The 72,089-nt window shown below is 43.3% G+C and overlaps 1 protein-coding gene and 1 long non-coding RNA gene across 2 annotated transcripts; both read left to right on the forward strand.

Annotated features, from left to right (window-relative positions):
• Nucleotides 1–13,816: 13,816 nt before the first annotated feature.
• LOC123070248 (histone-lysine N-methyltransferase ATX4) lies at nucleotides 13,817–23,024 on the forward strand. The gene is made up of 23 exons (XM_044493346.1): nucleotides 13,817–15,451; nucleotides 15,573–15,628; nucleotides 15,795–15,999; nucleotides 16,476–16,586; nucleotides 16,660–16,728; nucleotides 16,817–16,882; nucleotides 16,955–17,046; nucleotides 17,151–17,243; nucleotides 17,518–17,653; nucleotides 17,825–17,918; nucleotides 18,006–18,105; nucleotides 18,199–18,323; nucleotides 18,567–18,712; nucleotides 18,839–18,943; nucleotides 19,085–19,149; nucleotides 19,252–19,453; nucleotides 21,184–21,270; nucleotides 21,369–21,425; nucleotides 21,503–21,592; nucleotides 21,906–21,992; nucleotides 22,218–22,292; nucleotides 22,373–22,473; nucleotides 22,606–23,024. Exons 1-23 carry the CDS (start codon nucleotides 14,618–14,620, stop codon nucleotides 22,694–22,696), a joined length of 3,087 nt encoding a protein of 1,028 aa, XP_044349281.1. The 5' UTR covers nucleotides 13,817–14,617; the 3' UTR covers nucleotides 22,697–23,024.
• A 650-nt stretch (nucleotides 23,025–23,674) lies between these two features.
• LOC123070249 (uncharacterized) lies at nucleotides 23,675–28,741 on the forward strand. The gene is made up of 3 exons (XR_006433566.1): nucleotides 23,675–23,922; nucleotides 24,008–24,225; nucleotides 27,523–28,741. It is a non-coding gene; the product is annotated as an uncharacterized lncRNA (long non-coding RNA).
• The last annotated feature ends 43,348 nt before the right edge of the window (nucleotides 28,742–72,089 follow it).

Genomic DNA, 72,089 nt, shown 5'->3' on the forward strand with positions numbered 1-72,089 from the left:
TGATCATTTAGATGACTAGAGGGATGTCTATCTAAGTGGGAGTTCTTAAGTAATATGATTAATTGAACTTTAATTTATCATGAACTTAGTCTTGATAGTTATTTTGCATGTCTATATTATTGTAGATCAATGGCCCATGCTACCGTTCCTTTGAATTTTAATGCGTTCCTAGAGAAAGCTAAGTTGAAAGATGAGGGCAGCAACTACATGGACTGGGTTAGTAACTTGAGGATTATCCTCATTGCTGCAAAGAAGAATTACGTCCTAGAAGCACCGCTGGGTGCCAGGCCTGCTGCAGATGCTATTGATGACGTGAAGAACGTCTGATAGAGCAAAGCTGATGACTACTCGATAGTTCAGTGTGCCATGCTTTACGACATAGAATCCGGACTTCAAAGATGTTTTGAGCGTCATGGATCATATGAGATGTTCCAAGAATTGAAGTTAATATTTCAAGCAAATGCCCGAGTTGAGAGATATGGAGTCTCAACAAGTTCTACAGCTGCAAAATGGAGGATAATAGTTCTGTCAGTGAACACATACTCAGAATGTCTGGGTACCATAACCACTTGACTCAGACGGGAGTTAATCTTCCTGATGATAGTGTCATTGATAGAGTTCTTCAATCACTGCCACCAAGCTATAAAGGCTTTGTAGTGAACTATAATATGCAAGGGATGAACAAGACTATTCCCGAGCTCTTCGCGATGCTAAAGGTTGCGGAGGTAGAAATCAAGAAGGAGCATCAAGTGTTGATGGTCAACAAGACCACTAGTTTCAAGAAAAAGGGCAAAGGGAAGAAGGGGAACTTCAAGAAGAACGGCAAAAAGGTTGCTGCTCAAGAGAAGAAACCCAAGTCTGGACCTAAGCCTGAAACTGAGTGCTTCTACTTCAAAGGGACTAGTCACTGGAAGCGGAACTGCCCCAAGTATCTGGCGGATAAGAAGGATGGCAAAGTGAAAGGTATATTTGATATACATGTTATTGATGTGTACCTTACTAATGCTCGTAGTAGTGTCTGGGTATTTGATACTGGTTCTGTTGCTCATATTTGCAACTCAAAACAGGGGCTATGGATTAAACAAAGATTGGCTAAGGACGAGGTGATGATGCGCGTGGGAAATGGTTCCAAGGTCGATGCGATCGTTGTCGGCACGCTACCTCTACATCTACCTTCGGGGTTAGTTTTAGACCTGAATAATTGTTATTTGGTGCCAGCGTTGAGCATGAACATTATATCTGGATCTTGTTTGATGCGAGACGGTTATTCATTTAAATCAGAGAATAATGGTTGTTCTATTTATATGAGTAATATCTTTTATGGTCATGCACCCTTGATGAGTGGTCTATTTTTTTTTTTGAATCTCGATAGTGATGATACACATATTCATAATATTGAAGCCAAAAGATGCAAAGTTAATAATGATAGTGCAACTTATTTGTGGCACTGCCGTTTGGGTCATATCAGTGTAAAGCGCATGAAGAAACTCCATACAGATGGACTTTTGGAATCACTTGATTATGAATCACTTGGTGCTTGCGAACCGTGCCTCATGGGCAAGATGACTAAAACTCCATTCTCCGGAACAATGGAACGAGCTACTGACTTATTGGAAATAATACATACAGATGTATGCGGTCCAATGAGTGTTGAGGCTCGTGGCGGGTATCGTTATTTTCTTACCTTCACAGATGATTTGAGCAGATATGGTTATATCTACTTAATGAAGCATAAGTCTGAAACATTTGAAAAGTTCAAAGAATTTCAGAGTGAAGTGGAAAATCATCGTAACAAGAAAATAAAGTTTTCTACAATCTGATCGTGGAGGTGAATATTTGAGTTACGAGTTTGGTCTTCATTTGAAACAACATGGGATAGTTTCACAACTAACGCCACCTGGAACACCACAGCGAAATGGTGTGTCCGAACATCGTAACCGTACTTTATTGGATATGGTGCGATCTATGATGTCTCTTACTGATTTACCGCTATCATTTTGGGGTTATGCTTTAGAGACGGCTGCATTCACTTTAAATAGGGCACCATCAAAATCCGTTGAGACGACGCCTTATGAAGTGTGGTTTGGCAAGAAACCAAAGTTGTCGTTTCTTAAAGTTTGGGGCTGCGATGCTTATGTGAAAAAGCTTCAACCTGATAAGCTCGAACCCAAGTCGGAGAAGTGCGTCTTCATAGGATACCCAAAGGAAACTGTTGGGTACACCTTCTATCACAGATCCGAAGGCAAAATATTTGTTGCTAAGAATGGATCCTTTCTATAGAAGGAGTTTCTCTCGAAAGAAGTGAGTGGGAGGAAAGTAGAACTTGATGAGGTAATTGTACCTTCTCCCTTATTGGAAAGTAGTTCATCACAGAAATCAGTTCCAGTGATTCCTACACCAATTAGTGAGGAAGTTAATGATGATGATCATGAAACTTCAGATCAAGTTACTACCGAACCTCGTAGGTCTTCCAGAGTGAGATCCACACCAGAGTGGTACGGTAATCCTATTCTGGAAGTCATATTACTAGATCATGGTGAACCTACGAACTATGAGGAAGTGATGATGAGCCCAGATTCCACGAAATGGCTTGAGGCCATGAAATCTGAGATGGGATCCATGTATGAGAACAAAGTGTGGACTTTGGTGGACTTTCCCGATGATCGGCAAGCCATAGAAAATAAATGGATCTTCAAGAAGAAGACCGACGCAGACAGTAATGCTACTGCCTACATGGCTCGACTTGTTGCGGAAGGTTTTCGACAAGTTCAAGGAGTTGACTATGATGAGACTTTCTCACCCGTACCGATGCTTAAGTCTGACCGAATCATGTTAGCAATTGCCGCATTCTATGATTATGAAATTTGGCAGATGAATGTCAAAACTGCATTCCTGAATGGATTTCTGGAAGAAGAGTTGTATATGATGCAACCAGAAGGTTTTGTCGATCCAAAGGGTGCTAACAAAGTGTGCAAGCTCCAGCGATCCATTTATGGACTGGTGCAAGCCTCTCGGAGTTGGAATAAATGTTTTGATAGTGTGATCAAAGCATATGGTTTTATACAGGCTTTTGGAGAAGCATGTATTTACAAGAAAGTGAGTGGGAGCTCTGTAGCATTTCTAATATTATATGTGGATGACATATTGTTGACTGGAAATGATATAGAATTTCTGGATAGCATAAAGGGATACCTGAATAAGAGTTTTTTCATGAAAGACCTCGGTGAAGCTGCTTACATATTGGGCATCAAGATCTATAGAGATAGATCAAGACACTTAATTGGACTTTCACAAAGCACATACCTTGATAAAGTTTTGAAGAAGTTCAAAATGGATCAGTCAAAGAAAGGGTTCTTGCCTGTGTTACAAGGTGTGAAGTTGAGTCAGACTCAATGCCCGACCACTACAGAAGATAGAGAGAAAATGAAAGTCATTCCCTATGCTTCAGCCATAGGTTCTATCATGTATGCAATGTTGTGTACCAGACCTGATGTGTGCCTTGCTATAAGCATAGCAGGGAGGTACCAAAGTAATCCCGAAGTGGAGAACTGGACAACGGTCAAGAACATCCTGAAATACCTGAAAAGGACTAAGGATATGTTTCTCGTTTATGGAGGTGAAAAAGAGCTCGTCCTAAACGGTTACATTGATGCAAACTTTGACACTGATCCGGATGACTCTAAGTCGCAAACCGGATACGTATTTTTATTGAATGGATGAGCTGTCAGTTGGTGCAGTTCCAAGCAGAGCATCGTGGCGGGATCTACGTGTGAAGCGGAGTACATTGCTGCTTCGGAAGCAGCAAATGAAGGAGTCTGGATGAAGGAGTTCATATCCAATCTAGGTGTCATACCTAGTGCATGGGGTCCAATGAAAATCTTTTGTGACAATATTAGTGCAATTGCCTTGGCAAAGAAATCCAGATTTCCTAAGAGAACCAAGCACATCATGAGATGCTTCAATTCCATCTGTCATCAAGTGTCGGAGGGGGACATAGAGATTTGCAAGATACATACGGATCTGAATGTTGCAGGTCCATTGACTAAGCCTCTTCCACGAGCAAAACATGATCAGCACCAAAGCTCCATGGGTGTTAGAATCATTACTGTGTAATCTAGATTATTGACTCTAGTGCAAGTGGGAGACTGAAGGAAATATGCCCTAGAGGCAATAATAAAGTTATTATTTATTTCCTTATTTCATGATAAATGTTTATTATTCATGCTAGAATTGTATTAACCGGAAACTTAGTACATGCGTGAATACATAGACAAAACATGTTGTCCCTAGTATGTGTCTACTTGACTAGCTCGTTAATCAAAGATGGTTATGTTTCCTAACCATAGACATGTGTTGTGATTTGATGAACGGGATCACATCATTAGGAGAATGATGTGATGGACATGACCCATCCGTTAGCTTAGCATTATGATCGTTACAGTTTCATTGCTACTGCTTTCTTCATGACTTATACAAGTTCCTCAGACTATGAGATTATGCAACTCCCGAATACCGGGGGAACACTTTGTGTGCTATCGAACGTCACAACGTAAATGGGTGATTATAAAGATGCTCTAAAGGTGTCTCCAAAGGTGTTTGTTGGGTTGGCATAGATCGAGATTAGGATTTGTCACTCCGTGTTTCGGAGAGGTATCTCTAGGCCCTCTCGGTAATGCTCATCACTATAAGCCTTGCAAGCATTGTGACTAATGAGTTAGTTATGGGATGAAGTATTACGGAACGAGTAAAGAGACTTGCCAGTAACGAGATTGAACTAGGTATGATGATACCGACGATTGAATCTCGGGCAAGTAACATACCGATGACAAAGGGAACAACGTATGTTGTTATGCGGTTTGACCGATAAACATCTTCGTAGAATATGTAGGAGCCAATATGAGCATCCAGGTTCCGCTATTGGTTATTGACCGGAGATGTGTCTCGGTCATGTCTACATAGTTCTCGAACCCGTAGGGTCCGCACACTTAACGTTCGATGACGATTTGTATTATGAGTTATGTGTTTTGATGATCGAAGTTTGTTCGGAGTCCTGGATGAGATCACGGACATGACGAGGAGTCTCGAAATGGTCGATACATAAAGATTGATATATTGGACGACTATATTCGGACACCGGAAGTGTCCCGGAGAAGTTTTGGATAAAATCGGAGTACCAGAGGGTTACCGGAACCCCCCGGGGGAACTAATGGGCCACATGGGCCTTGGTGGAGAGAGAGGGGCGGCCAGGGCAGGCCGCGCGCCCCCTCCCCCTTGGGTCCGAATTGGACTAGGGAAGGGAGGGGCGCCCCCTTTCCTTTTCCCTCTCCCCCTCCTTCCTTCCCCCTCTCTCCCTCTTGGTGGAATCCTACTAGGACTAGTCCTAGTAGGACTCCCCTTGAGGGGCGCGCCCTAGGAGGGCCGGCCGACCTCCCCCTTGCTCCTTTATATACGGGGGCAGGGGCACCCTAGAACACACAAGTTGATCTTTTAGCCGTGTGCGGTGCCCCCCTCCATAGTTACACACCTCGGTCATATCGTCGTAGTGCTTAGACGAAGCCCTGCGCCGATAACTTCATCATCACCGTCGCCATGCCGTCGTGCTGACGAAACTATCCCTCGGCCTAAACTGGATCAAGAGTATGAGGGACGTCATCAATCTGAACGTGTGCTGAACGAGGAGGTGCCGTACGTTCGGTACTTGGATCGGTTGGATCGCGAAGACGTTCGACTACATCAATCGCGTTAACTAACGCTTCCACTTTCGGTCTATGAGGGTACATGGACACACTCTCCCCTCTTGTTGCTTTGCATCTCCTAGATAGATCTTGCGTGATCGTAGGATTTTTTTTGAAATTACTGCGTTCCCCAACAGTAGCTAGATGGCTTCTTCTCTCTTTCTGATTCTCAATACAATAGTCTCTTGGAGATCTATTTGATGTAACTCTTTTTGCAGTGTGTTTAGTGGGATCCGATGAACTTCGAGTTTATGATCAGATCTATTTATCCATGAAAGTTATTTGAGTTTCTTTGATCTCTTATATGCATGATTACTTATAGCCTTGTATTGCTACTTCGAATCTTTGGTTTAGTTAGGCCGACTAGATCGATATTTCTTGCCATGGGAAGATGTGCTTTGTGATGGGTTCGATCGTACAGCGTTCTTTCCCAGTGACAGAAGGGGCAGCAAGACATGTATGTATCATTGCTATTAAGGATAACAAGATGGGGGCTATTCCTACATGAATAGATCTCATCTACATCATGTCATAATTCTTATTGCATTACTCCATTTCTCCATGAACTTAATACACTAGATGCATGCTAGATAGTGGTCGATGTTTGGAGTAATAGTAGTAGATGCAGGCATGAGTCGGTCTACTAAATCTTGGATGTGATGCCTATATAATGATCATTGCCTAGATATCGTCATTATTATTTGAGGTTCTATCAATTGCCCAACAGTAATTTGTTTACTCACGATATGCTATTTTCTCGAGAGAAGCCACTAGTGAAATCTACGGCCCCCGGGTCTATTCTTTATCATATATTTTTCAGATCTATATTGGTATTTGCATTTTTCTTTATTTGCATCTTTTATTTTCAGATCTATATTACCAAAAATCCAAAAATACCTCACTGAATTTTATTTGCCGTTATTTTATTTGCACCTACCAAACTATATCTTTACCAATCTTTTACTCGAGAGGGATTGAAAACCCCTCTTACACATCGGATTGCAAGTATTTGTTCTTTGTGTGTAGGTACCGTTTACATAGTGTTGCTTGGTGCTCCTACTGGTTCGATAACCTTGGTTTCATAACTAAGGAAAATACCTACCGTAGCTGTGCTGCATCATCCCTTCCTCTTCGGGGAAATACTAACGCGGACACGAGCCATCACACGCTTGCAACCAAGTAGGGAGGTCGCGCTTTTGGTCTTCGGTTCGAGGGATTGTTCGTGGGCGGTTCGATGGATCGTTCATCGATGGTTCGAGGGACTCCAAGTTTGATCAATACCAACATGTTATTCTTCCCCTACAACTCACTGACAATAAAGATATTGATATTGGGTGTTCGTAGGTGCGATTTTTTTTGTTTTCTACTACGTTTCCCAACACTGCCATCATATTACATTACATGACCAGATACATGTTTCCATTTGCCTTGCATAATCATAGTATGGTTAGCTTCATATTTTGATGGCTTGTTCGTTTTTTGATGTCTATGCTACTCCTGATCATTGCACATCCTGGTACACCGCTAGAGGCATTCATAATATAGAGTTTCTCTCATGTATTCAGTTTTGAGTTATGATTACATTCAATTGGAGTGGGTCATTGTAAAGTGCTGCTTCTACAACAAGATGAGGGAGAGAAAAGAAAAGATGCACCACAGAGGTGCCACAAAAAAAAGAAAAGGAGAAAAAGGTGAGGAAGAGAGAAGGAGCAACACCATTATCTTTTTTATCAAACACTTATGCTTGAAAGTAGCACAACTCCATGCATTGTAAAGTAGAATGTTTCATGAACTTCATATGTTTCATACTTGTGGGGAACCTACATTACGGAACTTGGCTTGATATTCTGATGACAAGCATCCTCAAAAGCTTGAGGTCTTCATGAGCAAGCAAGTTGGATGCACCCCCTTAGTCCATAGGAGAGCTTTCACATATTCATAGCTCTTTGTGCATCCTAATTGCATGGAGATCACTACTCCTTGCGTTTACATCGATCATAAGGCCTTCTCCATAGCCCAATGGTCAGCTGCATTGATGCAAGACTTTCTATGTTTTTTACTTCTCAAAACCCCAATCATTATTCTATTTTCGCTTTAAGTACGAGGCATAGACTTTCGCTCAGAGCTGCATAGGTAGTTGAGCGGTTGAATAATGCAGACAGACGATCTTGCTATTATATCTACTTGGTATGCCTCGGATGGGTGTTTTTGAAGCGGTCACTAATGCTTGATTTCTTTTGTCTATGATAGTTATTGTTGTGTTCCTAACATATATTGACCTTCTCTCTAAACCTTTGACAATGGGAATTTGGGCTCCACAAAAATATTTTCCTCTTTTTTAACCTCCATGGCAATGGAACTAAGAGGACAACTTGTATTACTCCCTGCTGGTTAACTTTGCATGCTCGCATGATAAACATGGATATCACTTTTGGGGTTTGATTCAATGTAAGCTTTAGAGTTGGTAGCAGTGAGCTTTGCTAGTCAACCTTCTTACTCGAGGACGAGCAAGGTTTAAGCGTGGAGAGGTTGATGGCTCTATATTTTACGCATTTTTAGAGCTCATTTGTTGCATGTTCTCTCTATATATTATGTCCCATTGAACCGAATATGTGCCCATTATGCATGATTACCGATTTTTGTACTTATCATTATGAGCATTGCATATTTGGTATTTTTTTGGTTTTTATTAGTTTTCTTTCTTTTCTTGTGTATACAGGTGTTTTGGAGCAACCTAGGACCAAGCATGATGAAAGAATCAAAGATGGGTTCAATATGGAGATACCGAGGGGGGCACATAGCCATTTCGAAGGTCAGAAAAGTCATTTTTTCAAAGTTGTCCAAATAAAGATCTAAGACCAGAGATGGATCGACATTGTTCATTTGAATCCAACGAGCCCAAAAACGTGAGATTCCAAGTTCGTATGAAGAAATGTCGGCCGTTTTATCGGAGAATGTCAAAACAAAAGATGATGTTTTCATGCGATCGTGGCCGGTCATTTGGCTGGTCATATGATGTGCAGACAACCCTGAAAGTTGCCTCTCCAGACGGTATACTTCATCGTTTTCGTCTCCAATTGTTCGCACGGGATTCTTGGCTCATAATGAATGGATTGGGAGAGGACAAGGCTCATCTTGAGCCCTTGAATGACCATATCAGCGGAGGAGACACCGGGAGGCATTCATATAAGCACCTGAAATCCTAGGTGCCTCCACTCTCCTCCATCATCAATCAAGCAACCGTCATCCCTCTCCATCACATCTCCAAGACCATCTCCATAGAGAAGAGAAGGGCCAAGCCAAGAGAAGGGAGAGGGGGTGCCTCCACCACGTGCACCGGGTCTTCATCACCGGTGCTGCCACCATCACCATCTCCACCGCCGGCGCCGCTGCGATCATCACCGCCGCCATGCTCCTCTCCTCCACCGACTTTGTGCCGACTTGTAACTTGCCTTCTCACCCTCCTATGTTTGAGTACTTGTATTAGTTCTTGAGGAATTTGATGAACCCTTTGCATGATTAGTACTTTGATGTTGAATAAGCGATCCAATCATTCTTTTTATATGTATTGTGTTGATTGTCTCATGGTGTTGTGAAGGGCGCCCACACAACATTAGCCACTATGGACTTGAGGTGATTTATGTTGGTGAGCAAGCTGGTTGTGGAGGGTAGGTGGTGACAGTCCTATTCTCCCTTCATCCCTGGTCATTGCAATAGGGATCAGTGGAGAACCCCTGAACTTAATGTCGTGTCCATGGGAAGTTCACTCCCCTTAATCATTGTTGTGATAACCGGAGTGGTGAATCACGGTGGTGGTACGAGTGTACGCAATAACCAGTGTGGGAATGCATACTTTATTGTCTTCTCCCACGCGAGATCATATGCAAGTGAATTAGTGATACAATTAGAGAGACATGTCTACCATATGTTGTCAGCATCATACTTGTGGTGATGACTCCAATTCCCTCGAGAACGTTTACTACTCAAGCATTGTTTCCCTTAGTTTAGTCCTTTTATTTTTATGCCTTTTGTTTCTTGTTTGTAGTTTAGATAAACACTACCCTTTTATTTGTCTTTCTAGCAACCTATTGTAATATGCTATTTTCGAACTACAGTTTGGGTGCGTACGTAACTACGTAAGTGATAGCGTAGTCGTGGGGTTTGTAAGTCTTTCCTATTTGCTCCCTATGGGTTCGACCCTTCATTTATCACGAAAGTGCTACAACAACCTTGTGCACTTGCAGGTCATCACCAGTCACCTTGCTAGTTCCAGCCCAAAGAAAGGCACACCGCAACCTGTCAATCACCTTGAGAACCTGCACCAAAAGGTCAAGCGGTGTAATGTGGTAAACGACCATCACCGTAAGAACCGCCTCGACCAAGGTCATACGGCCCGAGATAGCAACATGCTTGTCTTCCCAAGGCACTAATTTGCCAGCGGCCTTGTCTTCTAGGAGTTGGAGATCAATCCTCCTTAATCTTTTGCCGGGGAGATCAAGGTAACAGATAGGGAAGGTGGACCGACATGCCGGAAAGGACTGAAGAACATCATCGAGGTCCACACCGGCACATATAACGGGGGCAACAATACTCTTTGTGCGGTTTATGGAGAGGCCGGTGGAATAACCGAATGAAGCAAGCATGGTGGCAAGGAATTGAACGCCCTCCTTGACGGGGGCACAGAAAACAACGACGTAGTTGGAATAAAGAGATGCACGAATCCCCGTGTGCCTCCCGGGAAGGGGATGGAGCTTTCCTTGGGTTGTGGCTTTGCCGAGGATGTGGTGTAATGGGTCGATGGCGAGCACGAAAAATAACGATGACATCAGGTCTCCCTGTCTGAGACCTCGACCATGCTTGATCGAATCGCCAGCAATACCATTTAGCAAAACTCTCGAGGATGCCGAGAGCCAGTCACGAAAGCGGGCAGGAAAGCCATAATGATTCAACGCCTCTAACAAATAATCCCATCCAACAGAGTGAAAAGCCTTCTCGATGTCAAGCTTGAGGAGGAGCATAGTTTTTTTTATGCGGTGAAATTTTCTCGCTATATTACGCACGCACGTGAAATTGTCGTGAATGCTTTTGTTCCAGAGTCAGGCACTAGTACCGCGGATGCGGCAACAACAACAACGGCGGTGCCCATGACACATAAAATTGCTTATATACTAAGAAAATCACATGTAACATCTGCCGTTTGTAGCTTTTTTTTTAGAAAAGGAGGATGACCCCCGGCCTCTGCATCTGGGCGATGCATACGGCCACTTTATTAATTATTCTCACAAGACCTTACAAAGTAATACAACAGTAAGACTAAAGCCGCCGTCTAAGCACCTCTATCCAGCTGATGAAGGGGCGCAGATAGCCTGGGCCTAAAACCAAACAGACATCGCAGCCAAACCTAACATCTAAAGACCTGAGAACCCATCCAGGACGCCTGCCGGGCATGGGTCTCACCGGTCCGGCATGCACTCAGATGTCGCCGCCGCCAACTGCCACCGCTCCATCTTCAGAACTATACTGATGCATCAACCTTGCTCGGTCCAGCAATCGTCGACGCCACCACGGCGCCAAACGTCACCTCCTCCCTGCGCGCAAACAGCTGAGCACGTCGCGGTCGCCACTGATACACCTCAGCGCCATGCTGCCAGGTATCACCAGCCGACACAGCTTGAAGTCCTTGGAAGATCTGTCGTGCGTAGCACCTGCCGACCAGGCATGACAAAGCGTAGCACCTGTCGGTCAGGCATGACTTGACATCACCCCCGAAGCTCCGTGCAAGACGAAGCCGCTCCACCTCCTGCCTCTGACCTCCAGCGCTGCTCCGCAAACGATGCTCCCAAGAGAGAAACGACACTGCACTGCCGCCATCGTCCGATCTGGAACACCAGATCCTAGGGTTTCCCCCGGAGCAGCACGAGTGGGTCGACAATAGTTACACGACGATGCCTTCATCAAGGTAACTGCGAGAACGCCGCCATCGCCTGCCGTCGGCTCGGTTTTCACCGGCAACTATGTCTCCCCTACTCGCAGCCGGGACAAGATGATGGATCATGAGATCTGATCACCAAGCCTCTGGTCGGCCATCTCGGGAAGAAGATGACCACCACGTCCAGCAGTCTCACCACGCCGGGCACACGTCGCCGCCGGCACCCCCATGGTGCCTAGAGGCCGACAAGCCCCGACGAATCCCATGCCTCGCCAGCCGTCATGGGCCAGACCCCGGCACCACCAGATCCAGATCGGATCGGGGTCCAGGGCCCCAAGCCGCAACCGCCGCGGAGGCAGCACCACTGGACGGTGCCTAGCCCTCCAGCCCGCCGCCGAATCCTCGCCGGAGCTCCGCCGCGCCACGCCGCCAAGCCGCCGCCGGGAACTCGCGCCGCCGCCAGAGAAGCCACAGCCGCCGCGCGTTGGAGAGGCCTGAAGCCGTAGCTGCACCGCCGCCAGGCAGAACCGCCGCCACCCAGCACGCCCTCCGCCGCGCCGCTAGGCCCGCCCAGCCCAGCGCCGTACCGCGCCGCGCCGTCCCGCGCCGGACGCCAACCGCGAGAAGTGGGGCAAGATCCCCGCCGCCACCAACGCCGGCCGGTCTTTGCCCGGTGGCGCTGTGCGGTGGCGGCGGGGGGAGAGAGATCAACGGGGGGGGACGAGGGGCGGCTGCTAGGGTTTCCCCCGAGGACGCTCGCGGGAGCGACTCGGGGGTCCGTTTGTAGCTAGAGCTCGAAAATCAGATGGAGGCATCTGCACGAGCGAACGAGATCGTCTCTCGCCTGCTTCGGTCGATGGCGGTGCGTCAGGCAGGAAGCATGGCAGCGCCGGGGGTTCTCCACACGGCTGGATCGGCAACTTGGGCGTCCCCAATGAGCCGAACAATAAAATTGATCTGACATTTCTTGCCGGCTTCGCGGATGGGTTGATTGGACACTGGACTACGGCGCCCTAACGATACCCGTGAGAAAAATCATGTTTCTAATGTGTGAAGGCACAACGCTCTCCTCACAGGATCATTTTCATTTTCGGATCTACTAGTAGTACTAGTATCTGTGAATCTCAAGGAGGAGAATTTCTTCGGTGAAGCACAAAAGGAGAAAGAAACACGCCAGGATGAGAAAAGCTGCACGCACAGGAACCAAGAAAACTTTGACACCTACCCCTAATTAATTCTTGTGTCGCTGCGTCGACTGGAGCAGCTCCTCCACGCCTCACTCATGGCCATGGACGGACATCCCTTGTAATCTCTGCACACAACACTGACATCCCATGCCCTTTGCTCCGATGGCCATGGAAGCGCCAACTCCGACGGTACGCCTATAGGAATCCAATCCAGCAAACAAGCCGGCGCCCGTGCCTGTGCGCGCTGAAGGTCCGTCCAACTCCGGCGAATCGTGGCCGACGAAGCACCCGCGGTGACGGTCGGGCAAGGCGACACGAATGTAGGGAGGAAGTGTCATCCGGCCGGCCAAAGTCGCACGCCTTTGCGACCGTGGATTCGAGCGCGGCGACCACGATCCAACTTGTAGCTACATACGAATACGAGTAGATAGATTATTCATCAATCAAATCAAAAGAGAAAAGGAAGTCCGATTAATCGACCGTCTGTGCTTGGATTAACACCCGCCGGTGATGCCTCGACCAGGATCGACGACGCCTGCGGCCACCATGCGCTCTCCTCTCCTCTCCTGGCCCGTGCACGATTGTTGTTTCGCGATTCGATCCACAAGGCCGACATGGAAACTCGCACAAATCCCACCGGAAGCTCCACCTGGACTAGATCAAACACCGGTCACTACCAGGACCAAAGCTGCAGGAACTCCAACTCCAACTCGAACTCGAACTCGAAACAAGAAGAAAGAAAATAAAACCCGGAAATTCCTTCATTCCGTCGGGGTGGCGAAATCGCCCATCGACCATTGGTCTTTCCATCGAGTTTGAGAAGACAGTCAGTGAGTCGCATCTGGATCAACCCGTCTCTCCGCCCGGGAGGGACGATCAATCATCACTACAGGTACAGCGCCTACCTACCTACTCGTCGTGACGTCGCCCTAGCCTAGCCAGCTCCCCTACCCATCCCACACTGCACAAAACTCGTTCATGGCCACCTTGATCATCTCTCCCTCTCTCTCCTCCCGTCCATGTCGAAACCATCTTCTCCAAATCCAAACCCAAAAGAAACTACAACTCACAAGCCCAGACCAAATTCCGGATTCGAAGCTCGAACCCACACGAATCCAAATGAAATTCCGTCCGGGCGAGAAAAATGCCCGTAACGACGCCAAAACGCCAACTCCAAGCTCCTCGTAACGCCCACCGGCCTCCTCCGTCTCCATGGACGCGCACCGTCACCACCACCAAAATCCAACGGCGAGTCGGGACGGCAACTCCACCTGCACCCACGACGACGACGACGACGACGACTTCCATCCATGTCATCCCATCCATCCATCCATCCTCCCGCACGAAACCAACCCGATCCCACGAGAGAGAAAAATCAGGGCCAACAAGATCGTTTTTACAACCGGGTCGCGCTCCGCTCCTCGTTTCTCGTAGGACTTCTTCTTCCCGAGCCCTCCCATTAGAACACACAAAGAACAGGCACCTTCCCAAGCCGAGCCCAAAAACAAAACAAAAAAAAAATCCCCCCAATCCCGATTTCTCTTTCTCTCCGTGCGCGTCTCCGTCAAAGATTTCTTCTTTGCCCCCCTTCCCTTCCGCCGTCTCCGCGACGGCTCGTGGGGAGAGGCGGGGGACGGATTCCCCTCCTCTCCAATTCGCCGCGGCGAGGGGCAGGGTTAGGGTTTGCGGGGCAGCCCTCGCCGAATTCGCCGTGATCTCGCCGCCGGGCCGGTGAATTCGGGCGGGGGGCAAAGGGTTCGCGTGGGATGATCTTCAAGCGGACCCAGCGCTCGGAGATCCTCAGCCTCAAGCGCTGCAATGCCGAGGGCGAGGGCGGCGCCGGCGAGCGCCGTCCAAAGAGGCAGAGGGGTGACGACTTCTTCCCCGTCGAGCTGCTCGGCCACGTGCCGGCCTCCGGTATCCCGTATGCCGCCGCCGGGTTCCGCTGGTGCGAGGAGCCCGAGGTTGCATCACCTGCCGGCGCTGCGCCGGCGCCCGCCGCCGCCGCCGCCACGCGCCCGCCTGTCGTCCGGACGTCGCGCGGGCGTGCCCAGGTGCTGCCCTCGCGGTTCAACGACTCGGTGCTCATCGACCCCTGGAAGAAGGAGAAGCCGGCCAAGCCGCCTGCACCGCCCAAGGTCGAGCAGCTCGTCCCCAAAAGCAAGCCGCTCTGCCGTAAAGGTGCAATCCTGGATAGAACTTCCGCATTGTCAGAGGTGGATGAGGATGAGGAGGCACAGCGTTACCGAGCGTGCCAGAATTTTGTTGCCTCCAGGAAGTACTCCATGTCTCTGAGCGCACTCACCTCCTTGCACGATGAACCGTACAGCGGTTACCATAGAAACGAGTTGATGGAAGACGAAGACGAAGAGGCAGAAGAGGACCTGCAGGCGCAGAAGGAGGACCTTCATTGGAGCACAGAGTTTTTGTATGGCGACATTGTGTGGGCACGGCTGGGTAAGCGGCAACCAGCGTGGCCAGGAGTTGTCGTCGACCCAGCTCGGCAGGCCGCTGCTGATGCAATGCCGCCCCAGCCGCGTGGTGGTGCTGTGCTTTGTGTGATGCTGTTTGGCTGGCGTGCAGAGTTCAGTGACGAGAAGGTACATTAATTACTGTTTTGTTAGGGCTGACTGACTCGAATTGGTGCCACTTCCTCTTTTGCTTTTGAGCTTTTCTTTCTTTCTTTCTGAATGACCATTTAATGACGCTCGTGTGTTGCAGAAGTATGTCTGGGTGAGGCAAGGAGGGATTTTTCCTTTTGTGGACTACATTGACCAGTAAGTATTAGTAATTCACTGAAAATAACTTATCAGTTATTGCATTTAAAGTGCTGCAAAAGCATATCAGGAAAGCCTTTTTATTGGCAAGAAGTAGAAGTAATTGTGCCGAGCTATAGAATAGCACCCGCACATGTGCTAAGAAAAATATGTATTTCCATTTCAGATTTCAAGGGCAAACAGATTTGAGCAGTCTCAAGCCTGGTGATTTCCAGAGGGCACTAGAAGAGGCCTTTTTGGCCGATCAGGGGTTCTCTGAAGTGCCCATGGATGACAGCACAGCAGGGCAGCCTGTTGTGTGTCAATCTTGTCCAGACGAATTAGAAGAAGTGACTGGTTCAAACGAGCTGGAGTGCCAGGCACAGATTAAGGCAAGTTGACCATTTTTTCACAACTAAGAAGACATGTGTTCACAGGAAATTTCAGAAATTTATCAATATTTTTGGTCCAACCTTCCGTGGCTTTGTATTCAATCCTGCCTGTCTGGTTTTTAGGTCTATCTACATTCATATGATTTTTCTTCAAACCTAACGCCTGAAAAGTGCATTGATGCATGACTGCAGAAAAATCTTCTGAGAAACATTATCTAGCAGACATAGTACTGTGTGTGTATAAGCAGAATGATAAAACTGAGCATGTTTATGTATTGTGGAGTACCAATGGTTATTCAACTTATTGGCCTTATATAGCTTGCCTTCTGGGTCAGTCAATGGCCGACCATAGTTAGTAACGCCATTACACTTCAGTGCTGTTCTTGTACTATTTATCACAAAATGAAACTGCTTCTTCAACTGTCATATATTTCCCCAATAGACTAATTAGATTTTTGCTTATTCTCTGTACACAGCATTATACAAGTGAATTGCAGTGTGAAAGTTGTGGAAATTGCTTTCCAAACAAAGAGTCAAACAAGTTGGTTTATGTGATGGAGCAACTTGCTTGCAAATACTGTGCTAGGGTATGTATTGGTGAACCTACTTCACTCTGAGTGTCTTGTCCTTACGGCTTACACTACCTTCCTGTATGTGCAGATCTTGAGATCAAAAGAGTACTGTGGGATATGCTTGAAAAGTTGGCAACATAAATGTGACCGAAGATGGGTAAGACATAGTGTAGCCATTAGCGCAATATAAATTTATCTTATGTTTCCAACCGTGAAAATTCTGAAGATGGGAGGTGATTAACCAGGTTTGCTGTCATGGTTGCGAAAGTTGGATTCACGCAGAATGTGACAAAAAGTGCAGCAACCTGAAGGTTTTTCTCGTCATAATATCCTTGGTGCTTTAGTAATTTACCATCGCTAACATGCTCATTTTGATGCTATAGGATCTACGAGACAAAAGTTATTTCTGCCTTTACTGTAGGGTTAAACGTAACTCAAATCTGTCCAGCAAGAAGACAAACTCTCCTGATGATAGGTGAGTTAGAAGGCTAGAACCACTTGTTTATGCTACAACTTCATATTTCAAGGTTCTAATTTATGGCTCTTAAGAGTAACATGTACAATCCATTTGTGAAACAGTAAAGATAATTCTGCACAGAAAGGAAGGAAGCCTGACAGAGTAGGGGTCATCTGTTTTGATATGGAAGGAACTTACCTACCAAATCTCGAACTGTAAGAACCACTTATCTGAATTGCATTAGATTGTAGTAAAGTTATTTGTACTTGTGACTGGCATGGCATGCCTGCACCACCATAGCTTAATTTCAGTTTTCTCACAATTATGCACACTTAGCGAGATTATTGATTCCTGTTTTTTGGCTTGAACTTATCTTTCTGCTTGCTCTCGTTCATTGTTTAGGTGGTTTCCATTCATCTGCATGTACCTCTGATGTTTTCCATATATATCTGGACCTACTTATGACTTCAAACTATCTTTCTTTTGCAGGATTTCTTGCCATTGTGCCCCTTGTAAGGGGCAAAAGTTTTTGTTCAATGAATGGGAAAGGCACGCTGGCTGCAGAAGTAAAAATTGGAAATCTAGTATTAAAATGAAGGAAACACTTATGCCATTTGGAAAATGGGTTCGTACAGTAATGACAGCATGCTTTCATTTCAACCTTTTCCACTGCATATATAGATGCTGTTAGTTCTTGTGCAACTGTATAGTAGTGTTGTAGTTTTTATTTCTGTTCCTTTGTTGGTTTGTAGTTCTGTTTGTTAGGGTTATGATCGTCCCACATTTCTCTTTACAGATAGATCAACATCAACCAAGCGTGTGTTCCACATATCCTTCAAAGCGCTCCTCTCAGAAACTGAAAAAACAGCAGTTACTTGATTTGTTAAATGGTAACTGAGCATTTATTTTGTAGCCTATAGTATTAGAAGATCTGGTTCCCAGGAATTTGAAGTGATGGACCTTGAATTTATGTACAGAACCTTATGATCATGTACAAGTGAAATGGACAACCGAAAGGTGTGCAGTCTGTAGATGGGTTGAAGATTGGGATTACAATAAGATTGTGATTTGTAACAGGTATTAAGTTCGTGTTGCTCACAATGTTTTTCTTTGGTGTGAATCATTTTGAGATATGGACTAAAGTTTGCAATTGACCACATTCATGTTCAGATGCCAGATAGCTGTTCATCAGGAATGCTATGGTGTGAGCAGTAAGCAAGATTTCACCTCGTGGATTTGTAGGGCTTGTGAAACGCCTGAACAAAAGAGGGATTGCTGCCTTTGCCCTGTGAAAGGTATGTACCTGCTATCCTTTCAGTGGTAACTGGACGAAATAGATTCCGTAACAGAATAATTCATCAGTACTACTATTAATGTCGAACCTAGGTCTCTTTCTAAATAACAATAGTGACAGCACCACAGCAACTAAATTAAGTTTGTCAAATCTGATACCGGGAAATCAAGTTGTGACATTCTGTTTTATTGAGCATTTTTGTAATCATTAACCTGGTTCTTGCTGGCTTCAACACTTATTTTAGGTGGAGCGCTGAAGCCAACAAATGTTGATAACTTGTGGGTACATGTGGCATGTGCATGGTTTCAGCCACAGGTGGCTTTTGATAGTGATGAGCTCATGGAACCTGCTATTGGGATATTGAGCATGGCACCTCTGCTATTTATGAAGGTTGTATACATATGCTGGTGCTATAGCTTAAGTGGCTTAAGATGATTGATCCTGAACGAGTGCTACGTATCTCGTATGTTTGACTACGTTGACCTAATTATGTTCCATTCTTGCCCATTGCTCCAGATGTGCGTCATTTGTAGGCAAATACATGGTTCTTGTACACAATGCTACAGGTGCTCGACTTATTACCATGCCACCTGTGCATCAAGGGCAGGCTATCGAATGGAGGTACAGCTAATACTGATCGCTGCAAGAACATGTTGCTTAAGCTATTTATCAATGAAGAAAAGTGTGTAATTTCATTTCTTTTGCTTGCATCTCATGTTTTTTTAGCACGTCTGAACTTTACTATGTTTTCCATGTATGCAGCTGCACTGCTTGGAAAAAAACGGCAAACAGACAACAAAGATGATTTCATATTGTGCTCATCATCGGTAAGATTTATTAAGTGGAAGCACCAGTAAAGCTAAATTTGTTCACATCTTTTTGTGCAATACTGAATGTTGGATTGTCTTGGATTATTTATTTATGTGCAGGAGACCTAACCCTGATAATGTTTTGATAATTCAAACTCCTGCTGGAACTTTCTCTTCAAAAAGGCTTGTTCAGAGTAGTGGCACTATAGCTGCTTCAAGACTGATTAGGAAAGATCTTCCCAAGGATTCAGCATCAGAAGTTGAAACTACAGAGAATTTATGTTCTGCAAGATGTCGAGTTTATGTTAGGAAAGAACTAAAGGTATGCCTTGCTTTAAAGTTGAAAGAATAATGAATGCACCTTTATGCTAGCTACAATGTAAGCCACTAAACGTACGTCTAGCATGGTAATATAGCCATTATAGCAGCTTTTAACAATAAAGTTCGGGGAAGTACTTGTTAATTCTAAGGATGTGGGCATTATCTTTTGATGCTAATGCTACATGAGAATGGGTAACTAGGATAGTAGCTAAAGTTACCCCTGTGTTACTAGCAGATAGTCTGTGCTTTCTACTCTCTGTTGTGCTGCAGTATGGAATCTAGTTAGTTGGTGGGATTTTTACTACTTCCAACCAAGTGTTATGTCTCAGAAAAAAAAACTTTCAGCTAACCGTTACATCCAAAAATAGGGCTAAACATGTTTTGTAGGCTTGTGTGAACTTGCAAGATACCTTGCAGGCTGGGACATTTAATTCATTTAGCTAGCATAGGTACTAGTTAGAAACCAGTGTGGTGATTTATCCAGACGGTTATCAAAGACAATGTTTGATCAGATCTGGAGTTTGTAGCTGTTAGCAGTTTTTTTTTTTGTGAAATGTCATAGTGGGACGAAGCAGATTCTGACTTCCAGGCTTAAGAGTGGATCGGGTAGCACCATAAGTCGCTCATCCTCATTCTCCAGGTGGCAAAGACATCCTGAGCTGTGCCTGATTTAAGCGAAGAAAAAAACGCTTTTTCAAAGAGCACATGCAACAGCCTTTTGTAATTGCTTAGCTGAACTTCCGACTCCTTGCTATCCGACCCTGATTCCTCTTCTTTTCATTAGTTGTGACCATATGGAGCACATTACTGCAAGGCATTCAACCTTTGTTTGCTGTTTATTTTCCTAATCCCAACGCCTCCCACTGGCCAGATTCTCTGGACTCGACTTTGGTCTAGGACTCCCAGTCATGTCATCATGTGCCTGCTGCTTCTCTACCTGGCACGCTGTTCCTCTCTTGGGGCTTCTTCTGCAGCTCTCACTGCATCTTCGCTGTTTTTATAAACTGGGAATGCAGGACTAAGGCCGCAGCGAAATCAATACATGCGACCCCAAAAGGAGTCCACAACAGTGCCCAGTCTAACCGTAATGCAGGTTCCTAGTTGCTGGTTAATGCGCTTGCATCCTAGTTCACCACTTGCTGATAACCTTTGTCACATCAACTTCAATTCGACAAGGATCATTATCTGTTTTAATTCCTTTTTGTGATGTTCATTATGATTTACTCATATGGTGTTGCTCAATAGGCAGTGTTCCTGGGAAAATACCCTTTGGAACATGGTGGTAATTACACCTGGTTATGTATTTTTTTTAGAAAAAGTCAAAACGTTCCAAAACTTTTTCCCCAACAAACTTGAGCTGTCATTTCTAGCGTACAAAAATAATCTGCAATGAAATATTCTCTGACAAAAATGACAAATATTCTCTGACAAAAGCGTGAACAGTACGGCGTATATAGCAACAAATTTGTTTTTTTACGTCCAGAACAACAGGAAAGTCTTCTCTTTGCAAAAGTTTTTATACGAGTGCAACAATAAATCTACTTTGTTCGCAAAAAGTTTCAGATTTTTTGACTTTCTTCCAAATTACTTTTTTTTTTAAAAATGGGTGTAATTACACCCGAGAGCCAAACGTGCGTGTCCGTGTTCCCAAAATATAAGTACTGTTGCCGGTTGGTATCTTGTATCGATAACCCATTGGTGCGCACCTGATTGGAATTTTGTTGCATGCAGAGATCCCGGGAGGCAGCAATGGCACACCGAGTAAGGGGATATTGTCAACACCGCTGGGATGAAATTGACAGTCTGAATCCACGAAGGGTAATTTGATTAATTCTGTAATGTATGCATGCTTATTAGATATCCTTTCCCATCTTTTAGTCAAATTTTCTTATGAAGGAAAACTCTGTACTCTGCAGGAAGAGAGGGATCCGGAATCCTTTTCTACTTTTAAGGAGCGTCTACGTTATCTTCAGGTTACTATATGTCTGTTGGCTTTCCCTTGTACCTATATATTTGTAGTATGAAACTAATTAATTTTTCTTTATTTCAGAAAACGGAACATAGTAGAGTATGCTTTGGTAGGTCAGGAATTCATAGGTGGGGACTTTTTGCTCGTAGGGACATTCAAGAAGGAGAAATGGTATTCCCTCAAACACTATTATATGCCATGGAAACTTTTTTCACAATTGGGGGCGCTTGAACAGTAGATATGCTTGGTTGTAATGACACGGTTTTCTTTCTACTTTATATGTTACGCTCCATTGATATTTTCTAGAGGTCCATTTATACTTTTCTTACATGGTTGCTTTGTAACCACTCGTGGTAATTTCTGTTCCCATATATGCGCCCTAGTTTCCATTATTAAGCCGGCATTCCGCTATCCTACATGTGGTCTTCATTAACGCGCGGCTGCCCTCATTCAAGAAATTGCTCATGGTTAACTTTTTTTCCAGGTTCTAGAGTACCGCGGTGAACAGGTCAGACGAAGTGTTGCGGACTTACGGGAAGCACAATATCGTGTACAGGGAAAAGATTGTTATGTGAGTCATCTTCCATACCAGTTCACCTGTTATGTGGTGTATCTATGAGTGCATTTTTTTTCTGTGAAATAACATTATATCTACAACACACATGCTATTTGGCCATCCCAACTGCTGGAAATCACGTGTTGTATGCATTATATGGATTTATGATGTATTATTTTAATAGCCTCTGATAATACATCTAACGTTAACTACATTTATGCTGTCCTTTTTTCTGCCCAGCTTTTCAAAATCAGCGAGGAAGTGGTTGTTGATGCCACAGACAAAGGAAACGTGGCCCGCCTGATTAATCATTCTGTAAGGATCATATAATGAACTTCAAATCTACTTAAGATTCTAAATAATATGTACCTGATGTATTGTTATTTTTGTTGCAGTGCACGCCAAACTTTTATGCGAGGATTATGAGCGTGGGGCATGATCAGAGCCGCATTGTTCTAATTGCCAAGAGAAATGTTTGTGCCGGTGAAGAGCTAACGTATGTCGTATATGATTTCCTTTTCTTTTTCTTTGCAGATGGTCTCAGCAAACTATGTTAAACTCCATCATGATAATCTTTGTGTTTCTGCAAGGAGACTAAACATGTTTTTATGTTGTGTGTAATTTCTAGGTATGATTACCTGTTTGACCCTGATGAGGCTGATGATTGCAAAGTTCCTTGCCTGTGCCAGACTGCTGACTGTCGGAAATTCATGAATTAGGTTAGAGTAGATGTCAATGGGCATTGTCATAGTTTTTTTTTTTTTTTTTTTTAGCATTTTCTTGGTTCATTGGTGATAAGTGGTACTCCCTCCGTTCCAAAATAGATGACTCAACTTTGTACTAACTTTAGTACAAAGTTGGGTCATCTATTTTGGAACGGAGGGAGTATATATTACCTTGTTCCCTCCTACGCCCCAATTTTTTTTCACTCTAGTCTCTAGGAATAAGTTTAGTCAGCTCGAAAGCATGAGCTTCTATTCCTGTAAATGCTTCTAGTGTATCAACTATAATCAATTTTCTCTAGTGCCAATTTTGATTATGTTTTCATTAAGATATCACTAGTGTACTTGGCGTGTCTACAAAATGGTGGAAGATGGCAACGGTAAAAACAGAGGGGCACATCAGAAATGAGTGCTCTTGTCGTACTGAGCAAATTACAAGTTTGATGGTCAGTACTCGTTTCTTCATGAAATTCTACAAGCTTTCAAAGTACTCGGGCATGAGATCTGTAATTTTCCCGGGATATTTGGGCATGCAAACTTTCAGTTCTCGATTTCACCTGGGAGCATGTGCATGAGATATTTGATGCACCTATTTCCTGCTCCCTCCGATCCAAAATAAGGGTCGCATTTTTTAACAGCTGTTAGTTTAAAACTGCAACACTTATTAACTTATTATAAATTGGAGGTAGTAGTAATTTTCGTGGAAGGCGCATGCTATCCACACATAGTGTTTTGAGACTTTGCACTGCTATCCACACAGTGTTTGTTAAAAAAAAATCCACACAGTGTTTTCAGACTTTGTTCTGTTGTTCAAAGACGTGTATGTTTCTGTATAGCACAAAACATCTGGATAAGGGCATCTCTAACGGACGTGGAGTTTCTACACACGAGCGCACCTGATCCCATCAATAAGGTCTCGGGATTTGTTCCAGTTACTTTTCTGAAAATATACGGAGGGTGCGTTAATTTGCTTTTGCCTGCTGCACGTATTGCCAGGTACTGTGATGTGGGCCAGGAAAACGACTTCCGTTAGAGGCTTTGCCGATGAGCCGTGGGTCACGACGTTTCGCCAGTTCTGATCCGTGGAACAGGAACGTGGCTTTTCTGGTAGTGCGGCCGCATAGAGTTATTGTAGGGTTCGTTTCCTCTCTGAAACTTGTAGAGGCGAATCCGGGGTAGGAGACGGCGCAAGGGATGGATTTCTTGATGCAGACTATAAGCGGGTAAGCGATGGAATCTTTGGTTTGGCTTAACTAATTTGGAGTAGGATGTCTGCTGAATATGCTATCTGTTGTGTATCCGTACCAGATCCCCTGTGCTTTAAGAGGTCGAGGACAATGAAGCCCCCCATGGATCTGCCACCTTCCACGGTGGCTGCTTTGGTGGGGAAGCTGGAACAAGCGCCGGCGCCAGTCTTGACTGTAGGCGCGCAGATCTGGGATGAAGAAGCCGTGGTGATTGGAGGAAGGAAGAACTCACCCCCGGTGTCCGCGCAGTCGACCAGCAAGCCCGGGGTGGACTAAGAGGTTAGTGCATAACTGAAAAAATCCTATTGATTTCCACTTGCTTGGTGTGCGTCATTGACATGGAAGTATGTGGCGTTCACAGTTAGTCTACTAGCAGCCTGCATATAGATTTGGGAGCTCTATGGGTGACTTGTGTTAGAAAAGTAATTTTTTTCCTTCCACTTGCGCAACTGTTGGAAACACCACTTCAGTAAAACTTGATATGTGGGTTTCAGTTGTGGGCAGTAATTTGGTTGATATTAGTCTGTATTGCTGTTCTGGCATTGAATAATTTACAATCTAGTGATGTCACTGTCGAATGGTATAAATTTGGACTTCTATTTAGACATATTTGGGCAGAGTACGGGCCGGCTCAACGGCACCGGCAGTACACTTTGTCCAAATAGGGTGACCACTTTAGAGAAAGCAATAAAGGAATTCGCGGACAATTCCATAGAGAATGTAATTGTGCCGATGATGGGAACAAATTTCCAGATCCTCTAACTTAGCTGAAACGACTATGGGACATCAAATTCATATCACCGTTCGTGCGCCATCCGGTGGCAGCAAGCAATGCCCATGGACACACAGCGTCGTCGGCCCAGAAGGGTGATGCGGCCCAGTCCGACAAAGGCGAAGTAGGAAAGGCGGCGCGAGGCAGCACACGTATGAACAAAGTAATCGATTGCTGGGCTGCTTGAGGATGAGCTGCTCTGGAATACCCAAGTGCCTCAATCCACCCAGATATGTATTGAAGTTGCCAACTTAAATAAACCATCAATTAACAACCTCACATCTGTCATGGAAATTAACTCACCCAATCCACGTCTACTAGCATAGCATGACATAATAAGCAAACATAGAAGTAACTCCCAAGGGTTTGATAATAAAACAGGTAATAGGTACTACCACATCTACTTTCCAAAACCCACATATTAATCAGATCCTAATGATGCAATTGTTTGAGGATTGATCTAATGCATAAAAACTGGGTATGAAAGGATATGATCAAAGTGTTACTTGCCTTGCTGATGATCCATGAAACCTAGGGATTCGAAGTAGCAAGCGGCGCAATCCAGGTACTCTATCGCAAGCAAAAAAATAAGCATACAATAAGTACTCATCTAATGCATAGGTAAAACTCAAATAAGAGATCTAACCAGAAAGTTCAACTTAAGAACTCCGGTTTGCAAAAAGAATCAAATCGAACGAAACAATGAAAGTCAAACGGCGAGAGAAACAAACTTCGTTTACTAATCTGGACCTAAGTCAAATTTTACAGTAGCAAAAACTTGTTTGAGTAGATTAAATGAAAAGAGGGTTTCGAGAAGAAACTCTAGGCGCTTGAATCGCCTGATTCCGATAAACGAGCGAAAAGTTAAACTAAAACGAAAATCGGATCAGAAATCGCGATCAGAAAATTCGCGGAATAAATCCGAGAAAAAGAAAAACGACGAACAGATTAACGAATGAACGTTCGTTATCTGGATCTAAATGATGAACGTGTTCATTAAAACGAACGAACGAGCGAACGCTCGCTAATTAACCTAAACCGAAAAAACGATCTAAAAAAACAGATCTAAAAAAACTGAAGGAAAAACCGAACGGTTTTTCTAAAAAAACGGCGGCGGCGGCGGGGTCAACCTCGGCGGCGGATCCGGCGGCGGCGCGGGGCGACGGCGCGCTAGGGTTAGGGTTTGGGGCACGGGCGCGGGTGGCGGCTTGGGCTGGGGGTCGGCCCGGGGAGCGCTATTTAAAGACCCCCGACCAGGCGGAGTCCTCGCCGGTTACGGCCCAAGGTCGGTTCAGACTTTTTAAAAAAAAAAAAATTTCGCGCAGAAAATCAAACGAAAGAAATACTAAACAGACTCCAAAAATCCCGAAATAAATTTTCCCCGACTTCTAAAATCAAGCCGGACAAGAAGAACATTTATTTGGGGCCTGAATGCAATTTTGAAAAACGCGCAATTTTCCTAAATTCAAATAAAATAGTAATAAAATCCAAAATAAAATCTTATTTGATTTTTATTAAATCCTCAATATTTCTTTATTTTGGCAAAGTCATTTTATTCCCTCTCTCATATTTTTATAATTGAAATAATTGAAGATAAAATAAATAAAACCAAATGATCCTATTTCAAAAATTTGAGAAAACTCAAATATGAAATTTACGAAATCCCCAACTCTCTCCGTTGGTCCTTGAGTTGCGTAGAATTTCTAGGATCAAGCGAAAATGCAATAAAATATGATATGCAATGATGATCTATGTATAACATTCCAAATTGAAAATTTAGGATGTTACACAAGGAAAGTCCAACTCAAAGTTCAGCTCAAAATCCGACTGAAGAGAAGTCCAGATCAAAATCCGGCTCAAGGAAAGTCCAACTCAAAATCCAGCTCAAGGAAAGTCCATCTCAAATTCCATCTCAAAATCCAGCTCAAGGAAAGTCTAGCTCAAAATCCGGCTCAAGGAAAGTCCAGCTCAAAGTTCAGCTCAAAATCCGGCTCAAGAAAAGTCCATCTCAAAATCCAGCTCAAGGAAAGTCCAGCTAAGAAAAGTCCATCTCAAGGAAGTTCCAGCTCAAAATCCAACTCAAGGAAAGTCTAGCTCAAAATCCTATGCTGAGTTTTTCCATGATCATATGGTCACTTGAGGGCTTCCAACTCATCAAGTTTAGCTAATAACATCTCTCTTAACCCGACATATGTCACCACAATACTTGGTTAAACCTGCTTGTTAGATTGATGCTACTCCGAAAAGGTGACCGATTGTACTTTTGATAAGTCAATCACACTGACACCTATCATGGACTTTGTTGAACCTGAACTTATCAAAGTTAAAACACCGGCTTAAGTCACGTAAGAGCCAGCTTTCAGAGAGCTAGAATAAACCATAAGAGGCTACAAGGCCTACTTCACAGAAGCAAATCAGACTCGAGCCTCGAAAGCCGGCTTGTTATTTATTTTTTATGTCATATGCTATTTATGCCTCTCTCCCCCTCTCTATGCATTTTCTTTGCAGGTATCAATTTTTTTAAATTCCCGGGTTACAAATCCGTCGGGTGACATATAATGTCGGGTCATTTAATTGACCGGGTTTTGGGTTATTCAACATGTGCCTTGTAGTAAACTACAATACTTACGAATTTCTCCACACATATTTACAGGGTTGCATTGCAACCATGGCCCATGATTTATTTCAAGCACAAAGGCATTATTCCAGTTTATTTGTACAAACCGATAAACTGCTGGGTTGCACTGCAACCACGGTCAAGGATTCATTGAAGCCAGATTAATAGCAGTTCATAATTTATGCAGTTCATAAGGGCACTACCAGAAAATGCGACAAGTTCTGCTCCTTCAACTGAGAAATTCATGAGCCGACCTGATTCAGCATTGCATGTATAATTTTTAAATGGGTTATATTATTCTCACACAGTCCCAAGTCGTCGCAGACATACAACCCGTCACTTGGGGGCTACATCATATGATGTTATTCTTTTCAAAGGAGAAATACATGTAAGTCCCGAGTCGCTACAGGCATACAACCCGACACTTGAGGGATATAGTGTTCAGTTGTTTAAACAGGTCATAAGGTCCACATTGAAGACCCGATCCATCACATACTGATGAGTCGGCCCTTGGGGGCTACGTTGGCTGAAGTTTTATAAGTATAAGACAAATACAAGTCCCAGGTTGCTACAGGCAAGACAACCCGACACTTGGGGGCTACATAATCAAGATATTATTTTTATGCAAAGCACTAAGTCATCATGAACTGTTAAACTCGGAGCTTGGGGGCTACATGTAATATGGAGATAAAAAAAGGAAGAACACCTTCAAACCCTCGTGCCCTTATGCTCAGGTGGGCAATAGGTGCCCCCCTCTGGTGGGTCTTGGCTCCATTATATTTCATATATTCTATAAAAAATCTCCAAAAAGTTTTGTCCAATTCCGAGAACTTTTATTTTTGCATAAAAACAACACCATGGTAGTTCTGCTGAAAACAACGTCAGTCCAGGTTAGTTTCATTTAAATCATGCAAATTAGAGTCCAAAATAAGAGCAGAAGTGTTTGAAAAAGTAGATACGACAAAGATGTATCATCTTGCCAGACACAGGTGACTACGCCACGGGGATAGAGGAACACTTGAACGAGAACGAAGAACAAAACCAACAGCGATGATGATGGTGTAGTGAGCATGTGCATGACTCAGGAGGGTACCGACACTCCGAGAGTTTTGTAAAGTATTGCGAAGCAAAGGGAACCATCACACCATAACCAAAGGTCCACTTGAATGTCATTCGTGTGACCATAGGGATCGATATGGACGTCCACAATGCGTCTCCAATGTATCTATAATTTTTTTATCGTTTCATGATATTATAGTATAAATCTTGGATGTTTTATATGTACAAGAAATTATATATCATTTTTGGGACTAACCTATTAACTTAGTGCCTGATACGTCTCCAACATATCTATAATTTTTTATTGTTCCATGCTGTTATATTATCATTCTTGGATGTTCTACATTCATTTCATAGAAACTTTATATCATTTTTGGACTAACCTATTGACATAGTGTCCAGTGCCAGTTGCTGTTTTTTGCTTGTTTTTTACTTCGCAGAATATCCATATCAAACGGAGTCCAAACGCAACGAAACTTTTTGGAGATTTTTTCTGCCCAGAAGACAACTTGGGAGCCAAGGAAGTGCACGAGGGGAGACCCGTGGGGCCCACCACCCACCTGGGCGCGCCAAAGGCCCATGGCACACCCTGATGGGTGGTGGGGCCCACGAAGGTCCTTTCCACCACCTCTTAGCTCTATAAATACCCAAATATTCCATAAACCCTAGGGAGCGGACGAAACACAATTCCAACCGCCGCAAGTTCCAAAACCACGAGATCCAATCTAGAGCCCTTTTCCAGCACCTTACGGGAGGGGAACACGATCATGGAGGGGTTCATCATCCTCATTGGTGCTCCTCCAATGATGTGTGCGTAGTTTACCATAGACCTACGGGTCTGTAGGTAGTAGCTAGATGGCTTCTTCTCTCATTTTGATTCTCAATACAATGTTCTCCTCGATGTTCTTGGAGATCTATTTGATGTAACGACTTTTTTGTGGTGTGTTTGTTGGGATCCGATGAATTGCGAGTTTATGATCAGTTCTATCTATGAATATTATCTGAGTCTTCTTTGATCTCTTATATGCATGATTATTATATCCTCGTATTTCTTCTCTGAAACTTTGGTTTAGTTAGGTCAACTAGATTGATTTTTCTTGCAATGGGAAGAGGTGCTTTGTGATGGGTTCGATCTTGCGGTGTTCTCACCCAGTGACAGAAGTGGTAGCGAGGCATGCATGTATCGTTGCTATTAAGGATAAAAAGATGAGGTCTAATTCCTACATGAATAGATCTTGTCAACATCATGTCATTGTTCTTATTGCATTACTCCGTTTCTGCATGAACTTAATACACTAGATGCATGTTGGATATCGGTTGATGTGTGGAGTAATAGTAGTAGATGCAGAATCATTTTGGTCTACTAATCTTTGGCGTGATCCCTATATACAGAATAATTGCCTTGGATATCGTCATAATTGTTTGCTCTTCTATCAATTGCCCAACAGTAATTTGTTTATCCGACATATGCTATTTTCTCGAGAGAAGCCACTAGTGAAATCTACGGCCCCCGGGTCTATTTTCTATCATATCGTTTTCAGATATATTATTCCAAAAACCCAAAAATACCTTGCTGCACTTTTTATTTATTTATTTTATTTTGTGTTTTCGCTAGATCTATTTATCCAATCTCATACTATTCGCACACGACACGTCACCGTGTACCCTCGGCGTCGAGCGCGATACGCAAGACACGTCGCCGAAGGAGGCTCACCAGAAGCGCGATACGCAAGACAATCCAGCGAGTGCTTTTGAAGACCCGAAACCCCACGCGGTCGAGAGAGACTCTGTCTGGACGCACGGCGGTGATGGGCTGCCCTAGGTCATAATGCCCGCCCCCAGGATTTCGTAGATCGAAGCTCTCCGAAGCAAAGAACACCGATGAACAAGATGTAGAAAACTAGGGTAGGAGATGAAAGTTTGTAGATGGGTTTTGCAATTGTGTGTTGTGTTTTCAATCGGCCGTCACCCCTCATGTATATAAGAGGCAGATGGACTTACCGTGCAAGGAAAGGTTAGAATTCACGTTCAAAACCCTAATTTGGGTCCAACTCAGAATCCAAACTTTCCAAAAATATTCGGTTTGTAATCTGGCTGCACCTTGCGGGTCACTTTTGAGGCAGTAAACGACCTCCGATGTAAATGTACTCAAAAGCATATTTATTTGTTTTGACGAGACGAACAACTTTTGTGTTGAACATTTTTTGATTTGAGACCATCTTCAGGGCCAAATCGCTAGCGCAAAACAGGTAATTACTCACGCAACTCATCAGACATAGTCACATGTGTGTCTGGTCCCGGGCATCATATTTTGCTCACTGTAGGGTTGCACTGTGCAGGCTCTAACTTTTGCATATGACCTCGGATTGCGATGATTTTTATATCAAATTCAATCATTTCGACGAGATGAAGACAACTCGTGCAGATAAGTTTTTGATATGAGGTCGTCTCGGGGGCATAATTAGCCAAACAGTGTTCTGGATACAGAATCTCAATACTTCGAACACAAGTTCGGCCTTAGAGACGAGATTGGCTGGCTATGAACCAAATATCAAAGTTTCTCCTTTCGACAACACAAAACTTTCTCACTTTGAGCACTTTTTCATTTGAGGCCTTCTTAATTATGTTTTTGACCATGCCAAAATCTGGTGTCAACACATGCCCCGCTATTTTGGGCAAACTTGCGTGCCGAAAAATAATTTGCAGTGTATTTGTTCTAAGGACGATGTCAACACTCCATTGTCCATTTAAATTTCTCAGGGCGATAATTACGTATCAACCATGTTTATGCTAAGGGCGATAGTTGTTTATCGTCCATGTCTTTTCTTAGGACGATAATTATATATCAGTTGTTGCCTATCTAGGCTTCTTGCCACACACTTGGGTGATACTTCTTTAAATATTTGCCATTGAGAGCTCAAGGTAACAATGTCCCTTGTACAGATTCCACCAAATATGAGTTTCCAGGAACTACTCTTGTGATCTTAAAAGGACCCTCCAACTTGGAGACCACTTCCCGAATTTTCTGTCTTTTGAACCAATTGGCAGAATCACCTTCCACACGAGATCGCCAATGTGATGCCTCGGATTAGACCGTACACTAATCATGCATGCAAATGTGTATAATAAAGACCAGGGACTCACAGGAAGATATCATAACACAACTCTAAACACAAATCAAAATAATACAAGCTTTATATTACAATCCATGGGCCTCGAGAGTTCGAATACAGAAGCTCGATGTAGTGACCACGATCCCAATGGACCGAAATCTCTGTGCTTAAGTGTCATCCCTGGATCGGTAATGCTGACACACACAGTACTCGAGGAATTATAGCAGAGTTCAATCACACACTTGTTAAATCAAGATCCTCATAAAGAGTATGATTACACAAATAATATGGCTGAAGACCATCTAAACTAAATAACTGCGGAAGCTTTCAAGGTAAATGAGTCCATCAACTCCAACGGCATAGCTGAGTGCATGACAATGACCTATCGCACCTTATTCGTCGTCTGAGAGTTCTGCAACATGAGACGTTGTAGCCATGTAGGTCAGCGCATGGAATATGCTGGCAGAGTTAGACTATAAAGCAATTAATGTAATAACTGCATCTACATGCAATATTTGGCTGGTGGAGACTCTAAGTTTAAGATTTTGCATAAAGCTAGTTTTTTCCTACAACAAAGGAATACAATTATTTACTACTCCCAAGTTGTTCCAATACTTGAGAAGGTTCCTCCAACTCAAACCCAAAATTAACCAAGTATCATCATTAAACCCAATTCAAATAATTTAAGAGTGATGAGATCAACAATAATATCCAATTCCAGATACTCAAGATGTCCATAACCGGGGACACGGCTAACCATGATTAGATTATACACTCTGCAGAGGTTGCGCACTTTTCCCCACAAGACTCGACCGCATCCATGATCGGAAGATCGAGACATAGTCTTTCTGAAGCATTAACTCTCTACTCCGGGCAGACCGGTACACGTACTTTCCCCTATCTTCTAGTCCACCTCTTCAAGAGCTCACACAACTTACTCAACTATGCCAGAGCCCATAATGGCTTATGGCTGCACACAGAAATTTCTAGGCATGAAATATCATATGATCCCTTTGAGCCTGGGTGGCGAACCAAGGAAAAATCACATGAGTACTCCGGGATTTCCCAAACGAGCAAACACTGGATTCTCCAGGTGCCCCACCCAATCCACCCAGATGTGTATTAAAGTTGCCACCTTAATGTTATCCAAGATTAATAACTCTCACAACTTCCATGTGTATCACGATCCAATCCCCGTCTACGAGCATGGCTAAGAAATAACTGAGCATAAGTATATTCCCGGGGTGATCAAAAGGTATTATGTTCCTACCTCAAGTACTACAACCAAACCACATGTTCCCAATCCTACTCATGCAAATATTAGAGGGGCAATACTAATGCATAGTAAAAACTGTGTATAGAAGAATATGATCAAAGTGTAACTTGCCTTGCTGATGATTTGCAAACTCTAGAGATCCGTAGTAACAAGCTTCGCACTCTGGGTAATCTAGCATAGAAAAACAATAACATACATAAGCAATCAAGCAAACGAAACAAAGAGAAATCGAGAAAAGATCCAAATGAAACTAGAAACAAGCAAATGACTAAACTAAACAGAAAACAAAACCTAACAGCATGTGAATTAGATCTTAATAGTAGGTACATGTGATTAGCTATGATTTGCAAAAAGAATCAACTCAAACGGAGCTGCGAAACTCAAGATACAAACGAAACAAGATCGAGTACTAATCTGATCTAAACTCAAATTTTAATTTGTCAAAATCTTGTTCAAGTTCGTTTACTGGAAAGAGGGGATCGTTATGAAGATTTAGGCGTTGGTTTCATCTAATTTGGATAAACGAGCTAAAAGTTACGCTAGTTTGAAGATTAGGGGCTAAATCACGATAAAACTATTCATGGATAGGTCCCTGGCCGAAAATAAACAGAAAAAGAAAAATCTATCAGACGAACGTCCGCTAACAGAGACCAACGAATGAATCTGTTCGTTACATAGGCTAAACGAGCGAACGCTCGCTAACTAGCAGATCCAAAAAAACCGAACAAATCTAAACCGAAAACAAAAAAAAACGAAAACAATCGGCGAACCGGAACGATTTTTACCAGCTAACGGTGGCGAGAAAACCGACGGCGCCAGGGCAGCTTCAGCTCCGGCGGAGCTCCGGTGAGGCGAGGCGAGGTGCGGTCGGCAGCAGCGGCGCGGGGCGGCGGCAGTGGCCAACGGCGCCACGGCGCGGGCTCAGCGGCGGCTGCGGTGGAGGCGGCGGCGGCGACTGCGGTTGGGGAAAGAGAGGGCCAGGGGTGGTGGCTTATAAAGCCCGGGGCGGCGGCGAGGCCGACTTGGGGAGGGGGTCGAGCGGCGGGGCGAGCTTGGACTCCTCCCGGAGTCCGGCGGCGGCACGGGAACGAGGGTGGCGGCACGCTGGGCCTGGTGTTGCTTCACCTGGGCCGACCCATGTGAACTTTTTCTTTAAACGGCGATGCGAAGAAAAATCCTAGAAAAATGAAAATAGAAGTCCTAAAATTCCAGAAACAATTTTCACCATCCCTACCTAATATTTGGGACAAAGTGAACATTTTTCTGGACTAAATGCAATTTTTAAAAATGCATATTTTCTCTAATTCAACCAAATAAAATAGCAAAATAAAATGCAAAATAAAAAAATGACTTCAAAATTTCTTTCCAAAATTTCCCCTCTATTTTGAAGAAGTCATTTTATCTTCTCTCATTTATTTTTATTGTTAGAAATAACCAGAAAGAATTTATTGAAAATCTAATTGATCCAATTTTCAAATTTGAATTAAATTCAAAAATGAAAATTAAATGAAAGCTCCAACTCTCTCCTTGGGTCCTTGAGTTGCTTAAGATTTTCTTGGATCACAACCAAATGCAATAAAATATGGAATGCATATGAATGATCTATGTATAACATCCAAATTGAAAATTTGGGATGTTACAAACCTACCCCCCCTTAAGATGAATATCGCCCTCGAGATTTAGGTTGGTCAGCAAAAAGGTGTGGGTGGTCCTTGCGAGGTCTTCTTCTCGCTCTCAGGTGGCTTCCTCCTCGGTATGGTGGCTCCGCTGAACTTCGCAAAACTTGATAACCTTGCTGCGAGTAACTCGACTGGAAAACTCGAGAATCTTGACTGGTTTCTCTTCATAGGTCAGATCACTATCCAACTGAATTGCTTCCAGAGGTACTGTATCTCTCAAAGGAATGTCGACTCTCTCTGCATGGCACTTCTTCAACTGGGAAACGTGAAACACATCATGAACTCCTGACAATCCTTCGGGTAATTCCAACTTGTAAGCAACTTCTCCCATGTGTTCCAATACTCTATATGGTCCCACAAAACATGGTGCTAGCTTTCCCTTGACTCCAAAACTCTTAACTCCTCAAAGTGCGGACACATGAAGATATGCTCTATCTCTGACTTTGTAGGCTACCTCCTTGCGTTTAGTATCTGCATAACTCTTCTGCCTGGACTGGGCTACCTTGAGTCTGTCTCGAATCAACTTAACCTTCTCCTCGGAATCTCTGATTAGGTCTGGTCTGAACAACTGTCGAGCTCCAACTTCATCCCACGAGAGTGGTGTCCCGCACCTCCTTCTGTACAAGGCTTTGAAAGGGGCCATCTTCAAACTGGCTTGATAACTGTTGTTATAGGAGAACTCTGCATAGGGCAAATTATCATCCCAACTAGATCCATAATCTAGCGCACAAGCTCTCAACATGTCCTCCAGAATCCGATTGACTCTCTTGGTCTATCCATCTGTCTGTGGATGAAAGGTTGTACTGAACTCTAGCCTAGTACCCAAAGTTTCATGCAACTGATTCCAAAACTTTGAAGTAAGTTGTGTTCCTCTATCTGATACGATGGCCCTCAGAACTTCATACAGACATACGATCTTGTTCATGTATATCTTTGCCAACTTAGCACTCATATAAGTTGTCTTCACAGGGATGAAATGGGCTACTTTCGTCAAGCAATCAACTACAACCCAAATAGAGTCATAGCCTGAACAGGTCCTGGGTAATCTAGTGATAAAATCCATGCCAAGTTTATCCCACTTCCATTCGGGTATCGGCAAAGGCTGTAGTAACCCTGCTGGTTTCTGATGCTCTGGCTTAACTCTCTGACATACATCACATACTGCTACATACTCGACAATATCCTTCTTCATTCCTGTCCACCAGAAACTTTCCTTCAAATCTAGATACATCTTGGTGTTGCCTGGGTGAATTGAGTAGGGAGAATCATGAGCCTCTTGAAGAATCAACTTCCTGATCTCAGGGTCATTAGGCACATAAATACGATCCTCAAACCATAAAGTGTCGTGCTCATCCTCACGAAATCCTTTTGCCTTTCCTTTACTCATCCTTTCTTTATCTCAACAATCTCTTTGTCTATCTTCTGGGCTTCTCCGATCTTACCCAACAAAGTGGACATAATTTCCAATGCTACAACATAACCTCTTAGAACTATCTCTAAGTGTAGCTCCCGAAGGTCATCGACTAACTACTTAGGTAATCCTCCAGTTATGAGCGTGTTAACATAACTCTTGCGGCTCAACGCATCTGCTATGACGTTGGCCTTTCCTGGATGATAATGCAATCTCATGTCATAATACTTTATGAGATCCAACCATCTCCTTTGCCTGAGGTTCAACTCCTTCTGCGTGAATATGTACTTCAAACTCTTATGATCCATATAAACATCACAATGGTTACCGATAAGGAAATGTCTCCATGTCTTGAGCGCATGCACTACGGCTGCTAACTCCAAATTATGCATAGCATAATTCAACTCATGAGGTCGAAGCTATCGTGAGGCATACGAAACAACTCTTACTTCCTGCATAAGCACACCTCCAAGTCCTCGACGTGAATCGTCGCAATACACTTGGAAATCCTTGTGTATGTCTGGAAGAATCAGCACTGGGGCTGTAACCAAACGTTTCTTCAATTCCTGAAAACTGGCCTCACAATCCTCAGTCCATTTGAACTTGGTGTCCTTCTTCAATAACTCTGTCATTGTCTTCGCAATTTTGGAAAAATTCTCAATAAATCTCCGGTAATAACCTGCGAGTCCAAGAAAACTTCTGATCTGTCCCATTGAGGTGGGTGTCACCATTTAGTGACAAAAGCAACCTTGGTAGGGTCTACTGCTATTCCTTCTCCGGGTATAACATGTTCGAGGAATCCAACTTCCTTCAACTAAAACTCACATTTGCTGAACTTGGCATACAACTGATGTTCTCCGAGCTTCTCGAGAACCAAGCACAAATGTTCCTTATGCTCTTCTTCATTCTTTGAGTAGACCAATATATCATCAATGAACACCACGACAAACTTATCCAAGAACTCCATGGACACTTTGTTCATCATACTCATGAAATAGGCAGGGGCGTTAGTCAAACCAAATGACATAATGTAGGATCCGATAAGTATGTCTAGAGGGGGGGAGGGGTGATTAGACTACTTGACCAATTAAAAACTATGCCTTTCCCCAATTTTAGTCTTTGGCAGATTTTAGCAAACTTAGCACTAGTCAAGCAATCTTAACACAATTCAAGCAAGCATGCAAAGAGTATATGAGCAGCGGAAAGTAAAGCATGCAACTTGCAAGAATGTAAAGGGAAGGGTTTGGAGATTTCAAACGCAATCTGGAGACACGGTGATTTTTGAGCCGTGGTTCCGATAGGTGGTGCTATTGTACATCCACGTTGATGGAGACTTCAACCCACTAAGGGTAACGGTTGCGCGAGTCCACGGAGGGCTCCACCCACGAAGGTCCACGAAGAAGCAACCTTGTCTATCCCACCATGGCCGTCGCCCACGAAGGACTTGCCTCACTAGCAGTAGATCTTCATGAAGTAGGCGATCTCCTTGCCCTTACAAACTCCTTGGTTCAACTCCACAATCTTGTCGGAGGCTCCCAAGTGACACCTAGCCAATCTAGGAGACACCACTCTCCAAGAAGTAACCAATGGTGTGTTGATGATGAACTCCTTGCCCTTGTTCTTCAAATGATAGTCTCCCCAACACTCAACTCTCTCTCACAGGATTTGGATTTGGTGGAAAGAAGATTTGAGTGGAAAGCAACTTGGGGAAGGCTAGAGATCAAGATTCATATGGTAGGAATGGAATATCTTGGCCTCAACACATGAGTAGGTGGTTCTCTCTCAGAAACAGTAAGTTGGAAGTGTAGGTTTGTTCTGATGGCTCTCTCTACGAATGAAGAGGAGGTGGAGGGGTATATATAGCCTCCACACAAAATCTAACCGTTACACACAATTTACCAATCTCGGTGGGATCGAATCAACAAACTCGGTCAGACCGATTTAGTAAACCTAGTGACCGTTAGGATTTTCGGTGGGACCAACATGCAACTCGGTAGGACCAATATGGTTAGGGTTAGGGCATAGCGTAATCTCGGTGAGACCGATTTTGGTAATAAGCTAACTAGAGAGTTGGTCAGGCAAACTCGGTGGGACCGATTACTCAAACTCAGTGGGACCGATTTTGGTAATAAGTTAACCAGAGAGTTTGCATTGTAATCTCGGTAGTACCGATTGCTCAAACTCGGTGAGACCGGTTTTGGGAATGGACATACACAGAGAGATTACAATCCCATCTCGGTGAGACCGAGATCCCTATCGGTGAGACCGATTTTCCTAGGGTTTGTGGCAGTGGCTATGACATCTGAACTCGGTGGCGCCGGATAGAAAGAGTCGGTGGGGCCGAGTTTGACTTTAGGTTTAGGACATATGTGGATTTGAGAAAGTAGTTGAGGGATTTGGAGCATATCACTAAGAACTTTGAGCAAGCAAGCCATTAAGCAACACCTCATCCCCTCTTGATAGTATTGGCTTTTCCTATAGACTCAATGTGATCTTGGATCACTAAAATAGAAAAATGTAGAGTCTTGATCTTGGAGCTTGAGCCAATCCTTTGTCCTTAGCATCTTGAAGGGGTTCCACATCCTTTAGTCCATGCCACTCCATTGTTGAACTTGTCTGAAATATACTAGGTAAAAGTGTTAGTCCAACAAGAGGTATGTTGACATTAATTACCAAAAGCACCGAGGGAGCACTTTTGCTTTCAATATCCCCCTTTTTGGTAATTGATGACAACATACATCAAAGCTTTAGATAAAGATATAGAGAATAGCAAGTAAAGCTTTGGAATGACATGTAACAAGCATAGGCTCCCCTTACATGTATGCAATCATGTGAATATGGAATATAGAAGCATGTGAGAGCATAACCATGACAGAGTAGGCAATGTGTTACATGTATCTTGGCTATATGCATTAGAGCGAAGAATATATAAAAAATACCTTCATGCTCATGAGTCCTTCTTGCAAACAGTATGTACATCAGCAAGAATTTCTCATATACATGATTGTAATGCATATACTTACCTTGTGGTCTTGAGTTGGTTTAGGATAGAGTGAACCTGTGAAAATAAGGTTAGATAACACGGATGCATCTACTAGCTAGAGCAAACGAGAAGAAACCACAAGAATACCAAGACTAGGATGACATGTAGAGAGTGAGTACTAAGTACCACATTTAACATAGACATGTCCCCAAAGGTAAAGTTATGCAAAGAATTTAAAGATCTTCTTTCCCTGAGTATCTTGCTCCCCCTGAATCTAGCATGGGATACTGAGAGAAGATAGGGAACAGAAAATCAGAGCTAAAGCAATTAAGCACATATGAACATGTCTTTCCCCTTAAGAAGACATGTGGCATCTCTCCTCTTGAACACCAAGCATCTGGGATCCTTGAGAACTACTCTCTTCTTGAGTATTCTCTCCCCCTAGAGATCTCTCTCTCCCCCTGTGGAGGTGATACTCTCTCTCCCCCTTTGGAAGTGATAAGCTTTGATGTGATCTCTCTCTCCCCCTTTGACATCAATTTCCAAGAAGGGCCTTCTAGAATTTGTCGTGAATGGGTTTGATCCTCGAGTCACAGCACAAAGCACTGATAAAAACGTGATGCTTATAGAGGACAAGATTCATTTAGTGGATCTGGATCAAAACTAAAGAGGAATAAGTGGCAAAATGTTTTTCCTGTTGTGAAATCGGTGGCACCGAGTGGTATGCTTTGGTTGCACTGAAAGGATTCGGTTGGACCGAAAACAACAAATCGGTGAGACCGAGTTCATCACAGAGAAAACACCTGTCACCTCAGCTCACTAGACTAGTAAGATCTCACAAGGATTTGCAAGGAATTAACTGAATGATTTGCAAAGAATTGGATGCAGGTAATGTAGAACAGACAGTAAACAAGAAGAAATTGTAAAGAAATCTAGATGAAGTTTTTTTGAAAGGGAAAACAAATATGCATGATAGAAATGCAAAAGCACAGAAAAGAACACGAGAGAAATTCATCTAGAATTGGTCGGCGACAAAGTCACCTATGTTAGAGTATATTGACTTAGGAGTCAAGTGAGATCACTTGATCATAGGTCATACTCATCGTTTAAGCTCAAAATGGGGTTACCATTTTTCGTTTAAGCATCTTGATGTATTCACATCTTGTCGAGTTGCTTTAACTCATGTCTCGGAGTAAAGCTTCTCTAAGATGGAAAAACATACCTTGGGTGGTGATGTTGATTGTTCATGTAGTTCATCTTGTGTGGGTTGCTCAAGGTTGATGTAGCTCATCAAGAGTTGGGAGCACCACTTGGAATTTGAGTTCATCTACCTACATGGGTTAGTTCTTGCAAGGAAGAGCACTTGTGTGTCCAAATGACAATCATGAAACTCAACATAGAATTTGTCAAAGGATATGTTTGAATGATTCTGTGCTTCCTTGTCTTCAACCACCATTGTGTAGAGTCTTGGTGATGTAGAGATTGCTCAAGATATGAGTAGGTTACAATCTCATGGAATTTTATTCAACCAAGTACCTACATGGGTTAGATAACATGCAAGGTGCAAATATATCCAAGACATAAGATTTTCATCATAAGAGAAATATCAAGGATTAGTCATAAGCTCATGTCTTGCATGTATCCAATGGAGTTTCTACTCCAAGTTTGAAGCATCAATGATGTTCAGTTCTCCTCTCAACCTGCAAAACACTTTCTCATCAAGTGGTTTAGTGAAAATATCCGCTAATTGCTTTTCGGTGCAAACATGCTTAAGATTAATGTCACCCTTAGCAACATGATCTCGAATGAAATGATGACGAACTTCAATATGCTTAGTTCGAGAGTGTTGCACGGGATTGTGAGCAATCTTGATAGCACTTTCATTGTCACAAAGTAATGGAACATGTTTCACATATATCCCATAATCTTTAAGAGTTTGGGTCATCCAAAGTAATTGAGCACAACATGAACCAGCGGCAATGTATTCCGCTTCGGCGGTGGATAATGATACCGAGTTTTGTTTCTTGGAAGACCAAGACACAAGAGATCTACCAAGGAATTGACAAGTACCCGAAGTGGATTTTCTATCAACCTTGTCTCCGGCATAGTCCAAGTCGGAGTAGCCAACAAGATCGAAAGAGGCCCTCTTAGGATACCAAATGCCAAAATTTGGTGTATGAATTAAATATCTCACTATCCTTTTCACGGCCTTAAGATGACATTATTTAGGTGCAGCTTGATAACTTGCACACATGCACACACTTAGCATAATATCGGGGCATGAAGCACATAGGTATAACAATGAACCAATCATAGAGCGATAAACCTTTTGATCAACCGGTTCACCATCTTTGGTCAAATCAAGATGTCCACTAGTAGGCATGGGTGTAGTCATACCTTTGCATTCTTGCATATTGAACTTCTTGAATAAGTCCTTAGTGTACTTCGTTTGAGAGACAAAAGTACCTTCCTTGGTTTGCTTGATTTGCAATCCAAGAAAGAATTTGAGTTCACTCATCATTGACATCTCAAACTTCTCCGACATTAGCTTTCCAAACTTCTCACTAAAATGAGGGTTAGTTGATCCAAATATAATATCATCAACATAAATTTGGCATACCAATAATTCTCCGTTAGCCCTTTTAGTAAAAAGTGTAGAATCAATTTTCCCAATTTCAAACCCTTTTTCAATAAGGAACTTAGTTAAGCATTTGTACCAAGATCTAGGAGCTTGTTTAAGACCATAAAGAGCTTTGTGAAGTTTGTAGACATGATTGAGATTCTTAGGATTGATAAAGCCGGGAGGTTGTTTAACATAAACTTCCTCCTCTATTTCACCATTTAGAAAAGCACTTTTAATGTCCATTTGGTACAAGGTGATATCATGGTGATTAGCATAGGCAAGTAAGATGCGAATGGACTCAAGTCTAGCAACGGGAGCATAAGTCTCACCATAGTCCATACCATTGACTTGTGTGTAACCTTGGGCGATGAGACGTGCTTTGTTGCGAACTACTTGTCCATCTTCATCTTGCTTGTTGCGAAACACCCATTTGGTACGATGATGTTGTGGTTGTCGCCGGGCTTCTCTACCAATGTCCAAACTTGATTTCTCTCAAAGTTGTGTAGCTCTTCATGCATAGCATTTATCCAATCCGGATCTTCCAATGATTCTTCGACCTTCATAGGTTCAATACTAGAGATGAATGAATAGTGTTCACAAAAATTTGCTAAACAAGTTTTAGAGCGAGTGATTCTCCCGGTTTGGATATCATTGTAGATTTGCTTGACGGGGTGGTCTTTAGTAATCCTTGCTCGAACTCGTGAAAGCTTTTGCTTGGGTCTTGGTTGAACATCTTCTTCGTCTTGTTCTTCTTCTTGGCCTTCTTCATTATTGGCGTTGTCGTTCTCTTGTCTTGGTGGAGAAGGAGGTTGTTGACATTCTTGATGTACTTCCTCGTTTTCTTCATCTTGGTGTGTCCCACTTGTGGATGCTTCCGTATCAACTCTTGGTTCACCTTGTCATGAAGTAGAAGCTTCCACTTGGACGGATGAGGTACTCTCCTTCACTTCCGTTGGACGAACCTTGCCAATAGACAAGTCTTGGATTGCTTCCGAGGGGTCTTTGTCTCCTACATCAATTGGAATTGCTCTACTTGCGAGCCGTTAGATTCATCAAACTTCACATCAACCGTCTCTTCAACCTTTCGGGTGAAATTGTTGTAGACACGGTATGTGTGAGAGTTTGAGCCATAACCAAGTAGGAAACCTTCATGACACTTAGGAACAAAATTAGAACAACGATGCTTATCAAGAATGTAGCAGTTTGAGCAGAATACTCAAAAGTATCCAACTTGGGGTTTGTTACCGGTGAGGAGCTCGTATGCCGTCTTCCCGAGTAGCTTGTGAAGATACAAGCGATTTTTTGCATGACAAGCTGTCTCAACCGCTTCTGCCCAAAAGTGCTTCGGCGTCTTGTACTCATCAAGCATCGTTCTTGCCATTTTGATGAGCGTCCGGTTCTTCCTCTCAACAACTCCATTTTGTTGAGGTGTGTACATAGCCGAGAACTCATGTGAAATCCCTTCTTTGTCAAGAAAGGTGTCCACATTTGCGTTCTCGAACTCCGTTCCGTTGTCGCTGCGAACCTTCTCGATCTTCACTTCAAACTGATTTTGAGCCTTCCTGGCGAAGTTTTTGAAGATCTTTTGGACCTGAAATTTGTCATCGAGAAAGAACACCCACGTAAATCTTGAAAAATCATCAACTATAACTAGACCAAAAGAATTTCCACCGAGACTTTTGTAGGCGTTGGGACCAAAAAGATCCATGTGAAGTAGCTCAAGTGGCCTCCTGGTGGTCATGATGTTCTTCACGGGATGCCTTCCTCCAACCTGTTTACCTGCTTGACAAGCACTAAAAAGTCTATCCTTATCAAATATGACATCATTAACACCAAGGATATGATTCCCTTTAATAAGCTTGTCAAGGTTTCTCATGCCAACGTCACCTAGTCGTCTATGCCATAACCAACCTCTAAAGGATTTAGCAATGAAGCAAGTTCTAGGTTGAGCCTTTTTAGTGAAATCAACAATGTAAAGATCACCTCTACGTATACCAGTAAAGACCATTTTATGATTGTCTCTACGAAACACTTGGCAATCTACTTCAGTAAATAGGACATTGAAACCGAAATCAGCAAGTCTAGATACTGAAAGTAAGTTGTAGCCAAGAGATTCAACGAGCATAACATTTTGAATGGAGCCACCTTACTGAGGCCAACCACCTTACCATTTGAGTTGTCACCGAAAGTGACATACTTTCAAGGACCATCATTTTCAGCAAGCTCACGAAACATGTCTTTATCTCCGGTCATGTGATCGGTGCATCCACTGTCAAGAACCCATTCCTTTCCTCCTGCCATATATCCCCGAAGATTTGCCATAAGACCAAAGTGTCTCATTGCATCATCAAGAGCAAAGTCATCATCCTCATCCTCATCACAGTATCCATGTTCAACATCATCATGTGGTGGATCAATTCCTAGAGAGGGTGATTCATTAGTATGAGTTTGACAATGATCTCCTTTATGAAGTCTAGTAGCTTCGGAAATAATATCGCTAATAATTCCAACATTTCCTTTGGCACGCATAAGATTTGTAAGTTCAAATAGACAATTACCAAACATAGGATCATTGGAATTCATCTTACTCAAGGCAATAGACTTATGAAGAATTTCATCCAGATTTTTCAAAGAATAATTAGGAAATCGTTCTTCAAGAAATTTCCATATAGTGTAGGCACACTCAAGAGTAGGCAGTTTTCCAACCAAGTTTCTAGGCAAGCCTCTAGTGATAAGATTAACAGTTCTAACATTCCTAATCATGTCAATCGACTCATCAAGGGTAGGATGCATAGGATCAACATGAGGTGCACAAGGACTAGCAATGTACTTGTTCAAATGATATTGATTGAAAATTACAAGCATCTCATTTTTCCACTCATGAAAATACTCTCCATCAAGTATAGGCACTCAATGTCTAAGACTCCCCAAAGTAGACTCATCCATCTTCCTCCAATGGTGATTAAACCAAAGCAATGGAGACCAAAGCTTTGATACCACTTGTAGGATCCGAGAAGTATGTCTAGAGGGGGGGGGGGTGATTAGACTACTTGACCAATTAAAAACTATGCCTTTCCCCAATTTTAGTCTTTGGCAGATTTTAGCAAACTTAGCACAAGTCAAGCAATCTTAACACAATTCAAGCAAGCATGCAAAGAGTATATGAGCAGCGGAAAGTAAAGCATGCAACTTGCAAGAATGTAAAGGGAAGGGTTTGGAGATTTCAAACGCAATTTGGAGACATGGTGATTTTTGAGCCATGGTTCCGATAGGTGGTGCTATCGTACATCCACGTTGATGGAGACTTCAACCCACGAAGGGTAACGGTTGCGCGAGTCCACGGAGGGCTCCACCCACGAAGGGTCCACGAAGAAGCAACCTTGTCTATCCCACCATGGCCGTCGCCCACGAAGGACTTGCCTCACTAGCAGTAGATCTTCACGAAGTAGGCGATCTCCTTGCCCTTACAAACTCCTTGGTTCAACTCCACAATCTTGTCGGAGGCTCCCAAGTGACACCTAGCCAATCTAGGAGACACCACTCTCCAAGAAGTAGCAAATGGTGTGTTGATGATGAACTCCTTGCTCTTGTGCTTCAAATGATAGTCTCCCCAACACTCAACTCTCTCTCACAGGATTTGGATTTGGTGGAAAGAAGATTTGAGTGGAAAGCAACTTGGGGAAGGCTAGAGATCAAGATTCATATGGTAGGAATGGAATATCTTGGCCTCAACACATGAGTAGGTGGTTCTTTCTCAGAAACGGTAAGTTGGAAGTGTAGGTTTGTTCTGATGGCTCTCTCTACGAATGAAGAGGAGGTGGAGGGGTATATATAGCCTCCACACAAAATCTAACCGTTACACACAATTTACCAATCTCGGTGGGACCGAATCAACAAACTCGGTCAGACCGATTTAGTAAACCTAGTGACCGTTAGGATTTTCGGTGGGACCGACATGCAACTCGGTAGGACCGATATGGTTAGGGTTAGGGCATAACGTAATCTCGGTGAGACCGATTACACAAACTTGGTGAGACCGATTTTGGTAATAAGCTAACCAGAGAGTTGGTCAGGCAAACTCGGTGGGACTGATTACTCAAACTCGGTGGGATCAATTTTGGTAATAAGTTAACCAGAGAGTTTGCATTGTAATCTCGGTAGTACCGATTGCTCAAACTCGGTGAGACCGGTTTTAGCAATGGACATACACAGAGAGATTACAATCCCATCTCGGTGAGACCGAGATCCCTATCGGTGAGACCGATTTGCCTAGGGTTTGTGCCAGTGGCTATGACATCTGAACTCGGTGGCGCCGGATAGAAAGAATCGGTGGGGCCAAGTTTGACTTTAGGTTTAGGACATATGTGGATGTGAGAAAGTAGTTGAGGGCTTTGGAGCATATCACTAAGCACTTTGAGCAAGCAAGCCATTAAGCAACACCTCATCCCCTCTTGATAGTATTGGCTTTTCCTATAGACTCAATGTGATCTTGGATCACTAAAATAGAAAAATGTAGAGTCTTGATCTTGGAGCTTGAGCCAATCCTTTGTACTTAGCATCTTGAAGGGGTTCCACATCCTTTAGTCCATGCCACTCCATTGTTGAACTTGTCTGAAATATACTAGGTAAAAGTGTTAGTCCAACAAGAGGTATGTTGACATTAATTACCAAAACCACCCAGGGAGCACTTGTGCTTTCACATAACTGCATACTCATATAGCCCAGATCTCGTGGTAAAAGCTATCTTAGGTATATCCTGCTCTCGGATCTTCAACTGGTGATAACCTGATCGAAGATCAATCTTGGAGAAAACCTTAGCTCCTTGCAGCTGGTCAAACAAATCATTGATCATTGGCAAAGAGTATTTGTTCTTGATCGTCACCTCATTCAGCGCACGATAATCAACAACCATCCCCAAAGATCCATCATTTTCAACTAGAAGTACTGGGGCTCCCCAAGGTGATGAACTTGGTCGAATATAACCTTTCTCCAGTAACTCCTTAATCTGCTTCTTAATTTCCTCCAGATCATTTGCGGGCATCTGATACGGTCTCTTTGATATTGGTCCGGTGCTTGGCAATAACTCAATCAAAAACTCAATTTCCCGATCCAATGGCATGCCTGGTAACTCTTCTAGAAATACATCAGGATAATCCTTCACCACTGGTACTTCCTCCTGAACAACTCCTGATAAGGAATTCACCTGAGTCCTCCTCGGCGCATGTCTAGACACATACTTGATCCTCTTTCCTTCCGGGGTGGTGAGAAGAATCGATTTACTAGCGCAATCGATGTTTCCTTCAAATTTGGATAGCCAATCCATGCCTAGTATCACATCCAATCCTTGTGACTCCAGGACAATCTGTTTGGTGGGGAAAACATGTCTACCTATGGTCACTGGCAACTGATAGCATCCCCTACTAGCCATATACTCCGCTCCTGGGAAACTCACTAACATAGGTGACTTAAGGGCTACTGTTGGCAACTTGTACTTATCCACAAATCCCCTTAATATGAATGAATGAGATGCACCAGTATTGAAAAGAACAAGTGTTGTAATTGTATTAATCAAAAACTTACCGACAACTGCGTCGGGTTGCTCCTTAATCTCCTCCAACCTGACGTGGTTCACCTGACCTTTGGTAAAGGGGTTGGGCTTCTTTGTAGAACTTCCATTGCCATTTCCATTCTTTGCTTCAGGACATTCAGTGGCATAATGTCCGGTCTTCCCGCACTTGAAACAAGTAATGTGACTCAGATCCCTCTTGGCTGGTGTCGCAGGGTTGGAACGGTTCTGATTGTTACTTCCTCCATTCCCATTGCCATTCTTAGGGCCACTGTGGTTGTGTGAAGTTCCTCCATTGTGCGTATGTTCTCCATGGTTATAGCCTCCATGGTTGTGAGTATGTCCTCCCGAGTACGGGGAATAGCGGGGCTTCTATTGAGCTCCAGAAGTGTACCTCCACTGTCCATACTTCCTCTTGCGGTTATCAATCTGTTGCTGCTTGCCTTCTATCATGAGGGCCTTGTCTACCAACTCATGGTAGTTGTTGAAAGTTGCCACCATCAACTGCATGCTTAGCCCATCATTGAGTCCCTCAGGAAACTTCTCCTGCTTCGCGGCATCTGTGGCCACATCATCTGGGGCATAACGGGCTAACTTTCTGAACTCATCAACATACTGTCCCACTGTACGACTTCCTTGGTGCAAGTTGCGAAACTCACGTTTCTTCATACTCATAGCTCCAGCTGAAACATGGGCGGTGCGGAAAGCCTACTGAAACTGATCCCATGTAACTTTATCAATGGGGTAAGTGGTGGTGAAGTTCTCCCACCAAGATGTTGCAGGTCCATCAAGTTGATGTGCGGAAAAGCGCACTCTCTACGCATATGTGCATCCTCCAGTAGTCAGCTCTCTTCCTATCTTGCGGAGCCAATCATCTACAACAATTGGCTCGGTACTGCTAGAGAACACCGACGGATTCAACCTCAGAAAACGGGCTAGGTGGTCAACAGGGGGGGGTGGCGGTGGGTTGTTGTTGTTGCCTTGGTTCTGATTCTGGTTCTGGACTAACATCTGCATCAAGGCATTCTGCTGCTGGATCAACTGAGTGAGCTCCGGCGGGAACACGAATTCGGTGTCACGTCTCAGAGGCATATGATGGTTTAGAAGGGGTGAGAAAACATAATAGAATAAGGTCTCGGAGAGATTTCACTACCCATATGCACATGAGGCAAATACAATCAATTCACTTCATTCAATATCAAACAAGGTTCACACAAACGATCTATCTATGATTACAAATCAATCAATGCTAACTACTTGGTAGAATACTACTAGTAACATGGTCGTCGTCTAGAAATTTTGATCGGTGGAAGACTCCATGATATCTGCTCCAGCTTCGTCTATGTAGTCATCATCACTGTCATCATTTGCATCACTGTCCATGTCAGTGTCGTCCAAGATGATGTAGTCCTCCGAATGGATCTCCACTTCAGGTTCTCGCTTATGGTTCTCCAAGGGTAGTCCTAGTTTCCTCTTCAAGTCTTCATGCTTCTCTAGTAGTACAACAATTTCTTCTTCATATCCATCGCATGTTGACTTGAGTTCCTCTGCTAGCTCGATATTCTTCTTCATCAACTTCTTGGTCTTCTTCATGATGGAGCACATCTGGTTCTCGTATCGTTGAATGTGCTGATCCATCTCCTGAATGTAAGCTGCAATTCATCCATCCTTCCTGGTACTAATCATCTCCAATTCCTCGTCCCGACGTCCACATATTTGATAGACGGTGTCTTCAAGCTCCTTGTGGTACACCTCACGAATGCGTCGAAAAGTGATGTGGGATGCCATGCTCTTTCCCAAGTTCCAACTTGGTGCATCCAAGTAAAAATCAATGGGCTCCATTGTTGGTGCAAACGTCCTCCCAGGTACACGAACTTTGATATTCCAGCGCTCCTCTTCCGGTAAAGTTGCACAGAAAGTCCCAGTGAAGCTTGGTAGTCTGATGTTCATGTACTTAGTGACTTCCTTCAAGTGTCGTCCAAAAGGGGTGTCGTCATCCGGCTGAGTGAACTTGTTCCTGGGGTCCGCCATCTATAGAGAGAAATAGAGGAGAATTAGAAATGAGCAAAGAAGAGTAATCCTGTGGCTTTTCCTAGTGGCCGCGTCCTACAATTAGCGTATGCTCTGATACCATCTTGTAGCAACCACAATCCCAATGGACCGAGGTCTCTGTGCTTAAGTGTCATCCCTGGATCGGTAATGTTGACACACACAGTACTCGAGGAATTATAGCAGAGTTCAATCACACACTTATTACATCAAGATCCTCATAAAGAGTATGATTACACAAATAATATGGTTGAAGGCCATCTAACTAAATAACTATGGAAGCTTCGAAGGTAAATGAGTCCATCAACTCCAACAGCATAGCTGAGTGCATGACAACGACCTATCGCACCTTATTCGTCGTTTGAGAGGTCTGCAACATGATACATTGTAGCCGTGTAGGTCAGCACATGGAATATGTTGGCAGAGTTACATTGTAAAGCAATGAATGCAAGAACTACATCTACATGCAATATTTGGCTGGTGGAGACTCTAAGTTTAAGATTTTGCATCAAGCTAGTTTTTCCCTACAACAAAGGAATACAATTATTTACTACTCCCAAGTTGTTCCAATACTTGAGAAGGTTCCTCCAACTCAAACCCAAAATTAACCAAGTATCATCATTAAACCCAATTCAAATAATTTAAGAGTGATGAGATCAACAATAATATCCAATTCCAGATATTCAAGATGTCCATAACCGAGGACACAACTGATAACCCACAAGTATAGGGGATCGCAACAGCTTTCGAGGGTAGAGTATTCAACCCAAATTTATTGATTCGACACAAGGGGAGCCAAAGAATATTCTTGAGTATTAGCAGTTGACTTGTCAATTCAACCACACCTGGATAACTTAGTATCTGCAGCAAAGTGTTTAGTAGCAAAAGTGGTATGATAATAAAGGTAACGGTAGCAAAAGTAAAGATAGATGTTTTTGGGCTTTTGTAGTAGTTGTAACAGTAGCAACGGAAAAGTAAATAAGCGAAGAACAATATATGAAAAGCTCGTAGGCAATGGATCAGTGATGGATAATTATGCCGGATGTGATTCCTCATGCAATAGTTATAACATAGGGTGATATAGAACTAGCTCCAATTCATCAATGTAATGTAGGCTTGTATTCTGTAAATAGTCATACGTTCTTATGGAAAAAACTTGTATGACGTCTTTTGTCCTACCCTCCCGTTGCAGCGGGGTCCTTACGGAAACTAAGGGATATTAAGGCCTCCTTTTAATAGAGAACTAGAACAAAGCATTAACACATAGTGAATACATGAACTCCTCAAACTACGGTCATCACCGAGAAGTTTCCCGATTATTGTCACTTCGGGGTTGTCGGATCATAACACATAATAGGTGACTATAGACTTGCAAGATAGGATCAAGAACACACATATATTCATGAAAACATAATAGGTTCAGATCTGAAATCATGGCACTTGGGCCCTAGTGACAAGCATTAAGCATAGCAAAGTCATAGCAACATCAATCTCAGAACATAGTGGATACTAGGGATCAAACCCTAACAAAACTAACTTGATTACATGGTAAATCTCATCCAACCCATCACCGTCCAGCAAGCCTACGATGGAATTACTCACACACGGCGGTGAGCATCATGAAATTGGTGATGGAGGATGGTTGATGATGACGACGGCGATGAATCCCCCTCTCCGGAGCCCCGAACGGACTCCAGATCAGCCCTCCCGAGAGAGATTAGGGCTTGGTGGCGGCTCCGTGTCGTAAAACGTGATGGAACTTTCTCTGCGATTTTTTTCTCCCCGAGACGGAATATATGGAGTTGGAGTTGAGGTCGGAGGAGGTCCAGGGGGCCCACGATATAGGAGGCTGCGCCCTAGGGGGGCGCCCCCCTGTCTCGTGGACAGGCTATGGGCCCCCTGGCATTAATTCTTTCGCCAAAAATTCTTATTAATTCCAAAAGGTGCCTCCGTGGATTTCCAGGACATTCTGAGAACTTTTCTTTTCTACACATAAAACAACATCATGGCAGTTCTGCTGAAAACAGCGTCAGTCCGGGTTAGTTTCATTCAAATCATGCAAGTTAGAGTCCAAAACAAGGGCAAAAGTGTTTGGAAAAGTAGATACGTTGGAGACGTATCAACTCCCCCAAGCTTAAACCTTTGCTTGTCCTCAAGCAATTTAGTTGATAAACTGAAAGTGATAAAGAAAAACTTTTACAAACTCTGTTTGCTCTTGTTGTTGTAACATGAAAAGCCAGCATTCAAGTTTCAGCAAATATTATGAACTAACCATACTCACAATAACACATAGGTCTCACAATTACTCACATCAATAGCATAATCAGCTAGCGAGCCATAATAATAAAACTCGGATGACAACACTTTCTCAAAATAATCATAACATGATATAACAAAATGGTATCTCGGTAGCCCTTTCTGAGACTGCAAAACATAAATGCAGAGCACCTTTAAAGATCAAGGACTGACTAAACATCGTAATTCATGGTAATAGAGATCCAGTCAAGTCATACCCAATATAAACCAATAGTAATGAATGCAAATGACAGTGTGCTCTCCAGCGGGTGCTTTTAATAAGAAGGGTGATGACTCAACATAAAAAGTAAATAGATAGGCCCTTCGTAGAGGGAAGCAGGGATTTGTAGAGGTGCCAGAGCTCGATTTTAAAATAGAGATTGAATAAGATTTTGGGCGGCATTCTTTTACTGTCAACGCAACAACTATGGGATGGCTATATCTTCCATACTACATGCATTATAGGCAGGTCCCAAACAGAATGGTAAAGGTTTATACTCCCCAACCACCAACAAGCATCAATCCATGGCTTGCTCGAAACAACGAGTGCCTCCAACATACAACAGCCCTCGGGGAGTTTTGTTTAATTATTTTGATTTGATTTGATCTTTTTGGATCATGGGACTGGGAATCCCGGTTACCGGCCCTTTCTCGTGAATGAGGAGCGGAGTCCACTCCTCTTGAGAATAACCCACCTAGCATGGAAGATATAGGCAGTCCTAGTTGTAACATGAGTTGCTCGAGCATACAAAACATAATTTCATTTGAAGGTTTGGAGTTTGGCATATACAAATTTACTCGGAACGACAGGTAAGTACCGCATATAGGTAGGTATGGTGGACTCATATGGAACAACTTTGGGGTTTAAGGAGTTTGGATGCACAAGCAGTATTCCCACTTAGTACAGGTGAAGGCTAGCAAAAGACTGGGAAGCGACCAACTGAGAGAGCAACAACAGTCGTAAACATGCATGAAAATTAATTCACACCGAGTACAAGCATGAGTAGGATATAATCCACCATGAACATAAATATCATGAAGGCTATGTTGATTTGATTCAACTACATGCGTGAACATGTGCCAAGTCGAGCCACTCAGTTCATTCAAAGGAGGATACCATCCCATCATATCACATCATAATCATTCTAATAGCATGTTGGCACGCAAGGTAAACCATTATAACTCATAGCTAATCAAGCATGGCACAAGTAACTATAATCTCTAAATGTCATTGCAAATATGTTTACTTCATAATAGCTAACTCAAGAACGATGAACTCATCATATTTACAAAAACAAGAGAGGTCGAGTTCATACCAGCTTTTCTCATCCCAATAAGTCCATCATATATCGTCATTATTGCCTTTCACTCGCACGACCAAACGATGTGTATAATAATAAGAGTGCACGTGCATTGGACTAAGCTGGGATCTGCAAGCATTCAACTCAAGAGAGAAGACAAGTAATATGGGCTCTAAATTAAATAAACAATCATGCATAGGAGAGCCACTAAGCATTTTCATTATGGTCTTCTTGACCCCCAAAGGAAAGAAAAGAAAATAAAACTATTTACATGGGAAAGCTCCCAACAAGTAAAATAAGAACGAGAAATCATTTGGGTTTTCATTTTAATTCCTACTACATGCAAGGAAATCAAACTAACTAATTTTTTTGTTTTTTCTTAAGGTTTATCAAACACACAAGAAGAAAACTAGAAAAAGAAATTTAAACTAACATGGATAATACAATGAAAGAGTATGAGCACCGACGACTAGTGTGTGAACATGAATGTAAAGTCGGTGAGAAATATGTACTCCCCCAAGCTTAGGCTTCTGGCCTAAGTTGGTCTAATACCAATGACCGCCAGTACTCTCCCCGGTGTAATGGGAGGTGTAATCAGGATAATACTGGCTGGTCATCTCCGGACCCCACTGGACAGATGATGCACGATAAGGGTCCAGCTCAGGTTCCAGTTCTGGAGTAAAAGCTTGAGCTCGATGATTGTTCACCGCTTCCGATGTGACGAGAAAATTTTCTGCAAGCAAATCAAACAACAAAGGCGCAGGCAAGATAATAACCTCAAAGTGTTTCTTACTGAATCTAAGTTTATACAAGAGCATCCTATCTTCGTTGTCAACAATAAACTTGTGTGCTATCATGCTCTTGTAATCTAAAATGTGAGGAGGCAATATTGTCTCCTTTTCCTCATGGTGCCTAATGGGTATCTAAAAATGTCTAGCAAGACGTGCAGCATAGATACCTCCAAATATGGGGCCTTTTGTACGATTCAGGGCTAGCCTTTTGGCAACGACTGCACCCATATTAAAAGTATTGTCTCCAAGCAGAGCATGTTGAAGAATGATAATATCAGGAACGCTCAAGTTTCCACTATTTCCACGACCAATCAAGTATCTACTAGCAAATATGGCAAAGTAGTGTAAAACAGGAAAGTGTATGCTATAGACCTTCGCCTCGGAGCCCTTCTTTGGCTCCTCTACAGCAATAGTGTTAACAAATCCACCCACATCTTCACGATGGGGTTCATCTAATTCTCCCTCATAAGGTATCCTACATACTGCGCAAAAATGACGTAAAGACATTTCTTTGAATTCGTCATATAAATGAAATGATACTGCATGCGGTGATTTCTTAGGATAATAATAAAAGTTTTGCATGAAAGTATTGGTAAGTAAGAGATACTGATCGATTCGGTCGTTGATGAAACCGGTGAGGCCTGCAGTCTCAATTAAAGCATAAAAGTCTTCATGAATTCCGGCTTCTTTCAAGAAATCCTCACATGGCCATTCGCACGACCGTACTCCGCTAAGCGAGGAAGATTGTACTTGGCTTTTCCTTCTCTTTGGCTTGTTTTTCCTGAGAGTTTGGCTAGAAGAGCCTTTAAAAAGCCTCCTTAACATTTTCTGAAAATTTCTGAAATTTTAGTAACTTCAAAATAGAAGTGGATAAAACTAAACAAGATTGATAGCAACTACTCCTACAAGTGCCTAGAGCCTATATCATGCATTGGAATTGCTTGGGACGTCAAAAATTTAACATGCAAGCTCAAGAACATGGTCACCTAAGCAACATAAATTTGCAATGAATAAGGCACTAGAACAAAAATTAATTGGACCAATGGAGGAGTCACATACCAAGCAACAATCTCCCAAAGCAGTTTTGTGAATGGAGCTTTGAGCTAAGAGATCAAAAATCGCAGCAAAACGAGCTAGAACTCATGCTTGAGCTGGATGGGGATTTTTTTGGGTAGAAGATGAAGTGTGTGGGTGCTGGCATAAGTGGAGGGGAGCCACCAGGGGCCCACGAGACAGGGGGCGTGACCTACAGGGGGACGCCCTCCTCTCTCGTGGCCTGGTGCTTGCCCCTCCTGCAGTGTTTTCAGTGCCTAAAATCCTCAAATATTCCAGAAAAAATCATACTAAATTTGCAGGGCATTTGGAGCACTTTTATTTTCGGACTATTTTTTAATGCACGGATAATTCAGAAAACAGACGGATAATACTATTTTTGCTTTATTCATTCTAAATAACAGAAAGTAAAAGGAGGGTACAAAAGGTTGTGCCTTCTAGTTTCATCCATCTCGTGATCATCAAAATGAACTCACTAACAAGGTTGATCAAGTCTTGTTAATAAACTCATTCCGAATAACACGGAACCAGAGAAATTTCGAATGACACTAAGTTACCTCAACGGGGATATGAAAATCCCCAACAATAAGAATATCATACTTTTTCTTGACAGTAGGGAGAGGAAATTCAAAATCTCCAAAAATGATAGTTGGAACTTTTTCAATAGAATTGATGCTATGAACTTGAGATTGTTTCCTCAGAAAGTGTATCGTATGCTCATTGCCATTAACATGAAAAGTGACATTGCCTTTGTTGCAACCAATAACAGCCCCTGTAGAATTAAGAAAAGGTCTACCAAGGATAATAGACATACTATCGTCCTCGGGAATATCAAGAATAACAAAGTCCGTTAAGATAGTGACATTTGCAACCACAACAGGCACATCCTCACAAATACCGACAGGTATAGCAGTTGATTTATCAGCCATTTGCAAAGATATTCTAGTAGGTGTCAACTTATTCAATTCAAGTCTACGATATAAAGAGAGAGGCATAACACTAACACCGGCTCCAAGATCACATAAAGCAGTTCTGGCATAATTTCTTTTAATGGAGCATGGTATAGTTGGAACACCCAGATCTCCAAGTTTCTTTGGTATTCCACCCTTAAAAGTGTAATTAGCAAGCATGGTGGAAATTTCAGCTTCCGGTATCTTTCTTTTATTTGTGATGATATCCTTCATATACTTAGCATAAGGATTTACTTTAAGCATATCAGTTAAGCGCATACGTAAGAAAATAGGTCTAATCATTTCAGCAAAGCGCTCAAAATCCTCATCATCCTTTTACTTGGATGGTTTAGGAGGAAAGGGCATGGGTTTCTGAACCCATGGTTCTCTTTCTTTCCCGTGCTTCTTAGCAACAAAATCTCTCTTATCATAACGCTGATTCTTTGATTGTGGGTTATCAAGATCAACAACAGGTTCAATCTCTACATCATTGTTTTTGCTAGGTTGAGCATCAACATGAACATTATTATTAACATTATCACTAGGTTCATGTTCATCACCTGATTGAGTTTCAGCATCAGAAATAGAAATATCATTGGGATTATCAGGTGTCTCTACAATAGGTTCACTAGAAGCATTCAAAGTTCTATTATTTTTCTTCTTCTTCTTTTTAGAAGAACTAGGTGCCTCTAAATTATTTCTCTGAGAATCTTGCTCGATTCTCTTAGGGTGGCCTTCAAGATACAAAGGTTCCTGAGTCATTCTACCAGTTCTAGTAGCCACTCTAACAGCAAAGTCATTTTTATTATTCAATTCATCAAGAAAATCATTTTGAGCTTTGAGTACTTGCTCAGCTTGAGTAGCAACCATAGAAGCATATTTGCTAACGCGGTGAAGTTCATCTTTAACTCTAGCGAGATTATCACCTACGCGTCCTATCTCGAAAGCATTATTCTTTAACTCTCTACCAACATAGGCATTAAAACTTTCTTGTCTAGCCATAAAGTCATCAAATTCATCTAAGCAAGGGCTATGAAATTTAGTAGAGGGTATTTCAACTTTATCATATCTATAGAGAGAATTTACCTTTACTACCTGTGTCGGGTTATCAAGACAATGTGGTTCTTCAGGCGGTAAATTAAGACCATGTATTTCTTCAATAGGTGGTAAATTCTTAACGTCTTCAGCTTTAATACCTTTTTCTTTCATTGATTTCTTTGCCTCTTGCATATCTTCAGGACTGAGAAATAAAACACCTCTCTTCTTCGGAGTGGGTTTAGGAATAGGCTCAGGAGTTGGCTCAATTGGTTCAGGAATTACTTCAGGAACTGGCTCAGGAAGAGTCCAATTATTTTCATTAGTCAACATATTATTCAATAATATTTCAGCTTCGTCGACTGTTCTTTCCCTGAAAACACAATCAGCACAACTATCCAAGTAGTCCTTGGAAGCATCGGTTAGTCCATTATAAAAGATATCAAGTATTTCATTTTTCTTAAGAGGATAATCAGGCAAAGCATTAAGTAACCGTAGAAGCCTCCCCCAAGCTTGTGGGAGACTCTCTTCTTTGATTTGCACAAAATTATATATTTCCCGCAAGGCAGCTTGTTTCTTATGAGCAGGGAAATATTTAGCAGAGAAGTAATAAATCATATCCTGGGTACTACGCACATAACCAGGAGCCAGAGAATTATACCAAGTCTTAGCATCACCCTTTAATGAGAACGAAAATATCTTAAGGATGTATAAATAGCGAGACTTCTCATCATGAGTGAACAGGGTGGCTATATCATTCAACTTGGTAAGATGTGCCACAATAGTTTCAGATTCAAGGCAATAAAAAGGACCAGATTCAACTAAAGTAATAATATCAGGATCAAGAGAGAATTCATAATCCTTATCAGTAACACAAATAGGTGAAGTAGCAAAAGTAGGATCGGGTTTCCTTCTAGCATTAAAAGACTGCTGCTTCCATTTAGCTAATAATTTCTTAAGATCATTTCTATCATTGCAAGCAAGAATTTCCATAGCAGCTGCTTCATTCATAACATAACCCTTAGGAACAACAGGTAATACATAATCATTGGGGGAACCTTCATCATCACTATCATCAATAATAGGTTCTTCAATATTTTCATTCCCCCTAACTCTAACAAGTTGTTCATCTAGAAATTCACCTAATGGCAAAGTAGTATCACGCACAGAAGTAGTTTCATCATGCATAGCAGAAGTGGCATCATCAATAACATACGACATATCAGAATTCATAGCAGTAGCAGGTTTAGGTGTCGCAAACCTACTAATAAGGAAGGAGAATCTAGTGCAGAGCTAGATGGCAGTTCCTTACCTCCCCTCATAGTTGAGGGCAAAATCTTGGTCTTAGCGTCTTTCGGGTTCTTCATAGTGATTAACAGATATAAATCCCAAGTGACTCAGAGAATAGAGCTATGCTCCTCGGCAACGGTGCCAGAAATTAGTCTTGATAACCCACAAGTATAGGGGATCGCAACAACATTCGAGGGTAGAGTATTCAACCCAAATTTATTGATTCGACACAAGGGGAGCCAAAGAATATTCTTGAGTATTAGCACTTGACTTGTCAATTCAACCACACCTGGATAACTTAGTATCTGCAGCAAAGTGTTTAGTAGCAAAAGTGGTATGATAATAAAGGTAACGGTAGCAAAAGTAAAGATAGATGTTTTTGGGTTTTTGTAGTAGTTGTAACAGTAGCAATGGAAAAGTAAATAAGCGAAGAACTGTAAGTGCATCTAGTGCCACCCCTAGTTGGTTTTGGAGTATTGACGACAAAGTTGGTTGAGGGACTAATGTGTTTGTGAGAATTGCAGGATAACGCAGGTAGTGTCCCTCATTGATTCGGTTTACCTACCGGAGATGACCCCTAAAAATGTATGAAGACATTGAAGACAATGGTGGTATGAGAAGATATTCATATTGAAGACTATGACATGAGAAGACATTACGTGAAGATAATGGAGGGCGAAGACTGTGTGGTTTCGTCGTTTCCTTTCTTCTTTGTTGAGTCATAGGAACCACTGTACTGTTAAGTGGGGTCCAAGTGAACTAAGTTAGAGTGACTGAAGTGATGCTCAACCCAAATCCTATGTCTTCGAGCGAAGACAATGAGAGCAAATCTTATCCAGAGTTGGATGAGTCAGCTTTGCTTGTAGCCCAAGTAAAGTTGTCGTGTGTGTTTGAAATCTGACCGTTGGAACACGTGTCAGTTCCTTAGTGACCCAGGGTCATTTTGGACAAATCAGGTCGGGTTGCCTGGTGGCTATAAATAGCCCACCCCCTACACCATAAATTGGTGGCTGCTCAGAGTTTGTATACGGCTTTTGTCGTTTGAGAGCAACCCACCTCGAAGCATTTGAGAGAGAGAAATCCTTGCGAGGACAAAGCCCAAACACCCAGAGCCAAAGAGTGTTAGGCATCACTGAAGTCTTTCTGTCTGTGCGACTTGAAGACTTATTACACTTGAGGATTGTGTATCCTCCAGCCGGTTAGGCGCCGCGTTCTGAGCATCCAAGAGTCATTGTGGATTGCCGAGTGAACGAAGTCTGTGAAGGTTTGGAAGTCTCCCTTGAAGACTTACCAGAGTGACTGGGCGAGGACTAAGTGACCTTAGCTCAAGGGGAATAAGGTGAAGACACGGTCTTCTGAGTCAAATCTCAGCCTCCCTAACCAGACGTACAGTTGTCACAGCAACTGGAACTGGTCCAACAAATCCTGTGTCCTCAACAAGCAACTGGTTCTATCTCTTCCCTCCTTTACTTTGAGTTTGTCTTTGTGAAGTCATTGCTTATTGTTTTATCCGATTGACTTCATTGCTTGACTACTATTGTTGATTGGCTTCATACTATCTTCCATCCTGATCCTACTACCTAGCTGCTATTAATCTTCAAACATTAATGCTATTGCATACTTGATTATGGCTTGCTTGTTGTAGTTTATCTTCCGCTGCATATCAATTAGGCTATTTCTATCATTTGTCTTCGAAACTTCCATGTTTTGAAGACTTTCCTAAAAATCGCCTATTCACCCCCCCTCTAGTCGATAACTAGCACTTTCAATTGGTATCAGAGCAAGGTACTCCCTTGTTCTGTGTGATTCGGTTTAACCACCTGGAGTTTCAGCTATGTCGACTGCAGGATTGAGGAATGTATCTTGCCCTACCTTTGACGGTTATGAGTATCCCCGGTGGAAAGCCATGATGAAGAAGCGACTCATGGCTATGGAAAGCGAACTATGGACCGTCACCGAGATTGGTCTCACCGATCTATGCAAGATGGCAGAGGCTGATGACATTCGTAAGTACACTCTACTGAACCTCACTGCGAAGGATGTCATCTGCTCCTGCCTATCCTGAAATCAGTTCAGGAACGTCATGCACCTCAATCACGCGAAGCTAATCTGGGACCGACTTGCTGAGGTCTATGATAGTCATCTTAATCGTCATGATCCTTGGCTTGATGACTACAAGGAGTCCCTTAAAGAGACGACCTTTCCATCTGAACCGTCTTCATCTTCACCATGCCTCATGGCAGGGGGTGCTAAGGTAACTGAATGCTATCTTTCTGAAACTAGTGATGATGAATCAGGTGATGAGTTTGGCCCCAGCTATGTCAAACTTGCTTCCCTTGCCACTAAACAACAAAGAATCTTGGAAAAGGTTCAAGACATGCTTAGTAAGACTGATGATATGTTGGGTGAGGAAATGGATCAGTCAAAAGCTTTGGCTGATAGTCTTCAGAGACTTCATGCTAAGTTTGACGCCCTTCAATATCAACATAATGCTCTCTTGTCTGATCATGAGAAGCTTTCTTCTCAATGTCTTCAAAGAAAGCTAGACCTTGAAAAGATTAGAGTGGATTATGAAGATCTTCAGAAGGAGCGAGATTCATTCCTTGCTCAACACATCAGCGCTACTCAGGATGGATTCGAACCACCATGTTTAAAATGCATTGAGCGTAATAACGCTATATCTGTTGCTGAATGTTCCACTGCTGCTGCTATTTCATTGTCTTCAACTACTGATGTGGTTGCTAACCCCTCTGCGGAGGATACCACTAGTATTGCTGATGAAAATGCTAGGTTGAAGACATTGCTTGAAACAGGGATGTACAAAAGTTTGAAGGGACATCAGACTCTCTACGATGTCCTCAAAAAGCAGATTCTGAACCAAAACCCTAGGAAAGAGGGTGTTGGGTTCGAGAGGAAAATGAATGCTGATGGTTCCTACTGGAAGCCTGAGCAGTATCCCAAAACCACATGGGTTGCTGCAAAGGAACCTTCAGTGGATCCATCCACTTTATCTGGATTTACCTGTGCTAATCCTATTATTATTGATGAATCCTTTGATGCAAACTATAAACTGTTCAAAAACCAGAATGGTGAAGTGTTTGCCAGGTATATTGGTACTAACTGCAGGAATGGACCTCCTATGAAGAAGATCTGGGTACCCAAAAGCTGTCTTGAGAATCTTCCAGTGAATGTCATCATGACACCACCAGTGAAGAAGACAAACCCCAGACCAAAGGCATCATATGGTCCAACGGCTACTTGCGAACACAGGACTCACTTGAGTCACCCTAACGCCAATGTTTTGCAGGGAAATCATACTCAGACTCATGAATATGAGCGTGTGTCTTCAAATCGATATGTTCATAGAACTAAGAACTTCTCTGCTTATTCACATGAGTATCATTCATCTCCTGCAAGGCTATTTGCTAGGGCTTCAAAGCCGAAATTCTCAGATGCTGCACTTAGACTCATTGCTTCTAAGCCACCCCTGAAAATGTGGGTGGTGAAGAAGAACTAACTCTCTTTTGCAGAATGTGGTCTCCAGCCAGCAATCAATGGCGTCCGATATAATTGCTGGGGACCTAAAACATAAAGGGACGCATGATAAAATGACTTACTATAAATTCCACATATGATATCTTATCTGTCATACTGTGTGCTAATCTTGATCTAAACTGTGATAATCCATGTGTGTGTAAAATGCTTATGCTTCACAACATACCTTGTGAAGCCTATCCTCCTAACTGCACTGTAGGGCATGTCACCAAAAGCTTCAGAATGGATTATTGACAGTGGATGCACTAATCATATGACTGGTGATCAAAGTCTTCTCATGGACTCAACCTTACGTCCATCCGACAAGAGTAAAATCACATTTGCTGACACTGGTAAAGGCAGAGTATTGGGTCTAGGTAGAGTTGCAATCTCAAGGGATCAACACATGGATAAAGTGATGCTTGTTGAATCGCTTGGATTCAACTTAATGTCTGTCTCAATGCTTTGTGACTTAAACATGATTGTGATATTTGGAAAATATCGTTGCCTTGTACTAATGGAATCTGACAAATCTCTAGTCTTTGAAGGGTATAGGAAAGGTGATCTATACATGGTAGATTTCTCAGCAGGTCCAAAACTTGCCGTATGTCTTCTTGCTAAAGCTTCAGAATGCTGGCTCTAGCATCGAAGGCTAGGGCACGCTGGCATGAGGAACTTGCATACTCTCGTCAAAAAGAAGCATGTCATAGGCATCGAAGGTGTCAAGTTCAAGAAAGATCATCTATGTGGTGCCTGCGAAGCTGGAAAGATGACAAGGGCCAAGCATCCCTCGAAGACAATCATGACAACATCTCAACCCTTCGAGCTGCTTCACATGGACTTATTTGGACCTACCCACTACTCCACCCTCACAACAACGGCGTGTCTCTATGGCTTCGTCATTGTTGATGACTACTCAAGATACACATGGGTGCACATAATTCTCTACAAGACTGAAGTACAAGATGTCTTCAGACGATTCGCCAATCGAGCAATGAACAACTATGGTGTCAAGATCAAGCATATCAGAAGTGATAACGGCACTGAATTCAAGAACACCGGGCTTGATCTTTATCTGGATACAATGGGAATCACTCATGAGTTTTCTGCTCCATACACACCTCAGCAAAATGGCATTGTAGAGCGCAAGAACAGAACCCTCATCGAGATGGCTCGAACAATGCTTGACGAGTACAAGACACCAAGAAAGTTCTGGCCTGAAGCCATTGATACAGCTTATCACATCGTCAACCGTGTCTACATCCATAAGCTTCTGGGCAAAACATCCTATGAGCTCCTCACTGGCAAGAAGCCAAATGTTAGCTACTTCAGAGTCTTTGGTGCTAGATGTTGGATCAAGGATCCCCATCACAAGTCAAAATTTGAACCCAAAGCTCACGAAGGCTTCATGCTTGGCTATGGAAAGGATTCGCACTCTTACAGAGTCTTCAACCTCTTCCACTACAAAATTGTTGAAACAGTGGATGTGCGATTTGATGAAACCAATGGTTCACAAAGAGAAATTCTACCAAGTACACTGGATGAAGCTCCCTCCTGTGAATCTATCAAGTTGATGGGAACTGGTGAGATCATGCCCTCTGAAGCACAGCCTGAAGAGGAAATTATCATCTCTGCACCAAATCAACCTGAAGACAATGCTCAGACCGAAGACAATCTCCCAATGATGACAATGATCAGCCAGAGCAGAATCTTCGTCCTGTTCATCCTCGTGTTGCAAATGAAGTTCAAATAGAGAAGATTATTGACAGCATCAATGCACCTGGTCCGCTCACTCGCTCAAGAGCAACACAGCTAGCAAATTTCTGTGGGCATTTTTCATTTGTGTCAATATCAGAACCCAAGAAAGTTGCTGAAGCTTTTATGGAACCTGAATGGATTCAAGCCATGCAAGAAGAACTTCAACAGTTCAAGCTAAATAATGTTTGGGAACTTGTCAAGCGACCTGACCCTCGCAAGCATAACATTATTGGAACAAAGTGGATATATCGAAACAAGCAAGATGAGCATGGTCAAGTCGTCAGAAACAAAGCTCGTCTTGTGGCTCAAGGATATACTCAAGTTGAAGGAATTGACTTCGATGAAACATTTGCTCCGGTTGCTAGGCTTGAAGCTATTCGCATACTGCTAGCCTATGCTAATCATCACAACATCTTGCTATATCAAATGGATGTAAAGAGTGCATTTCTAAATGGCAAGATTGAAGAAGAAGTATATGTTGCACAACCACCTGGCTTTGAAGATCCAAAACATCCTGATATGGTGTACAAACTGAACAAAGCACTGTATGGCCTCAAACAAGCTCCTCGTGCCTGGTATGATACAATCAAAGACTTCCTGAAGAGCAAAGGCTTCAAACCTGGATCTCTCGATCCCACACTCTTCACGAAGACATATGATGGTGAACTGTTTGTGTGCCAAATATATGTGGATGACATAATCTTCGGCTGCACCAACCAGAAGTACAGTGATGAGTTTGGGTACATGATGCAAGAGCAATATCAAATGTCCATGATGGGAGAGCTGAAGTTCTTCCTTGGTCTTCAAATTCGTCAGCAACGAAATGGCATCTTCATATCTCAAGAAAAATACCTCAAAGATTGTCTGAAGAAGTTTGGAATGGAAGACTGCAAAGGCTACACGACGCCAATGCCAGCCAAGCACCATCTTGGTCCCGACGACAATGGTAAAGAGTTCGATCAAAAGGTATACCGCTCCATGATTGGTTCTTTGCTTTATTTATGTGCATCTAGGCCAGATATTATGCTTAGTGTTTGCATGTGTGCTCGATTCCAAGCGGCACCAAAGGAATCGCATCACTTAGCTGTGAAGCGAATTCTTCGATATTTGGCTTACACCCCAACACTAGGATTATGGTATCCAAAGGGCTCAAGGTTTGATCTGGTTGGATTCTCGGATGCTGATTATGCTGGTGACAAAGTGGATCGCAAGTCTACATCAGGCACATGTCATTTTCTCGGTCGATCACTTGTCTGTTGGTCTTCAAAGAAGCAGAACTGTGTGTCACTCTCAACTGCTGAATCTGAATACATTGCTGCTGGATCTTGTTGTGCTCAGCTTCTGTGGATGAAGCAAACTCTCAAGGACTATGGCATCGATCTGAAGCAAGTCCCTCTCTTCTGCGACAACGAAAGTGCCATCAAGATTGCCAACAATCCAGTCCAGCATTCGAAGACAAAGCACATTGAAATACGTCATCACTTTCTCAGAGATCATGTTATGAAGAAAGATATAGATATCATGCACGTCAACACTGAAGAGCAACTGGCAGATATCTTCACAAAGCCCTTGGACGAGAAAAGGTTTTGCAAGTTACGGTGTGAGCTAAATATCTTGGAATCCTCGAATGTCCTGTGATCAGGCACACATCCTAACACTTATGCATGTTGATGACTTAGATGTGCAACACACAAAGTAATGTATATCTTCAATCAATGAAGATTTACACTCTGAGTGTGAATACATTAACATGGAATTTGACTTCGGAGCGCCACGATAATTGTGCGCCGTGTCTGGGTCTAATACTTCCTATACGGTGGGTAACGCCACCACCAAATTTCTCTGTTTGAAGTGTTTCACTCATGGAGTTATTTTGCAAAGATTTCGCATTTGGTTTGTCTTCAGTTTCAATTTATCTTCATGATTTTTCTTTGCTTTGGTGATTTGATTGCATATATATATATATATACTAGCATTCTGTCCTCTACAGCATTCACTTATAGCTATGTCTTCACTATTGAATCTTTTGAACTAAGTGAATGTGATCGGACCCTAATCTCTCACTGCTTACTATCTCAAACTCTATCTGTCCAAATCATATGCATTCTATTGAAACTGTCGAATGTCTTCTCTGCATCCTTGTCAGCAGAAGACACAGAGACAAACATCAAGTTCTATTTAAATGAATCATCTTAATTGTCGATATCCGGAGAAGCCGGAACGAACATCCGACATACCTGGCGGGCGTGGGAACGTGGGACAATTCTAAATATGTTGCATGCTTGCCACGTACCCCACGGATGTGAACAGACAGGGGCACCTGCGTAATTGCGCTGTGCTGCACACCTACTTATAAATATGTGTCCCCTGCGGTAAAGAAATCCTTCTTCCACCTCTCCACCTCCGTCAAAACCCTAGCGCCACCGCTAGCTCTCGACGACGCCGGCGACGAAGCGCTTAGCTGCCGCGACTTCTCCGACGCCGTCCTCACGCCGGCCGCGGACATCTTTCTCTCCGCCGTCGCCGTAGGTGTCCTCCGTCGCCAAGTTAGGGCACGGTGGGCTGAACTGCTCGGTCTCTCATTCTTCCCATCTAGCAGTTCTTCGTGCGGTAATTATAACTCTATTTTTACCACCTTTTTGATCTTCATAGATTCATCCTACTTACCGAAAGTGGTTTCTGCCTACTAAATGTTAGATCTATTCTATCTGCATCTCATAATGCCTAGTCTATTCACTTAGATTTCCTATCTAGTTTGATTCCTCACTTGTACTTATTCACGGATTGGTACAAATCTGGAACCAACTCACCACATATAAGTGAATGTCTTCGCATCATGAGGTCAATGTCTTCAAACTGATTTATCTTCAAAATCTTCTGAGAATGCATATGACCTCTTCCCCTTCCCTCGCATCTCTAATGCTGTCACAGGTACATGTCCGTGGGAGAATCCCTTGGTTCTCATAGTCTGCATTCGTTTGCAGAATACTTACAGCATCATATCAATTCTCCTGAAGCCAGTTCCTGCTTGACCAGCAAGCGTAAATCTCTGAAGCCTCTGAACGTATTGAAGCCATTCAGCTTGAAGTTCATGGCTGCAGAAAAATCAGCAAGGAAGGGTGGCAGACAGCGCAGAGGAGGAACATCCAAAGATCTGCCTGATGACCTAGCAGAACTGTACAAGACAGACCCTGAAGAGACTTATCATCAGCGCAAGACACGAATCCAATGGATTCGACGCTATTGGGCTGAAGAATGGTTCAAGTACAAGTTTGTCACCAAGGAATATGCAGAGAAAAATGCTATCAAGAGTCCTTGGGGCGATATTCTCTATCGAGGCCTTCAACCCAAGAACAGAGCTGAAGCCATTGAGCAAGAATTCTATCCTTGCATGGTCCGTGGACCACAGCCTGAAGAAGCCAACCCATCATCATTACTCTGGTGTCGCGACGACAATCTCTTCAAGCGCAACTTCCAGTTTGTTGTGGCTTCGGCAAAGGAAAACAAGAAGTCATGGGGATTGGACTTCAATCCTGGTCCCTCTACTCCCCGTGAGGATGGGACTCGTGAAGCTGAAGAAAATAGAATTAGCCCCTTTGCAAACCTTGATGGCCTCATCTCCTACATCTTGGTACAAGGTGCCAAAGTGGATCATTCTGACAATGAGGCTGATTCTGATGAAGCCCCAGCTCCTCCTTCGAAGCCACAGAAGCAAAAGAAGCTAAAGGCTTCTAAACCCGTACCACCAAAAGCTTCTCGTGTGAAGCCATTGGCCACTGCACCTCCTGAAGCCAGTGTGCAGTCTAAAGATCAATCCCGTATCTCCAAGAGGACGGAGAAGAAAAAGCAACTTGTCAGGCGTGCTGATCAAGCTCTGACTCCTGCTGCTATTCTGCGTGAAGAACCCATTGATCTATCAAGTGATGAAGATCTTGCGGATGATGCTCTTGAGCAGCTGATAAAGAGCAAGGAAGAAGCAGAAATCTTCAACAACTTGCCTCTCTTTGATGTGGCCATCATCCACAATTTCATTGATGAGTGGTTCGACACCCCAAATGTCAGCTTTGAAGATTTACAGCTTCCAATTGGCCTCAGCGTCTCTTTCAATGGCGCCATTGCTTCTGAGCTGGCTCTCGCTCAGAGAATCGTTGAGCTCAAGCACAAGATTGATTATGAGAAGGCTCAATTCAAGAAGCATGTGGCCAAGCTAAGTGTTCAAGACGTCAGAAACTTTAAGGTCATGCTGCATGAGCTTAAAGAAGCTTTTCAGAAGAAGCGCCAAGAAGCTCAAGGCTCTCGTGAGCGCATGAAGAGTTTGGCTGATCAGTGTGTGCTTGCCTACAATGAGGCTGAGAAGCGCAAGTCACTTGGCCGTCCTGGCATTGACCCCAGAATGGCTGCAAAGAAAAAGAAGAAGTTTCCTGCTGATCAGCCTGCGCCTTCAAGCCAAGAAGCTCCACGTATTATCTTCCCAAGTAGCATGACTGGCTCGAAGCCAAAGGTCACCACAACCGCTTCTGAACAGAAGAAAACGAGGGCTGCAGAGGCAGAAGCTAGAAAGAGGAAGAATACCGAAGCCTCTGATGCCGCTCCCTCCAAGAAGAAGCGCAAGACCAAGAAGAATCGGGCTGCTCCCACAGAGCCCCTTTTTGTTGAACCCCTCTCAGTGATTCATCCTGCATCTGCATCCCAAGAACTTCACATGACTGTGCATGAGCCTGCTTCCACAGAGGCTCCTGAAGCTGAAGATATTCCAGCAGCTGAACCCACCGCTGCTGAAGACATTGGTCATCATGACAATGTTGAAGATGATGAAGTTCTTCCTCAGATCGAATACAATGTGGTATCATCGCCTGTTCGTACGAACAGCGAACTCATCAGCATTGGTCGTCCTCTGACGCCAATTGCACAGGATGATTCATGGGCTGATCGCCCACAAGAACAAGACTCCCCCAGTACTCCCCTACAACAACAACAAGCTACCCCCAACGTGCAAGAAGAGGATGAAGACTTTCAGGCTCAGCCAACTCCATCTCCTAAAGTGAAGCCAGCTCTTCGCAGGCTTCGCAGAGGACAAAGGCCTGAAGTCCCTCTGTCGAGCGTTCCAGAAGGAGAAGTGCAACGTTCACCTGTTGCACGGCAAGTACTTTCTGAACCTGCTCCAACTGTGAATGTCTCCGAGTCTGAAGCACATGCTGCTGAAGACAATCCGGCTGCATCAGCCGATGAAGAGCGTCAAGAAGAACGTGTCTCTACTCCCCCCATTCAAGAAGAAGCAGTTCATGATCTGAACGTGTCTGTGTCTGACCCTCCAGCTCCTCAAGTGGAGGCTGAAAATGTTGAGGCTGCCACCACCAACGTCAATACAGCCAGTGACGTAGTCATGGCTGATGCTAATGTGGAGCCTACACTAACTGTGCCTGAAGCAAATGTGGCTACTGAACCTGAAGTCAATGAGGATGCTGCACCTGAAGTCCATGAGGATGCTGCACCCGAAGCCAATGAGGATGCTGCACCTGAAGTCAACATGACAACTGCTCCCGAAGCACCTGTCGTGCAGCCTGCCTCCGATGTTGCCTCTGCTCCTGTTCCGCCTCCAAGGCCTCACACAATTGAGCAAGCATATAGTCATGGTCAGCTCACTACTGTCCGATGGCCCGTTCTGGTGCCTCCACCCTCTGCCTCAGGACCGCAATTTGACTATCATATTGAGCATAGGCCTCAAGTGCAGAAGCCAAAGCCCAGGTTGCCAAGGTTTCCAGGTACTGCCAACTCCCCCGGGTCCTTCAATGCTAATGGCTTCAAGAGCCACAACACATTCTTTGACAGCTCGAAGAACCCCTACACGAAGCCAAGAATTGCATCAGATCGGTTCTGGAGCTATCAACAGAGAAGCTATTACTCATGCGTGTTATATGATCAAGGGCGCATTTTCCCTCATATGCGCCTTGACACTGAAGCCATTGCTGGACTGCCATGCTTAGAAGAAGCACTTGATTGCTTTCGTGATGCTGGTCTGCTCCACTTTGTGACAGACAAAGAACATTGGAATGAAGAGCTATTGCTTCAATTCTATGCCACTCTGCACATTCGCGGCTACAACAGAGACATCAAGACATGGGTTCTCGAGTGGATGACTGGAAATGTTCATCATGAAGCCAAAGCTATGGACATCATCGAGCTTACAGGGCTTGCCACTCCTGGAGAACTGTATGAACCTGGCTGTCAACATCATCGCAATGCCCTGGAAAGCATCTTTCATAGGCCTGAACCCAATATGAGTCAGATGCTGAGCATGATGAAGCCTTTGCCCCGTGATGCTGAATATCCAACAGAGTTCTTTGTTGAAGACCTTGAGTATCTGCCACGCACCATATATCATATCATCAGGCGGACTCTATGGCCTATCAAAGGACATTCATCAGCGGCAAAGCTTGAAGGAGCTATGAAGACTTTGGTCTTCTACATTTACAATGGCATCAGTTTCAATGCACAAGATTTCTTCATCAGACAACTGGCTGCCTCTGGTTCTGATCTCTTTGGTCTGAAGTTTTATGCTCCATGGGTCATGCGCCTCATAAAGCGACACTCTACTGTCAACTATCAACCTTCTGCTCGCAATCATGTGATTTTTCTACCTGAGGTTGATATGTCAGTTGAAGCTATATATCCTGACCCTGCCAAGAAGCCTCTTTGTCTTCAGAATGCCGAGCACCAAAGCTTCACTCAACCCATTGAAGGTGTTCAAGCAGCAACACGAATCTATCCATTTGCTGGTAACACTCGTCTGCCTCACAGAGCGCCCACTGAAGCCACTGAAAGCACCATTGCCCAAAGGCCTCGCAAGCGTTCTCGCGTTCTCAATGACCGAGAACTTCTTGTGGCCCTTCATCAGAAACAGGATAAACATCACTTTTGGCTCAAGAGACAGATGCAAAGCATCTTGGTGGATGTCAATCGCATTCGCAACCTTGCCACCAAGAATGCCTTTGTTGCTCATGAAACTTGCCGGAGATCATGGAAGAGTTTGACCCTGCTTAGTGCTGAAGCAGATCTTCAAGACGATGGCTTCAATGAAAGATTTCAGTTTGACTCCACTCCTCCACGGAATGTTGTCTTACGAAGAACTCCATCTCTTGAAGACTCTGAATATTCCTCCTCCGCGGCAACAGTTAATGCCAGAGTGATCGATGATGAAGATGACGCTACTTCACCACCTCCAACTACTGCGCGCATCGACACTGCACCAAGTTCCTCTGCACCGCCACCCAACGACAACAACCCTGCTGCTTCACCTACTCATCAAGAAGACGAGTAGATGCTCTATGTCTTCAAACCTTTTTGGTCATTACTGACAAAAGGGGGAGAAGCGTATGAGCTGATAGTCTTCAAGCGGGTTCATATGGGCGGTTGCATTATATTTTGCTGCGTGCTTACAACTCTTGCATTTTGATACATTTGGTTCTTTGAGTTGTAACACCTAAACTTGATGGTCGTCTGCTACTTCTGCTACGTGTTTGCTTTACTCTGATGCGATGATAACTTCCGCACTTAGATCATCCTGCAGACGTCCATTTTTCATTATGCATGTCATTCTACTTGTTATATCATTTCATGCATGATGAATTATCTTCATAAGTTGAAGTGGATCTCCATAAGTACAACCTGCCATGTGCATTTGCAATCCAAAAGCAAATTATTAATATGCACATCTTCAGGGGGAGCCCTTGCTACTTATGAAGACAATTCCTATCCTTACAATTTCACATACTTTATCCCCGTTGAAAACTTCAACCAGTTTGTCATCAATCACCAAAAAGGGGGAGATTGTAAGTGCATCTAGTGCCACCCCTAGTTGGTTTTGGAGTATTGACGACAAAGTTGGTTGAGGGACTAATGCGTTTGTGAGAATTGCAGGATAACGCAGGTAGTGTCCCTCATTGATTCGGTTTACCTACCGGAGATGACCCCTAAAAATGTATGAAGACATTGAAGACAATGGTGGTATGAGAAGATATTCATATTGAAGACTATGACATGAGAAGACATTACGTGAAGACAATGGAGCGCGAAGACTGTGTGGTTTCGTCGTTTCCTTTCTTCTTTGTTGAGTCATAGGAACCACCGTACTGTTAAGTGGGGTCCAAGTGAACTAAGTCAGAGTGACTGAAGTGATGCTCAACCCAAATCCTATGTCTTCGAGCGAAGACAATGAGAGCAAATCTTATCCAGAGTTGGATGAGTCAGCTTTGCTTGTAGCCCAAGTAAAGTTGCCATGTGTGTTTGAAATATGACCGTTGGAACACGTGCCAGTTCCTTAGTGACCCAGGGTCATTTTGGACAAATCAGGTCGGGTTGCCTGGTGGCTATAAATAGCCCACCCCCTACACCATAAATTGGTGGCTGCTCAGAGTTTGTATACGGCTTTTGTCGTTTGAGAGCAACCCACCTCGAAGCATTTGAGAGAGAGAAATCCTTGTGAGGACAAAGCTCAAACACCCAGAGCCAAAGAGTGTTAGGCATCACTGAAGTCTTTCTGTCTGTGTGACTTGAAGACTTATTACACTTGAGGACTGTGTATCCTCCAGCCGGTTAGGCGTCACGTTCTGAGCATCCAAGAGTCATTGTGGATTGCCGAGTGAACAAAGTCTGTGAAGGTTTGGAAGTCTCCCTTGAAGACTTACCAGAGTGACTGGGCGAGGACTAAGTGACCTTAGCTCAAGGGGAATAAGGTGAAGACACGGGCTTTTGAGTTAAATCTCAGCCTCCCTAACCAGACGTACAGTTGTCACAGCAACTGGAACTGGTCCAACAAATCATGTGTCCTCAGCAAGCAACTGGTTCTATCTCTTCCCTCCTTTACTTTGAGTTTGTCTTTGTGAAGTCATTGCTTATTGTTTTATCCGATTGACTTCATTGCTTGACTACTATTGTTGATTGGCTTCATACTATCTTCCATCCTGATCCTACTACCTAGCTGCTATTAAT

The sequence above is a fragment of the Triticum aestivum genome, chromosome 3B (assembly GCF_018294505.1).
Source record: "Triticum aestivum cultivar Chinese Spring chromosome 3B, IWGSC CS RefSeq v2.1, whole genome shotgun sequence".
In the NCBI taxonomy this organism is placed as follows: domain Eukaryota; kingdom Viridiplantae; phylum Streptophyta; class Magnoliopsida; order Poales; family Poaceae; genus Triticum; species Triticum aestivum.

What these genes read in the sequence shown, in the direction of transcription:
- LOC123070248 (XM_044493346.1), top strand. Translation starts at nt 14,618, where the DNA reads ATGATCTTCAAGCGGACCCAGCGCTCGGAGATCCTCAGCCTCAAGCGC. An exon ending in ATAAATGTGACCGAAGATGG is followed by an intron (nt 16,729 to 16,816) that starts GTAAGACATAGT and finishes GTGATTAACCAG; the next exon opens with GTTTGCTGTCATGGTTGCGA. An exon ending in AGCGTCTACGTTATCTTCAG is followed by an intron (nt 21,426 to 21,502) that starts GTTACTATATGT and finishes TCTTTATTTCAG; the next exon opens with AAAACGGAACATAGTAGAGT.